Genomic DNA, 72,089 nt, shown 5'->3' on the forward strand with positions numbered 1-72,089 from the left:
AGTGTGGGAGGGTATGCTCAGACGTGAGTCCCTTGCTCATTGCACCATCAGGATTCAGGCAAGCCGGGCCGACGAAGGCTGTGATGCCAGAAACCGGTCCCCGGAAGCTTGTTTCCTTCCCAGTATAAGAATTGGCTTGGTAGTTTGGTTTGCCCTGTTCCCATCATGCACTGGGACAGGTACAGACTAATTTGCATGTAGCCTGGTTCTGAGCTGGGATGGTGCAGTGAGCTAAAAAACGGTGATGGATTAAAACCATGATCTCTTGACGCGGTAAGAGTATTCTGCATCATTCAGAAACTCTGTCCATCACCACCCCCTTTTTCCCAAATCGATTTTATCCACACTCAGTGTGGGAGGGTATGCTCAGACGTGAGTCCCTTGCTCATTGCACCATCAGGATTCAGGCAAGCCGGGCCGACGAAGGCTGTGATGCCAGAAACCGGTCCCCGGAAGCTTGTTTCCTTCCCAGTATAAGAATTGGCTTGGTAGTTTGGTTTGCCCTGTTCCCATCATGCACTGGGACAGGTACAGACTAATTTGCATGTAGCCTGGTTCTGAGCTGGGATGGTGCAGTGAGCTAAAAAACGGTGATGGATTAAAACCATGATCTCTTGACTTGGTAAGAGTATTCTGCATCATTCAGAATCTCTGTCCATCACCACCCCCTTTTTCCCAAATCGATTTTATCCACACTCAGTGTGGGAGGGTATGCTCAGACGTGAGTCCCTTGCTCATTGCACCATCAGGATTCAGGCAAGCCGGGCCGACGAAGGCTGTGATGCCAGAAACCAGTCCCCGGAAGCTTGTTTCCTTCCCAGTATAAGAATTGGCTTGGTAGTTTGGTTTGCCCTGTTCCCATCATGCACTGGGACAGGTACAGACTAATTTGCATGTAGTCTGGTTCTGAGCTGGGATGGTGCAGTGAGCTAAAAAACGGTGATGGATTAAAACCATGATCTCTTGACTTGGTAAGAGTATTCTGCATCATTCAGAAACTCTGTCCATCACCACCCCCTTTTTCCCAAATCACTAATACAATTGTTGGCCAGTTTCAAATTGAGAATGGGTCTGAACTCGTTTCTGGGAACTTTCTTTTTCATCTGAAAATAGTTGGAATCAATCCCTGTTCCCCGTTGTTTTGGAGGAACCGTCTCCACCACGTGCTTCTGCAGAAGGATGTTTACTTCCAAGTGCAGTATCTGTAGATGGTGATTGGATGCTTTTGGTGGAATATTGGGCAGAGGATTGGTGAACCTGAAATAATACCCATTCTGAATAATATTTATTAGCCAGGCGTCTTTGTGATGGATTGCCATTCTGTCAGAAATTGAGAAATACTTCCCCTACCAGAGTGGGTAATGGAAGAGGGGTAAGTAGAGATGCATGGCTTTCCCCACTGAGCAGGCTGTTGATTGGCTGGAGTGATGGATTGAACACATACTTCTGTATGGTTGGAATCTGTATCTTGAGCTTTATAGAGATCTGCAGAACATTGTGGCCAAGTCGGCAATTGTATGCAGAACTCTTCCTCCCTAGATACTTTACTACCACCCTGAGAAAAAACTTGCCAAAATTTCCTGTTATCTTCCGTTTTAAGAATGACAGACAATTCTCACCATTTGCCCTCCTCTCAATTTCTTCTACTGATGTTTTATGCATGATTGTACTCCTTCCTACATTGTGACCAAGTCAGCAATTGTATGTAGAACTCTTCCTCCCTAGATACTTTACTACCACCCTGAGAAAAAACTTGCCAAAATATCCTGTTATCTTCCGTTTTAAGAGTGAAAGACAAGTCTCACCATTTGCCCACCTCCCAATTTCTTCTACTGATGTTTTATGGATGATTGCACTCCTTCCTACAGGCCACTATCGCTTTCCTATTGCCATTTTTCACTGTGGCAAACAATTTAGCCTTGGCTTGCCTGCAGATAGTTGTATACCAAAGAGTTTTTGGGGGTTTGTAGGGCAACATTGATACTTTCCCATATAATTGTTCCCTGTGTAGAAGAACCATGGTGCAATGTAAGGCTGTCATCGAGATCTAATTCTCCTTCGCCATGATGATCTAAACTAATAGCCTGCCAGTGGTTACTTCGATGTTGTGGAGGTGGTGGAGTTGGGAAAAACCTTCTAGGTGTATTCCAACTTTGTTTTTCATTGATTTATCAACCCTATAAACCAATCATTGCCAACCTGAGCCAAGTATATATTTCTCTCTAATGCAACTTTATTACCAGCAGCTGTCTCTTTTTGCCTTCCACCCGCAGTGGTTCTGTGATACAATGTTCCTTACTTACAGTTTTGGTCCCCATCCATTTTAGTTTATCTACTTTGTTGGGTAATTCTAGGATGACGTCTCTTAGTTGGCTAATTTTGCTACTACGTGTATTTAAAATATTTCAGTTGTTGGTTACTGAAGTTAGCCCCTTTTCACGGGTGGGAACATCCTTAGCTGTATGTAATCTAATTGTCCTTCTTCACCAAGTGATGTAACACTTGGTGTCTCAATTATCCTAAGCGGCTCAAACATATTGTGACAACTTATGTTAAGGACACTTTTTACTTTCAGGCATTGGTGGCAACCTTCAAAAGGAACCAGAAATCGTATCTTGTAGGGGATGCTCAAGATGGTCGTTCCCTCTCCTATTGGACTTTGATGATGATGAACTGTTGCCATGCTGGGATTCAACAGGTATAATCTGCTTACTATTACCCCTGTGGGCCTCGGGTTTTAACTTGGTGTCAGTTTCCTTTGCCTTGGTGAAAATGTTAGCAACCAAGGGACCCGTTTTGAGACTTTTTACCAACTTTCCAGAATTTAAAATTGATTCGACACATTCTATTAGGTTGTCTAATACTTCTATCGTACAGCTGCTGATTGCATGTCTCACTGTGTGTTTTTATGGTTTTGGTAACTCCATGAGGACTATTAACCTATTTTCCTTTGCTCATTGTTTTGAGTTGAAGTGCAAGTTCCCAATGTAATATTACATCTTGATCGAGCTCCTTCGCTTCCCCTGAACATGCCTTTGGGGTATTCAAAGTACAATCAACAACCTCTTTCATAATAGCAGAACAAGTAGAGTTAACTCAGTTCCGTTCATAAACTTTATTCGGATAAGCATTGTCTCCATAAAAGTACAAAACAGTAAAAACAGTATGAATGACGGGAGAAGAGTAACAATACAAATCAATAAACATTCAATTGCAAAACATAATATTACAAACTCGAGGTTGTAAGTAAATGACAATTTTTAGACTTAACCATTCATGTATTAAAAACTCAGGGATTAAGCATTGTCTTACGAGCCCTGGTAGCAATTCTCAAGAATGAACTTAAACGGAAGACCAGCTCTTCATCAGTCAGGACAAGCATGCTTGAGTAGGCAGAATCCAAACTAATAGGCCTGCTCCTGCTAAAAAAGGGGTAAAAAAGCCCCTTACTGTATTTAATGTAATATTTACAAAAAAGCAGGAAATGAAGAGTAGATTGGCCACTCACCCCGTCACATGGACAGGGTACTAGATCAAGTTTCAGATGGAAGCCAAGCGGAAAACACAGAGCGAATTTGACTGTCCCTGCCCTCAAACGGAATAAAAGACTCCTTTCTCACTGACTCATAGGTAGAACAAGATAATTTGGTAGAGGATGGCAGGGCCGCTCCAGTGACATAGAACTGGAAACTAGAGATTTCTTCGATTCCAGTGCAGTTCTTTCAGTGCTATACAACAAGTAAAAAGCACCTCTGAGGTCTTTTTTGTGCAGAGTTTCAGCTTTACCAGGATTTAAAAAGAGGCAGCCTTTACTAAAGCTGCATAAACTCTGATATACCCCAGATAGCCAGGGGATATCCATCCCCTTATCACACTTCAAACAATCAGTAATAATGTCTCTGGTAAGAGTAGCTGCCTCATACTTCCAAATCGATAGCCAGAAAAGGGCTGGTCGGGCACGTATAAAATCAGTTATATAATTTAAATTTAGTTCTTTGTGGCAAACATATTGTGGGCTAGAGATTGGGAAGCCCAACAGCTTTCTACAAAATCTGTTTTCTTCCTGCTGAATGCAGGTACTGTTTGCAATGCCCCATAGGTGGCCACAGGAACACATTGTAATTTAAAAACATTTAAGATTGCTAAAATGGCGCCTGTGGTCTTTGGACGGGGGAAACTTAAAATTGAATTAATGGTCTTTGAGAACTTGCTCCTGGAGTGAGTAAGATGCTCAGTCCAGGAGCCGTTCGCAGCAAAGACCACACCAAGATATGGAAATTTACAGGTGCTTATCAATTTCTGACTGCCAACAACAATGGAACTGAGCTGGCGTCTATGAGGACCACAACACATTAAAAATGATTTACTAAAATTAACTCTTAGGTCCAGGCTAACCATATATTTAACAAAACTGAAACGTTGGAGATGCCCCTCTGTTGCAAGTGAGTATCGACCTGCTCTACAGGCTGCAGCGCAACAATAATAAAACATCATTTCTTCAAAGGGCACTAGTTTTAATAAACTGATCTAATCGAATAATACAAGCATCAACATAGACCCATTTAAATAGTTCCAAAGTGCTGACTGTCAATACTATTTAGCTTTATCATGGGGTTTGATAAAACTTTAAGACATTGTTGATCTGCACATATCCAACTTCCCAGTGGTGTAACACTGTTCGTCCAATCGCCAAGTCGCAGCCCTGCCCCTTCCTGCCTCTGACGGGTGCAGGTAGGCCCGCACTTCGTCCGGGTTTTGCTCAGGTGAGGCCCCATCACGTCCTCTGCAGCGCAGGTGTTGTGCCATTTTATAGACTTGCAGGCAATTCGCAACTTATCTCCTCAGCAACAGCAAGTAATCTTGGGACGAGCAGTAGCTGTGCTGCTCCCACATCGACCAAATAATCCCGAGCAGTGGGGGATTTGTGGAGCTTTAGAGCACTTGTGGGCAATTGGTGAGTCACTTTTTCAGCAACAGCAAGGAAGCTTGGGACTAGTAGTCTCTGTGCAGCTCTCACATCAACAAAGTGTGCTGACAAGTGGTAAGAAAAATATGCCAATTAGGGGTATGCCAATTTTATAATGTTAAAAGGAGGACCATAGGTACAGTGGACAGAGTTCAACCTCTATCAAAAACTGTTAAGACAAAAATCTGTGGGTTGGGTACACCACACAAAAGATGTTCATTTCTTACAGCAACTTAAGCTGCTCAATCATACCCTAAAACCCTAGGTAATTGCACTGCACAACTCACAGAAAGTAATGACCAGTTGCTTGCAGGACAGAAGGCTGATCCATCAGTACCCACACGAATAGTGTTGGATTCATCCTTCTGCGTAAAAACAATACAAAGTTGACTTAGTACACTGGCAATCAAACAGATTCAGATATTCAACAGTGAAATCAATAAAATATTTCTGTGGAAAGGTGGCTGTCTTACATTGTAAGGGTTGGTGGTTCATTTTAAAGACTGAACAGAATTGTGGAACTGATATAGACACAAAGGCAGCAGTTCGTAGTTTCAAAGTATCTGTGGTAACCAAATCTCAAACCAAGATCAACACAGACATTCAAGAAACAGCTAAAGGTGGAAAGCCCGCCGACAGATTCCCCAATAAATACTCCTACACCCTCACTCAATATAATACTCTGTTGGTGTCTTAACCCAGAATGGGAGATAGATATATTTATAATGAGCAGGTTAGATTAGACCTAATTTAAGCAGCTCATGAAGGGTTGGAGTCTGCCCACACTGCCATGAGTTCCACAGTAGCCATGTTACAACAAAGATGCTTGTGGCTATATCTACCAAAACAAACTAAAAATTGTCTACAGCAATGTAACGCCAACAAATAGAACATTGTACTGTTTCAAGACCACCATAGACTCGCCTTACAATCTCCAACTTGCTGTTAGGGGTAATTTTCCTTGATCATATTGGGCCAATCATATCAGTTAACCAATATGAATGTTTATATTAGTTGCAGTTGATTCATGCTCTAGATGCCTGTGGGTTTGGCCACAAAGAAATGTTTATGCTCGAGCGGTCATAAAAGATTTGCAGAGCTTAGAAGAAATGGGTGCAGTTCACACCTTTCAATCAGGCAATGACCATACGTTCATCGCAAGGTGTTTAGGTATGCTATATCTGCTAAGGGAGTATGACTGCAATATCACACCTGTTCTATCCTGAATCAAACAGGTCGCTAGAGCATGCCAATGGTATGCATAAACAAGCCTTCACCACTATGGTATTAAGTACAGGACAGAGTTGGCTACATAATCTGTATGGCGTTTATGGAGCATTAAATAATTGATCTAGAGGAGTATTAGGTGTTTGCACTCCATATGAGATACTCTTTGGAGTATCTAAGTATGTACCTGATCTAGATATACCTGGAAAGAAGGCGGAAAATTAGACATGAAACCTGGATATTTGTTTAAATGTCTTACACAGTGTCCAGAGGTCAGAGACAAACTATCTAATCTAAATCATTCAGATAACATCACAGGTGAAGATAAGGTTTCTAAAGCTGCTGACGGGTGGCTCTCTAATGTGGGAGAGCTAGTTTAAGGAAAGATTCCAGATAAACAAGTGCTTAGGCCAGTCTTACAGACACCCATTACAGTTCTTGTTACAGACAGCACACAGATGGTAATCCTGCCTCCATTGCCAGGTCAAAAAAAGAACGCAAAAGTTGTCCATCAATCATGTTAAAAAGCATCATGTAGCTAATTCTATTCAGCAGACATCACTTGACACCAACGTGCCTTTGGAGTACAACCTCACAGCCATTCCTTACTCTGAAGATCTTAAAACTCCTAGAAGAGAACAGTCATTTCTGAAATTCTGGGTCCCAATCCAGGGAATGTAGAGCCTGCAGTATTTCCAACTTTACATCATGTGCCATATTCCATGACGTAACATGATGCTGTAATTTCAGCAATTCCAACAGTCTCCACAACTACTGTAGTGTATTATGAGCCACCCCCAGAGCTAATATAAATTTAAATGAAGCCATTTCAAGAAATTACATTTTATTCTAATGAATCTGACTTTGAGTTAGATGACATACCGACTCAATCCACAGTTGCTCAACATTACCTCTGACTTGCTGTTAGTCACAGGTTTCATAACAAGTATCTTAGACAACAGAGCTCCTACTTTTGGATTGCTACTAGTGTTTTTCCTGTGAATGTGGATAATCATACTAATTACAATGTTGCTGTTTATAAACCTACATTACATTCCCGATAAAAAACTGCCATTCCCTGTGGTACAAAATGTGCAACTGCATATTTCCTCTTACAAAGCACGTCTGATTCAGCCTGCTGTGAACATTACCACATATCCTGTGCTGGCCAGTGAGGTTTGGGAAAAGGTTCTGTATCAGATTATTGGACCTACTAAGCTGTTGCATCTCCCTTATGTTTTAACAATTCTGCTAGATGACATAATAATACCAGGTTTATTTTCAGATCAATGGTACATTAAAACTGTTAAAGAATGTTAAAAGACTCAAAAGCATATTCCACATTAGAAAATAGAGACCCTTATTTAAATGCTGGCAATTATAAAAGAAATATATTGATTTCACCACTTTGGTCATTTCTACATAAACAGAACCAGTCCTCTATGAGATATATATAATTACACATAGTATGAGCACTGCAGGATTCAGTATGCAACTAGCCATCCAAATGTTAAAAAGAACTTCCCTAATTTCAACTGTGCTGACAGGTCAGACCTACGACCATTCAATTACATACAAAAAGCGGAAAGACCTCAAAAGAACCAGATAACTAATCACAAACTTATATATTACCATAGATTTGTTGAAAATCTTGCTATGCAAAGCAATGAGTATTTGAAAGAAAATATTGATGAGAAAATTATTTAGGGAACAAAATGTTGCCAAATTCAAGGTAAAGACATGGCTCTGGGGGTGGCCCCAGAGAACATATCAGCAAGACCTTCGGCTATACAGGTAGAGGATGAGTGGAAGGACTCGTGAAGCCAGGCACCCTTGCTTATGGATAAAGGTCATCCACAGTGGAGGTTTGGCACACAACATGGCCTGTGGCCATGCCCGTGCCTTACCCCCTAACATCAGTTAACCCCTGCTGCACATGGACTTCAGCCATGTGCTCTGCTTTTTGAGTGCAAAGCCTTGCCAACGGCCAGGCCCTATGCTCTCATACCGCCTGTAGCCTGCCTCACAGTTCGTAAGTGCTTGCCTTTACCTTTGTTTTTTTTTATCAACATAAAACTCTCAATTCAGAAGTGATTCGAGAGTCATCAAACGGTCGAGTCAAAATTGATTGAAGAGTCATGAAACTTTTGAGTCAGAAGCGACTGGAAAATCCACACATAGCAGTAGATTATGGCACTTAAAATGGCCGCTCATGTAACTCTGGACTCTAGTGAATCGGGATTCATGTGCCGATACGAGGTGTTGAGTTTTCCATGCCTCTGGGTAATCCTTAGTTCTCCTCTATGGTCAAGCATCACTGAGGGTGGTCCCCATGGCTGTGCAAATGTATTTCCGCAGCACGAAACTACTGAGTCATTGCCAAGTCAAGAGTTTCATGCTGGTTGAAAAAAGAATGGTGGCTTGTGAGTCAGAAGTTATTAAGGCAGAAGTATATAAAGGTGTTAACCCATACAATTTTTTAAGATCTAATATCTAAAACAAATGACTGTACTGATTGATATAACCAACAATAACACGGTTTCAGAGTAAAGTTATATTTTTATGCCATGTTTGGTGTAAATCCATTCAGAGATTCGGGCTGTAGGCGTGAGCAAAATTTCCTCTGGGGGCCAAAATGGAAAATCTTTTCTTTTTTAAACGCCCTTGACTTAATTCAACATTATCAGGTACAGCGGTGTCGGCCCCGTAACGGGATATTAGACTCTCTCCAGGGTTAACAGATTTAGTAATGCGTAGTATGAGCATCACAGAACAATCTGTTTGAGATGATAAGGGTTCCGGGAGTGGGGACGGGGTGCCGGCCTTCCTCCTCTTTACTACTTTTAGTTATCTATTAGTTTTGGTGTGAAGGGCGACAGGCGCTCTGCCAGTTTGGGATGAGCGAAAGCCAAGAGCAGGGGTGCAGGGAGGGGGGAAGTTGGGAGGGTACGTTTGTATTGTTTATAGTTTATATTGTTTCGACACCATCAATGGGAAAAGCAGTGTCAGAGCGACTTTCGCAGAGGCGGAATGATGAGCGGTAGACAGAGATTGGGGATCAGCATCCTCAGTTGGAATGTGAATGGGCTGGGGGACAAAATAAAGCGGGGAATGGTCAACCAATTTATCAGAAGAAACACCCCAGATGTTATCCTTTTACAGGAAACGCACCTAATAGGTGACAAGTGCATGGCCTTACATAGGGGAGGATATAAACTGGTGGCACACGCGGGATACACCTCATGGTCGCGAGGGGTGGGCATACTAATCAAGAACTCGTTCCCCTTCACGATACAGCCCACATGGTCAGATAAGCGGGGTAGATATATAGGGGTATCGGGCCAATGGTGAGGAAAGACAGTTACATTTGTTTCAATATATGTCCCGCCTGGCCTGCAGGCAGAAACTTTCAAAGACCTGAGATTGATTTTCTTGACATTCCCGCTGGGACTCCTGACGCTGGGTGGTGACTTTAATGCTGTGATGGCCGGGGACCTAGACCGACATCCACCTCGCAAAATTAGACCAGCTCAGAGGTGGTTACCTAACTTTTTAGACACACTGGGATTGGTGGACAGCTGGCGATCGCACAACCCAGGCAGAACACAGTACACACACATATCTAGTGCACACCACAGTCTGTCACGCATAGACTATATCCTTGTTCCGGCAGCACAGGCTCATACTCTCCGGGAAGTACGCCATCTGGGTCGGGGCATTTCGGATTAATCCCCAGTGTGGCTGAGGATAGAATTGGACCACGTTAATGTTGGTAGAGTAAGATCCAAATATTCGGAAAAACGTCGCAAAACCTACTGATAGATACTAGACCCTATGGGAGGCGTATAAAACTGTTATCCAGGGAGAGAAGCTCTCCCTGATAGCAGGGAAGAAGAGGGAAAGACAAGCTGAACTTGAAAGAGCAGAGGAGGACGTGCTAAAGTCTGAAGAGGAAATGGCCCGAGGGATGACCCCTGAGGGACTTCATCTCCTGAGATTGTAGCAAGTTCTACAGCATCGCACATGAAGGTTTTAAGTACCTAGGTATCTACATAACACTAGACTCGAAACTCCGATTTGCTCGTAACCTGGACCCACCTATGCAGAAGCTTAAAAACGACGTTACCCATCAGAGATCCCTTCCTCTTTCCATGCTGGGTAGAGCGATCCTTTTTAAAATGATGGCTTTGCCACAGTTTCTGTATGCACTTCAAAATACAAGGGATCCGGTCCCGGCGTCCTACTTCAGAGAGATTGAGAGTCTCCAGAGACAGCTTCTCTGGGTCGGCAGAGCCCGTATAGCGTTCTCAAAGTTGACTCTCAACTGGTACGACGGGGGAAATAGCCTGCCCGACCTAAAGAAATATTACTGGGCATCCCAGCTTGCGGCTATCAATCACGGGATCTATGGCCACCCAAATGACCCCGGATATGCTATGGATAGGTGGCTTCTCCCAGGGGGAGAGTATACTAGAGCATTATATGCTACGCCCAGAAGTTTCCAGCTGACTGGCCTAACGGCTCATGCCGTCCGGATATGGCATGCAGCAAATAGGCACCTGAAATGGGACGATAAACTCACATTAGCCACCCCACTGTGGAACTCACAGAAACTAGGGAACCTCTGGAAATCCAAAGGTTTCGATAAGTGGGAACTCATAGGGATCTCGCGAATCAAAGATGTCTGGGGGGAGGGAACAGTCCACACATTCGAGTGGCTCAAAATGCAATACAGCTTGTCGGACACGGAGTACTTCCGATACCTACAGGTTCGGCACGCGTTACTTACCCAGATCCCTGGGGACACGACACTCCCGGAATCCTCCCCCTTAGAAGATAGGGTACTGGACGGACATCTCCCAGAGAAGACCATTTCCCTCATATATAGGAAGCTGATCAACAACATGGAAGACCCCTTACAAACCCTTAAAGGAAAATGGAATGAAGATGGCCTAAAGCTTGATGACGAGGACTGGCAGGAGGCGGTCTCCTCCCCACGGGTGGTGGCGATCCGGGCCAGACTGCGGTTAGTGCAGCTTAAAATATTGCACAGGACTTATGTAACGGGACCCTGCCTGGTTCGAATGGGTCGGACAGAGAGCGGAGAGTGTAGAAGGGGGTGCGGGGAAATAGGAACATTCATTCACATACTGTGGCACTGTCAACATATCCAGCCATATTGGAGGAAGGTTCACCATACATTGCGGGCAGTCTTGGGGATTGACATGCAACCGGAGGCTCGGAGGTGCATACTAAATGTCTGGGAACCCACGGACCTTAACACATACACCATGCAAGGGGCAACATTAGCATATATGGTAGCAAAGCGAAATATCACTCAGCAGAGGGGCGCGAGTCAACCGCCACAAGTGGGGAGGTGGAAAGAGGACCTAGACTGGTGTATGTTCAGGGAGAAGGCCGTCTACGTAGCTAGGGGATGCCCGGGGAAATGGAGCAAAGTGTGGGAAGCATGGAACATACAGAGGTGATGTTTGTCCCCCGCCCGCTAGCCAGATTGATACTGGGGAGCTTGAAACCCCTTGATTTAAATTGTGTAATAACCGTACAGTATTTTGTAAAGTATATGATGTCACTGGGTAATGCTGAAGGCACCTGCTTGTAATCAATTGATGTGCAATTGTCGAACTGTTTAAATAAAAATAATTTTAAAAAATTTTTAAAAACGCCCTTGACTTTATCCTCCCTTCATGTATCAGCACGTAAGCTGGCATCCCTGACTTTAGCTAACTCAGCTAGAGATCTCCAAAATGTTGTGCAAATCTGTTGAAGAAGTGAAAAATTATATGCAAATCCAAAAATCCATTTTTAATGGAAAGTATGGCTGAAGAATGAATACAATGTGCCAAAAGCCACTGTGTAATAGATAGATAGATCGCTAGATCGCTAGATCGATAGATAGATAAATAGATAGATAGATAGATAGATAGATAGATAGATAGATAGATAGATAGATAGATAGATAGATAGATAGATAGATAGATAGATAGATAGATAGATAGATAGATAGACACTGTGTTTCCAATCATATGCAGCTGATACCCACATTATTTTAGAAGTGGAAGAGTGCCCATTGTACACTGCCTACATTCTTTGAACAGAGAACCCCTCTTTTGCTCCTCCTCTTGAATGATCGTTAGTTGACGAGCTTAGTAGAGGTTTGTGTCTAGTTTAATGCCGATTTCCCCAGGTGTTCTGGAACCGGCATACTTTATGGACAGTGCAGAGAAGCTTAAATCTGATCCTGGTGTCTAACTGGGAGCTGGCAAAGATCCTTCACATCAGGGTTGATGTGGTTGAACTCGTAGATATTAAGACACGTTGACTCTGGCTCGGTGCCCTTTGTAGCCAGGCAATGAATCGCTTGGGAGGGGGTGTGCATTGTATTATAGCAGTGCAGGCATGCTATGACCATACCTCTTGTTAGCTCTACTCAATGATCATTTTGGAGAAGTGATAATTTTTTTCAAAGTAAATATAGCTGGAGATTGATACCCTTAACTAGTGTGTAGGCTTGAGGATAAATTGAAAATTCAGTGAGGAAAAAGTATCTCCACAGTCCTTGTTTTCAGATAGTTGGGGAGCTGGTATCAATACATGGAGCCAGTTGATGGTTGCCTGCTCAAAAAATGTTAATCTTAGATTTTGTTAAATTAATCATCCCTCCGTCAACAAGAGGGCCGCCTGGGTTAAGAATTGTGTGATATTGGTTAAATTGTCAAGCTTGTGCTCTAGCTGTAAGCGTATTTGCATGTCAGCTTCATACAGCTGGAAGATGACACTGCGCAGTTACCATGTGGTGCCGCCATTGTCTTGAGATCTGTGGCCAAGTCTCTGCAGAGCCCTGCTGCAGCCCAGCTAATGGTGGCTCGGGGCTTCTCCTGCTTGGCAGAAGCTCTGGCCTCCTAAGCCTCAATTCTGCCTTCGCTGGAACACAGTGACCATGCGTCACTTTCCTGTAACTCTGGCCACGCCCTGCTCTCAGGAGCCATTATGACAACGTGATAACACACATTGCCCCTGAAGCTATGAATGGCAACTTGGAGAAGGATGCTTTTCAGATACAATCCCACCTGCTATCACATTTGGAAATTACCTACTCCAACTCTACGGACACTGTCTCTAGTCCAGAACTTTTCACCTACCACTGTTTGATTCTGAGTGTGTCAGTCTAATTAGCTCAAAGGAAGCAAAACTAGACTACAGCATGGGAAATTGCATCATGCTTTGATATCCGCAATGACCTAAAGGAATGTTTTCACCCTAGTGTCAAAGCGCCTCTAGCATGTGCTACACTCAAGGCCACCGAAATCATGCGATTGTGGGGCTGCAGCGATTTTTGCATAATTATAGAATGGACGTTTTTTGTTGCAAAATGTGCACATTTTAGCAAAAGAAAATGTTTCTTGATGAAACGGTTTAAAAGTTACGAACAATACAACGACGTGTATTGCTGCACAGTGGTAAGCCCTTTGCAAAGCTGGACTGGTCACCTTTCTGTTGCTTCTTTCTATATTTGGGTGTTATATTACTCCCATCATAATGCAATGCGCCCAGAGTGTTACAAAGGTTAGTAATGATGAAATAAGGAAGTAATAATATTACAAAATACGCTGCATTATACTACATAATCTGCCTTTTCTTGCCGCATAAATTACTCAACCCTGCTGCATAATTTGGACCTCTCCTGTGACATAATACCAGTGGCCCTGGCTACACTCCAAGAAAGTAGCATTTGTGTGCAAACTCAGCACAGCAGTTTCTACCTCTGACCGAGTATGGAAGATAATATGAGTCACCTTTCTTCTATATTTGCTGTATTCTGCCATTTTGGGATTGAAACTTGGAGGATCCTATTCTGTTTTTTCGACTCCTAATTTTCAACCCGATTTTTCCTGGGGATCGTACTTACCTCTGGTTCTTCCTATTTTAGGTATTCTACTTCCATTTTTCCTTCCAGGTTTCAGATTGTGCAAAAGAAAAAATCTGTCTGTTTATTGTGTCACACATGCACTTCATTGTTTTCACCCGTCTCTCACTCAGGATGCCAAATGTGAAGGTGCCCTCTTTACCTAGAGCTGCATCGAGTAAAGTTGGTTCTCCATTTTGTCTGGAAGACAAAACATCTGCCTGAGCAGTGATACTCAATGTGCGGCCCACGGGCCACTTGCGGACCTCCTGACCTTCACATGCAGCTCCCTGGTGATGCTCTAGGCTGCTGTTTCCTTAAGAGAGCACTAACTTTCAGAAAGATGTTAAATAAACTGACAAGTTAACTGAAGTAAAAGAAAAGACTCAAATAAGGTATCCTGCGCAACTTAACATTCGGAACACATTCATTTTTTTAAGACATCTTGCAAAAAATGTGTATAAAAATGATAAAGTCTCTTCAACATTAAAAATATTTATTCATTAACATGGAGAAGCGTTTTACCTTAGTATGTATCATTCTATGGCTGTATTGAGGAGTATTTTTGAAAAGTTATACTTTTTAAAAACATTTATGCTTCCCCCCACCCTGACAACAATGTAAGTAGTGAACTAAGAGGCAAGCCAGTTGTCCGGCCGAACCCTCTGGGTGGCCCGGGTTCTTATTATACATGGACATCATTTAAATATATAAAATCAAACACAATAGAAGGTTTTGTACAATGAATATCCTGAGCATGTATATATCTCAAGGTGCTCTTACATGTGAACTGAAGAATGGGAGGCAAAAGGAAATAAAACAATTGCCTAGGAAAACACAATTTGGTCAAGTGTGGAAACCAGTACTGATCGTAGTTTTTTTAAATTTTACATTGTGTTATTCTTATTTCATTACAATTCAATTATGGGGTTACATCTGTTTTTAACACTTGACTCTCCGGTGATAGTGATAGCAAGTACAGAAGGCTGGTAGAGAGATAGAGATTCAGATCAATCAATCATAGCATTTGTAAAGCGCACTACATACCCGTGAGGGTCTCAAGGCACTGGGGGGGGGGGGGGGGGAGGAGAGGGGGGGGGGGATGCTGCCACTGTTCAAAGAGCCAGGTCTTGAGGAGTCTCCTGAAGGATAGAAGGTCTTCGGTCTGCCGTAGGTGGATGGGGAGGGTGTTCCATGTCTTGGCGGCGAGGTGGGAGAATGATCTGCTGCCGGTGATCACTCTTCGGATGCGGGGGATGGTGCCGAGGGCATGGTCTGCGCAGCTGAGCTGGCGGGGGTGTAGAGGCTGAGTCGTCTGTTGAGGTATGCTGGTCCAGTGTCGTGGAGTGCTTTGTTTGCGTGGGTGAGGAGCTTGAAGGTTATCCTCTTGTTGATGGGGAGCCAGTACAGATCTTTCAGGTGGGGTGTGATGTGGCTGCGGCGGGGGATGTCCAGGATCGGGCGAGCGGAGGCGTTCTGGATGCGTTAGAGTCGTTTCAGGAGTTTGTCCGGGGCTCCTGCGTAGAGTGAGTTGCCATAGTCCAGTCTGCTGCTGACGAGGGCCTGGGTGACCGTCCTAGTTTCGGTGGGGATCCACTTGAAGATCCTGCAAAGCATGCGGAGGGTGCCTAAAACAGTACTGTCAAATCTATGACATTTCTAGATATTATGGGAATAATGTAGAGGGCCATTTGGAATGTCCACACCATGTATATGCTTTGCTTCCCCAACACCCACATTACCCAACACTCCATCACGCAAAGCCCCACTCCATTCCCGCTGGCATCCGTACAGCCCGCAGGCACGCCACAGACCATATTTTGTGGCCCCAGGGAAAATGTCTGTGAGTACCCATGGCCTAGAAACTTTTTTTTTTACCTTCGGGTTTTTCCCCTGGAAGGGTAGAATATTGTGTCTTATCTCGTTCAGACGCTTATGTACGATTCTGGGACTTTCGGGTACCAGAAAAAATGGCTGACCCTATGCATGTCACTGAAGAAAATCCCTAGTTCAAACTTCTAAATTCAGAAAATGTTCACCTTGTCTCTCGACTTTGGAATTCGTTGATGAACTCAATATTAGTAGGAGAGGAACACTCACTGTTTGGATCGGCACTTAAGGCCTATTTGTTTTTTAGATGTTTCTTCAAGATTAGGTACAGACAATGCTCATTCAAGTGCAATACAAATGTAATCAATCGGTCATGTGTTCATCCATCCATTTCCTTACTCACAAATCAATTCTTTATTAAATGTATACCTTTCTTCATATATGCCTTTGATCATTCATTCTCCCAATTCAGTCATTAATGTATTCATCCATTCATGCTTTTATGTATCCATTCATCTCTGCCCAGCAATGTATCTATCCATGCAAGAATCAATTCAATCATCCATCATCCTGCATCCATGTAATCAATTGGGTCGTCATCCTTCAGGTGGAAAGACACGGCGGCATGTTTTTTACACATATATTGAAATAACTTATCATAACCCTTTCATCACCACCATCTCTCCATTGTATTCCGCCCACCCCACCCCCGCCCCCTCGCCGGGCGCACAGAGAAGTGATATTTCAGTGGTCGAGGCGCTCGCTGGAAAAACATAATCGCAATGACAACTGATAACAAGTCAAGAGCCCAAGCGCGCCCCACTCCACCCCAAATAAATCTTTGGCACGTGTGATTTTTACTATTTAGATTGGAAAGCGGTGAGATGAGACGCTTCCGAGTTGGCATCAACTAAATTAAAAAGTGGGCGCTCATATATATCTGTGGGTTTATTTTCAAGGAGAGAGTTGCAGGGTGGCGCGAGCGCAGAGGACTCCCTCTGCCGCGCGATCTCGCAGCCCCCAAGCCAGCTCCTTCGCATATCAAGCAGACCCCCGGCAGGGGGTCGCACCGTCTCCAGAAAGAGAAAAAAAAACGCCAGATCCTCTTTGAAATAATTCAATCTATTTTAATGACTGGTTGCGCCATTCTGACTTCAAAGGGAGCCCCGGTCCTCACTCCTGATTGGCTGAGACGGGACCCCCCTTTAAATTGTGCAAATAAGGGAGAAAAAAAGGGGAAAAGTTCTTGGGCAGGGAGTGCATTTGATCAGTGTTGGCTGGAGGTAGAGAGGAGAGGCGCTGCCCCGCAGGTGCCGGCTGCTGACACGCTGCTGGGACTCATCGCAGCGAGAGAGTTTCAGCAGAGGAGTCTGTGCAAATGAAGCCTTAATTGTTGTGTGGACACTCATGGCGGCCATAGCCCAGCAGAGAGCGGATCACGTTCTGCAGAGCTTTTTACAGGTCAGTGTGCACACAAAAGTATTTAAACGCCAAGGGCGATCGGGAAGTGATCCACAACATGCAGTCCCGGAAATACTTTTCTTCTATAGAATGTCATTGCATTGTCCACCTGACTGGTGTGTAATTGTATAGCGTCGGCTTGACCAAGTAGGTTTTTCCTTATTAATACATTTTAGTTTTATATTTACATGTTCACGAGCAGCGAGATGCAGCGCAATCAGTTTACCCATATTTAGTGCGTGCCTGAACCAATCGTACATATTCACTGTCAGCAGCTTGAAGACACACTAAAATACACAAACGGGGACGCGCAGTTTCTTGACTAAGGTCGTTGGGTGGTGGCCATATTCAGCAAAGCGGGGACTTTTCTTAATTGGCTGCGCGGTGCGCTTCCTATGCACTTGGCTCTGTGTCCATCCGAGCTCTGCTGCGTTCCTGGGAAGGGTACAGTGGCTGTTGGTGTGCTTGGAAGCCTTGTGTAGCTGAATCCTCGCGCATTTTGCTACAATTGTTGGGGGGGGGGGGGGGTTGTGCGTCCACTTCTGTAACGATACTGTTCCTCTAAAGTAGGTAGTAACATTTACAATTGACGGATTCCCTATTCCCCCCTCATTTTCTCGCCCTCTTACAGTTTATTCTACATCAAGCCCACAAAAAAACATACATAAAAGGTGTCAACGTTTTTGTAATTTAAGAAGTGTACCTTTTCAGGGCCGTGTATTTTGTTGTGTGTTTCAGATTTTGTTGTTTGATTTGCTCTTGTGCTGTGTGAAAGCACTCTCTCGTGCAACGGGGATACATGACGAGCGCACGGAACTGGGTGCCCGGCCATGGTTATGTGACCGTAACGAGCCAGGCCGCAGTCATTCATTTTCTGGGCGCATCTTTATTCATTTCCCTCTCAACACGAATCACCTGCCTGTATTCTGTGGAATTGAAGTCTGCATGTGATCTTATATCGAATGTTAAGTATCCCACGTTTTGGGTTTCTGATGTTTCAATGTGACCCTTGCTACGTGCCTCTCTAGCATTGTAACCCTTAGCGCTTAGAGGCGCAGAAGCAGCTGCCTAAACGGGATGCAGCCTTTCCAGCGCCAGGGTGCCGTTGAGTTGTTGGGCAGCGCCAGGGTGCCGTGAAGTTGTTGAGCAGCGCCAGGTTGCCGTGGAGTTGTTGGGCAGCGCCAGGGTGCCGTGGAGTAGTTGGGCAGCGCCAGGGTGCTGCGGAGTAGTTGGGCAGCGCCAGGGTGCTGCGGAGTAGTTGGGCAGCGCCAGGATGCCGCGGAGTTGTTGTGCAGCGCCAGGGTGCCGTTGAGTTGTTGGGCAGCGCCAGGGTGCCATGGAGTTGTGTGGAGGTTTGGCAGCGCAAGGGTGCCGTGGAGTTGTTGGGCAGCGCCAGGTTGCCGTGGAGTTGTTGGGCAGTGCCAGGGTGCCGTGGAGTAGTTGGGCAGCGCCAGGGTGCCGTGGAGGTTTGGCAGCGCCAGGGTGCTGCGGAGTAGTTGGGTAGCGCCAGGATGCTGCGGAGTAGTTGGGCAGCGCCAGGGTGCCGCGGAGTTGTTGGGCAGCGCCAGGGTGCTGTGGAGTAGTTGGGCAGCGCCAGGGTGCCGTGGAGGTTTGGCAGCGCAAGGGTTGCCGTGGAGTTGTTGGGCTGGGCCAGGGCGCTGTGGAGTTATTGGGCCGAAGGGTTTCTCAGGCTGCTGCACTTCGGATAGGTAGTACGGCACTTCGGTAGCTGCGCATCCTGGTGGCGCTGCGCAGAGCAGAACACCTTTTTTTTTTATGTTTGAGGTGTCTGAAGTTCAAACATATAACTCGGAATTTATGCTAGTTAATGCACGGATGTGATACAAAAGGCGGAAACAGAGAGGGAATCTCTGCTCACTGCTTCCGGCTTGTTCTGTCTTATGTCCGTGCCTTACCCGGAAGAAACCCAGAGAGGTATGTTCGATCTTTAGACACCTCAAGCGCATAGAAGCAGGCGCCGGCTCCTGGTTTATGGCAGGGCAGAAGCACCTCTTGGCCGGCAGCTACATTCCTGATGGTCCAGTACCATCACCTCTCTGCAGCGCTCGTCAGCATGGCTCTGTGCCTTCCTGGAGAGCACAGCATGTACCAGCAGGGCTGCTCTAAATGAAATAGGCCAGAGAAAGAAGACTTTTTCTTGGCTGGTGTACTTTTCATTGACGCTACATGCCAGCCCTTCTGAAGCAGTCTGGGACACTTACATTAGACAGAAGCAGCAATTTTCTGCTGTGCTGGTTGTCTTTATCATTTGTTCGTGCCGACATTTCTCATAAATGGTGCTACGCGTGCAAAGGGGGCAGCAGGAGTATTCCTGAGCAGGGCTAATATATGTTTATTGGGTTGGTAGTATACTGTTCTGCAGAACTGTCATTCTCTCAATTACAAATGACTCCGCGTTTCAACATTTCAGTGCAGTATGTCTCAATGATGGCTTTACCAGTCACTACTACTTGAGCACAAGGGCGACGTGAGAAGTGTGGACGGTGCAGCACTCAAGGTGCAACAGCCGTGGTGATGAACACATTGTGTACATTTACAGCGGCGACGCACCGTTGGTGTGCTCTGTAAAGGCACAGGAGCCACGCAGTAGCCCGGTGCGTTCAGTCGGGCTGCCCCTCCCCTGTCAGGAGGACGGCTTCACCGCGAAAGGACCGCACCGGCAGCGCCTCCCACCGCCTGGTGGGAAAGCAACAAAACCCCGGGTTACAGAAACCCACACTTCATATGTGAAAGGCAATGCATAGTTTGGCCCTACTCCGGATTCCAGTTGTATGCATGTGTTAGCCTAAATATATGTCCTGTGCTACATCTCTGCTCCTATTCGCAATCATGGCAGATAGTTTGGGCACCTTCATTCAAGCTGTACTCGCTCATTTGGAAACAATGCCTCGCCGGCTCCCGGTGCACTTGTTTGCATGTTTCAATGACCGGGTTACTGACGTCAGAGGTTCTTCAAATGTGTTCTTTACAAAGTCTTCCAAGTGTTACTCTTCCAATGCAACACAGTCCGCTCCTGGCCAATGAGAGAACGCCGTAAGATCTGATTATGTGGTCTAAGTTAATGACAAATGTGTGGTAATCCAGTTATCAATAGTTTTCGTTTTTCCTTATCTTTTGCACGGTCTCCATGGAGATTGGTGGGTATTGTATGTATTGCGCTGTAATTGGTGGCGCATTGTATGCATTTCATTCTCGGTTGGGGTGCATTGTATTTGCTGACGCAGACTGGGACACGTTGTAAATGTATTGATATAGGCAACAGGTTCCAGTCAGAATAGGGCCAACCGAAGACGGAGGCAGAGGGACTCGGCGCACTTGCCACCCTCCGGACAGTGGCTCGTCAGACGGATGCAACTTGTTTTCTCTCTTTCCTTCCGTCACTGGAGCTGGGTCACACTGTTTCAGTTTCACTCCGTTTACTGGTATGTTGGGAACATTTCAGAGAAATATGGGTCAATTGTGTTCCTTTCACTTGGAATGTGGTTCATTGCATATTCACTTAGACTCGGGCTAGTTTACGTATTTCATTTTACTTGGTGCTTTTAGGCATTACTTGTTCCTCAGTGCTTTGGTGGTGGGCTGTATTTATTCAGTGGGACTGCTACTTCATTGCAGTTATTGGACTAAGGGCGTGCGTCGTCTACTTCCTTGTCTGCTCCTATGCCACAGTTACAGGATGCCTTGAGCCTCCAGCGGTTGACTTTGCTCAAGAATGTTACTGCATTACATGCGTATATGACTGCATATGAGTCTTCCCACATTATTATCTATTGCCGCCTCGCACGCTCACCCTCCAGCCTTGCCTGTCTCCCACACTCTGTGATGATTGCCCTGCCTCAGGCCTCATGGACTCTGCCACTGGTCCAGCTCGAATGGAGGTCCCTGCATTCACCGCCCTGTCCCTGAAACCTTCCCAGTGGTGTTAGCGCTGCACTCTGAACAGCGACGCGGCGCGCCACTCTGAGGATACAAGAGGGTTCCGTGGAAAATGTTTCCCAGGCGATTCTCTTCAGCCTCATCAAAATATCACTTCTTTCAAGAGTTAATTTCTTTACTCCCTTTTTAGCTAGCTGGTAGTGTAATTAAGTGGAATTTATATTTAGCTTTCCAAAAGTATTTTCTTTAGTTTAGCTTATTAATGATTACAAACGCAATTGATCGATTGGGGTGGCGCTCAAATTGTGGCCTCTCAAAGAGGGAAACAATACGTGTATTGACGCCTTTTTAAAAGCTAGGTCATGTCCAGAATAAAAGGTGTGCACTTTTACTCACACCCAAAAGGATGAACCTTGACATTGTGTTTAAGAAGCTTTCACTGAGCCCTCACGCACCAGCAGAATAGAATGTGCGGCCACTCGATCCAGTACTGTTTTTGCAGACAGTTCTGCTTAGTTTCTTTCAGCAAACAGCAGCCCACACGCGGGAACATAGAGGCCCCCATTTCGGAGAAACGAGCATACAAGTCCCAGAATCCAGAGCGCTATCGACTGGAAAAAAACTAGGACGGACCCGAGGCCTTTTGGGAATCATGTCAAGTTTTAAGAAGAATGAGGCCGAGGAGTGCCGCAGGTGCGGATTTCACACCCGGAAGTCATGCCTGTTAGGCGCACACCTGTTTACATGATCAAATCTTGGCCACACAAAGATGCTCCTTGGCGCGGTCTTGAAAATTAGGGACCTGCAATGTAAAACGAGTTCCCACCTGGATCAACGTGAGCTTAGATGCCAAAAGACCCCGCCTCAAGTGTGATGTCGTAAAGCAGTCTTGGGTTTGTCGCTCGGCATGTTGAATGTTGGTACTTGAAGTTTTGCGTTTAACGTCGTACCGTGTGGACTCACGGTCGCTGTACATTTTCTTCTTACCTTTTCCTCCATCCTACAAACTAGCGTTCAGCACGAACCCTGTTCTCCGAACTGTTGCTGCTCTGTGTCCACCCCAAATCCACCCAGGAAGCCCAGGCCACCCCGCGCGCTCCAGGTCAGGTTTACTCTAGTTCTGGGCTGCCCGCCACTCATCGGCTCCTCTCGGTGCTAGATGTTGAGCACACACGCCTCCCCTTTCAAGCAGCCGGAGCGCATCTCTTTTACAAATAAAAGTGCCAGTGTCTCATCAAACAGTTTCTAGGCACAACAGGCATCTGGGGAGGGGCGTTACTTTCGTTTCACAGTTTGCTGTCACCTGACATCCTCGGAGGTCGGGAGGGGACACACATGGAGCGCGGAATTTGTTTGGTGTGAAAATATTCATTGGTTCCCCCCCTCCTTGCCTTCAATCAGTGGTTAATCCCTCGGCTTCCTGCCAGACCAGCCCCCTCCTCCCTGGAACAAGGAGCAGGTGAGGAGCTCTGGTCCCAGCCAGGACGGCTCGCACAGTAGGGACTGCAGCGTGGGTGACCCCTATTTTCTTTCCTTTTTGGGGAAAGGGGGAACACGGGGAAATGTGGGGTCCGTGATTGGCCCAATCCCAGACTCCGGGATATGGCGGATTGTGTTTATCGGCAGCACACCTGGACACGCGTTCACCAAGGCAACCTTTGGCGGCACACCTTTATTCGAGATCCTAAGAACTACGTATAACGGGTTGAATTGAAAGTGTCTTATGTCAATTCTGGACATGACTGGGAACACGGGAGTACGTTTCCAGGAGATGCAGGGTTTGTGGTCCGGGTTACACTGTGATATGGTGAGTGCATCTGCTCCTCTTTGTAAAGTTTAATAAATTAGTGTATTCTATGGACCTTTCATTGTGTGCGGGTGGGGTGGTGGTGGGTGGGTGTGTGTGTGTGTGTGTGAGAGGGGGTTAATGTCGGAGGTCCATGAATATTTCGCAAAGACATGTGGAAATTTCGTGTACCTAAGTCTAGTTAAGTCCAGAGATGGCTGGACGAACATTTACTAAATTCTGGGGCCCACTGTACCTCCTCGGAGAAAGCTAAGGCAAAGATTACCACAACATTCAATGAGAGATGCAATTTTTAGCAGCCAGTTGCATTCTGGACGCCGCAGTCCCTGAAGACAGACATTAGTAAAGCCATACATTAGTTGTGTCGTTAACAGCCTGCAATTTTTTTAAAAAAAACTTTTGGGGGCAAACATGCAATAGACATAATAACAAGTGGAAGTAATATAAAGTAAAGATTACACAGTATAAACACGGCGAGTTTGCAAAAAACGCACAAAACTTTGTCCATTAGGACCGAATAATTAACTACTTTGGAAATGCAGGGACATTTTAAAGTTGCAGATTTTTAAAATCTGTTATTTCTCTTTCCAACTGGAGAGTTGCTGAAAAATCCACACGGAATATTATTGGCTTTATTATTGGCTGAGAATAAAAGACACACCGGCTCAACTTTAACAAAATGGATAAAGGGGGTTTTAAGTACTATTTCTCGAATGCACTAGTTTATTTTCAAAGTTGTTAACGCTTTTGAGAAAAAGTCAGGGTTATGTAATTGTAAGGTTAGTAAACGCTTATTGGAAGCTGAGAAGGAGGGACTCGTTATTTATACCTTAAAAAAGTTACCTGACACTCCTGTCCTTCCTGTCTGAAATGACATGGACGTAAATATTTGGAGGATTGGTGAATTTATTTTATGGGGATATAGTGAAAGTCTGACATGGACCTGGTTTGGATAGGCTGGATTCCTATCCAATTTTCAGGATAACTCACAGACCTTCTAACAGATTTCCTTCTAGATTTCTTTTACGTAAATGTGCCTTGTACCATCTGGAATACATGGATCGAGTCCATCCGATCTGACTGGTCAATGTCATTTCTTGTTACTTATGAATAGGTTTGCTATCTGCATGTTTAAATAATACACCTAATTTTAGAACAACTGTTTCCGTAATGGATGCAGCGAGCTCCAGACCCTTCAGGACTTTATTCTGCTCCTCAAAACTTTTGGATTTAATGAAGGATCGGGGAGTATTTAAACTGCGGTCCTCAATGCTGTGACCAAGCAAGGCTCAGGGTATCAACTATGTAATTACTTCCTGTTATATTTCTTTAGACATAATCACAAGGTGCTAAGGGGAAAGGTAGGGCTACTCATGGAGGTAGGGTTACTCCTACAACCATATTCCCAACTTTCTTGGAAGACCTATAACCGTTGCAGGTATTCAGGAGTCATCCAATGTGGAGGCATTTATCCAAACGGAAAGAGGAAGCCAACACTAGTACAGTTATAAATGTAACATATTTGCAATGGTTAATAGTTTTTTCTTCCTCCAAGGGGAAAATAATTTCCTCGCTGGGAATCCCTTGGCTGGCACCAAAACCAAATTTGGATGTCTGGGTCCCTATAATTTAAGGTGATATACTCTCGGAGTTGTCAGAGATGAATCCGATTGTTTTCAGGGCGGCACTCCACTTGCAAATGGGCTGGGTGTTCACCACTTTTTGAAGGTATCCATACACTGATTTACTCACCCTTGAAATTACTCCATACTAGTAGTATTTTACAAGTGGGTAAATCCATTCACAAAAGCAAAACTCGGCATTCTGATTTTGTGAATCAGAAATGTGTTTATGTATGTGTTTGTATTTCTAGGGTGCAAACCTAGCCAAAAGGCGGAGTAACATTGGACCGGGTCAAAGATGAGCATAAAGTCAACAAGTAATAGGAGATGATGGTGGGTTGTGGTTGGTTAATGCATTATGGTGTAGTGTTCTTCAAAAAGGCAGGTCTACAACTCTTTCCTAAACAGGAGCATCGATGGGTGGTCCTGATGGATACAGGGATGCTGTTTCAGATCCTGGCTGCATAGGTGGAAAAGGCCTGCTGTTGTGTATCTTTCTTTCTTACCCTGCTTAGTCTTCTGACTGCTGGTGTCCTGGCTGTAGGTGTGCAGAGAACCACCATAGATGGTGATCTTGTCTGCAAGATAAACAGTGGTGCTGGTCGAGATGGCTTTGTAAATGATGCAGCTGCCTTTAAAGATGGTGCGGCCGGCAAGGGGAGCAATTGGAGTTGCATCAAGATAGTGATTATCTTGCTAATGGAAATACTGTTCTTTGCATAGGGTGGGTGTACATGGGCAAATAGCTTTGTAAATTAAGCCCTCAGTTTGAGAAACAACCCACTTGCATGTAACAGTAGTTTTGAAGTCTAGGACAACTAGAAGCTTTCTAAATACAGTCACTAGGTAGCAGCATAATATACAACATGTAGCACCAGTACAGCTTTATGGAAGCAAATGTGTTTGAACCTCCATGACTGGAGTCTGGCTCCCTTAAAGCTCCAAGAGGTGTGGCGAGGTAATACAGAGATACAGTAACGTCTTGTGGTGCCTAGGGAGAACAGGATAGCTCCTGGGTTTCCAATTCTCTGAAAGTAACCAGTCTACTTTTTCCTCTGGATTCTGGTACAAATAACCCTCAATTAAAAGTCAGATGAACAGGACTACAAATAAAAAACCACAGAGAAGAACACCTGGACTGGGTGAACTATTCTGGCATAGAACCGAGCTTTGGGGGTGTAACCACCACACACATTGTTGTTGAAAAACCACTATATAAACCACTAGTTTGAGTAACGTGCCCAACTGTGGAAGCCTCACCTTGAGAAAAATATTAAGTTGTGGAGGTTAAGTCAGAAGTATTGTTTCTAGTTATCAGCTGTTTAAGAGTTCTGGGCAATTGAAGCTGTCTAGGTTTTAGGTTTACGTTTTTAGGTTTTAGTAAGTGGCCAAAAAACCAAAGGTTTCCTGGCACTTATACTGATATTGAATAAATCTGAGCCTGAATGGTTCAAGTAAAAACATTTTGAGAGCTTTTCTAGAAGGCATCTGGCGGCTTTCTGCTCTGAGTGAGATGGGCTGAGCATTCCTTGCTTTTGGTGTCACCACTGTGAGCGCTGTACCTCCTATCCTGGCTTTTCTGAGTTTAGGCACTTTAACTAGCAAAGCAGAGGTGAAGCGTAGTGCTCTGATTGGGGTTCATCTTTGAAAGAGAGCCGAGTTGTAAAGCTCAGCATGCTTCTCCATGTGCACAGCTTTGTGGCAGTAGGAAAGAGACTTGAAAATGCATCTTTTCTCAATTGAGAGCCAATGAAGTGATCTCAGATGCTGAGATATGTGCTCTCTCTTTGGGATTTTGAGGATCAGCCTAGCTGTTGCATTCTGACTACCAATCACTTCTTAAGCCAAAATTATAAAGACAGTAGAACATGCAAAATTACTTGAACTCACGTTTTTTTTCTGTTTCTTTGCACCAGGACAGAACCCCTAACTGCTCTCCGGAAGGTGTGCTTCAACCCTCTATTGCGTTCCTAGCTGCGACCTGCGGACAAGTTCGACCTGCTGCCCCCTCCATGGCTGAGTACGCGTCCATCACCTATGAGAACACTGGGACCACAGCTGGGATGTTCCAGTTCTGGAGCAATGAGGGCCAGGGAAGCATGAGTGCCCATGCTGTAGCATTTGGGGCGCCAAAGGCCCAGTACTCTGGTGGGTACATTCAGCAGGTGGGCCCTCATGACCTACCATTGACACCGCCAGCTGATCCTGCAGCCTACTCCTTTGAACTATCTCCAGTGAAAGTTCTGGCCTCCCAAGTCCAAGCTGGGGCCTCTTACCATCTCCAGGAGGCCCCTGGTACGCTACAAGACTACTCCACCTTCATGCAGAGTTCAGCAGGCCTTACACAGCGGCACTTCACTGCTGGGCACATGGAGGACTCCCACTGGTGGAACCTGCAGCAGACCAATTCTAACAATCTCCACTCTTTCCACTTGGGAAGACCCTTGGTCCTGGGACCACAACCCCAAATCACAGCCCTGCTGCAGAACTCCTCTAAGAACCTATTAAGTGCAGCCCGGCGATGTCGGAGGTGCAAGTGCCCCAATTGCCAGACTTCAACTGGCATTGAAGAGCCTGGCAAGAAGAAGCTCCATGTTTGCCACATGCCAGGCTGCAGCAAGGTCTACGGCAAGACATCGCACCTGAAGGCCCACCTGCGGTGGCACGTTGGCGAGCGTCCCTTCGTCTGCAACTGGATCTTCTGCGGCAAGACCTTCACCCGCTCAGACGAGCTCCAGCGTCATTTGCGGACTCACACAGGTGAGAAGCGTTTTGGGTGCCAGGAGTGTGGCAAGCGGTTCATGCGCAGCGACCACTTGTCCAAGCACATAAAAACCCACCAGACCAAGAAGCCCAAGGGTTTGTTTGGCATCAGCCCAGAGAACATTAAGAAGGAATGACTTGGGGTGGGAGGTGGCCTTCTGGTGGCTCAAAAGAAGTCATGACAGTTTTGGTGAGCATTCTGGAGAGGACCAATCGAAGGTGCACTGGAAGCCATAAAATGATGGAGGGACATGCCTCATGTGCCAACGTGATGGAGGGACATACCTCTGGCAGCCATTGTGGCTTGGACTATTCACAAGTGATGAACATAGATATCTATTTATAAAAATCATGGAAGACTCCTACGTTAACACACTTGACTTTCGTTTCCTCGTCCACAGCCAATTTTATGTTCTGTTTATTATTTATGTTGCAGCAGTAGCTAGGCTTCCCAGACGTCTGACAACTTACTACTAGGAAATGTTAGTTTATGGTAAAAATGTTCACTGCTGCTAAAGAGTTTCCCCCCCCCCCCCCCCCACCGATCTGCACCTGGGGTCAATTCAAATTTGGGATTTCATTGGCTGCAAATACTGGCCGAATAGGTGGTCCAGTTGCAGCCCCTTATTAAAATGACATTTGAGGTTAGGCTGTAAGGTGAACGATCTTTTCCAGTATATATTTTTACGGTAACTGTTTTGGTTATATTTTATGTTTCTTTATAAAAGGATGGTTTGAGACAGACTTAACAACTCCCTGACCTCAAATTACCTTTCCAATTTGTTCTGGTATTGCTCCCTGGGAGCTTGCTGTAGGCCTGCCTGCCCCACAGTACACTGGGCAGAGGCGGAAACTCGGGTAGACACATACTCTGATTCCAGGCCCTAGTCACTGGGTGCTTAGAGTAGCACTGCAAAGCATGATGGGTCCAGGCATTGAGTTCCAAAGGCGAGGGAGTGGAATCTGCTCGTGCAGAGCACCTACCCCTGAGCCTAACCAACATCTCATTATCTGGTGAAAGTGTTGGTGAATCAGTGGGATACAGAACACCAACCCTCCGTGGAGGTGAACCAGTGTTTTGATTTAAATAATGGGCACAAGGAGAAAAATAAGTGAACTTGCACATGCTGAGCGTTGTGTAAAAGTTCCTGCTTCCATCATAGTTCTCGAGAATCTGCTTTTAGAAATTCGGAGGGGTGCCCATTTGCGTGATTGCCATTGATTGCTCCAGGTGATCAAATGCTAATCCACTCGACATGGGTATCCCAAACGGCAGATGTAGAAGTGACAGTGCACCTTACGTGGCATTCTGATAACATACTAAATGTTAGATTCTATATAAGTCTCCTGACAACACAAATGCAGTGATTTTTACAGGGGTAGACAAATTAAATATGGTCAGCCTTTAACACAACTGTACCAGAATAAAGGAAGGGCGCCGCCACTGTTAAAATAACAGTGCCTCTCTTCTTCCAGCTTGTTTAGCATTGAGGAAGAATATTTGCATTGCCTTTTTTTAAGAAACGGTTATAAGACCAGGCTCTTGGTTCATTATAGAAGCACTGGAGCAGGCTTTTATGGATTGAGACCTATCAATGTTTTCTGAGAATTCAAGCTGATTTGAAGGGGCAAGACTAGGTACACATGTATGTATATTGATTTTGAGAAGCTTTTTTATGTGAGATAACCAAACAGGCAAGTTAATCTTTGTTTAGGGGCAAAGTACGAGCTCGAAAGTTTCTCTTGGGAGAACTGGAGGAGAGTTTGGTGAAGATCTGGGAGAAAAATCGTCCCCTTCTTTATAGATCCCTCAGATGGCGAAAATGTTCACACAATGCCAAAAAATGATAAAAAGTGGGAAACATCTGTACAAAAGTACATGGAGATTAAAGTGTGAGTTTTGTACCCTTTGCTTAAAAGACCAATTGCTAAAAAACAAACCTGCATCCGATTGTAAAGTACCCTCTTAGCAGTTACATTTACCCCACATTATGGAATAGAAGTAATCCATCCTTCTCCTAAAACTCCATAACCTAGATATAGTCCTACTCCAATAGCCCAGATTTACCTTAAATTTGCCAAGTCACTTGCACAACCTCTTTAGCTTTCCTAAAATGGTTGGAATTTCCCATACCAACATGTCCATTAAATCTGCGCAAGCGTGACAAAATCCTACCCCTCAATACTTTCAAGTCGCTGTGTACTGGGTGAAGAAACCGAGCCCGTTCTTCATATTTACATGACACATGAAATCGCCCAGAAGCAGCACAAATCTTCTACAATGGATCATCAGACTGCTTTTTTAAGAAATCCATTGTGGTGAAATCGCTCCCCTTGCGCACCAATCTCTTGAAATGCATCATGCCTCATTATTAAGTCTCCTTCAATCAGAGAGAGGCACTCATCACATCCCCTGTTATGAATACCATCCCTAACCTCACCCTTATGTTTTGTTATAATCAATAAAATAAGACGCCTACAACTCAAATCTTAAAATGAATGAATTGTCCCCAATATGCTCAAATCTCAGGCACTTCTCACGCTCGGGTTAATTCACAATGGATAAAATCACACCTCACCCTCCACTCTTCTTAAAACTAAGTAATGACTCACCCTCACCTTACATCACTTGCAGAATCACACATTTCACCCTTACACCTCCTTAGAAGGGATGCAAATGCCTAGCTCGCCCTCACAGCAGTCCCCTCAGACTCCAAGGTCATGAAATGACTCACCTAACTCTGCCATCCTATAAAGCTGATGCACTGGACGAAGACATACAGCCCATGACCACATCTGTTTGGAATGGATGGAAGCACCCATCTGAACTTCCTAAAGCAAAGCAAATCACTAGCCTCATTCTACACCAAAAATAAATTAACCAAAGCAGTTATCCATCCCTCTCCTCAGCACCACACCCCCTCGAGATGGGTAAACAGAGTGGCTCCTCCACAAGTCTAACTAAAACGAATATACTCGCCCCATCCTCTAAAACCCACTTAACCATGTACCTTCACAGATGATCCTCACGCAAGTTTAGCAAAGAAAGGGGGTGCTTTGAGTCAATTGCATTGCTTTTGTTGGAAATTGAGTAATGTGAATCGGTGACTGCTTAGCATTTAAATGCACATATAATGGCTACGTTTGAAGATCTTGGCTCAACAGTACAAGGTTGATTAGCCCACTTGAGCTGCGAGGCTCGCACCTTTCTCATTCTATGTGCTTCTCGTACCCTTGAGAAAATTTTAGGTCATTGGTTTGAAACCCCTCCGCTTTAGGTATATTTTCACTCATTGGGAGACATCCTCACACCTTGCAACACATTATCGTAACTTGTTCTCGCTCACTCTGCATCAGTTTCACAACTTGAGGCAGAAACTCGCTGACCCGGGCACTAGCGTCACACATGAGAGCATTGTCTCACTCATTCCCTAGCGAACTCGTGCTTCCCAGACCAGTCTCATTCACTGGCTGTAGATCTCTCTCCAAGGGTGCAAGCCTCATGCCTTGGAGCAGAGTCCCACTTATCTGGTGTGAATTTCACACCATGGTGCACGTTCTCTCTCACTGGGAGGGCGTCACATCTCGGAATCCCAGCTCCCTGATTTCGCACGCGCCTCATTCTTGGTCAATCCAGTGACCACAATTCACTTTAATTGATCACTGTTTTGGGTGGCCATCTTTCCCTATTTAAACACTCCACCGCTTTCAGATTGAACTGCATCTTTCCTGTTTTTATGTGATGAAACCATGTCACGTATTTAAATTTGATTTAATGGTTGTTGTTTTTTTATAAAAAAAACAATTGTTGAAGAATTTGATTTGTTTTTTTCTTGACTCTGACTTTGCACAGTGTTTAATGCACCTGCTTTTGTTCTGTAATATTTAAAGTGAAAATCGAGTTTTCGGCGGGGGGAAATCCAACCGTGCTTGACCATAAACAATAAAAAAAAAATCTCATAAATCTATGAGTTGAAATCGATCTATATAATGAAGTGGGACTATTATTGTGACTGGAATGTAATCGGAGAAATATGACTGCCGTTTTCCTTTAACAAATGTACCTGAAGACTACACCATGTGAGAATGTACTGGAATTTAGAGGCTTGAAACAGAAAACATTTGGTTTCTGGGGAACAAGTCCTGCTATATGGGTCAATGTTCCAAGAAAATAACTGGGGCTGTGCCAACTGTATCATCCAGCCATATTTCTCCTTTGTATATCATGAGTGACGGCCAAAATAAAAGTTCCTTGTTCAGCATCATGGCTGATATATATATATATATATATATATATATATATATATATATATATATATAAGGAGGCTAAGACTGCAGGAAAAAGGGCTGCTTGGGATCTTGTCTTTTTTGTATAGCTTCAAAACTGATTATTTCAAACTTTACAGCAAACATAACTTTATTTTTAAAGAAGAGGTATTTATTGCAATTCGGGGGTAGGAGTTCCACACCGATAACCTTTCCCTATCCTCTTGCAGCACCTTTGGCACTGCTTAGGTCTCCAGCTCTTGCCTTGTGTAACGCGATAGTGCAGGAAAGTCCATGGTATAAATGGCGCTAAACACATTGGCCGACTCGAAGTCGGTAATACCAGGATGACGCACTGAAATGTCAATACTTTATTGGGAGAGATGGGGTCTATTGGAACATTTTCTGGAACCAGTCATCTGGAGTTCTAATTTCAGCTTTAAGTTGCGCAACTCTAAAGAGATCTCTGTATTAACTTGGATCGCAATTCCCTTTTTTGACCACAATTAAAAAGAAGCTAGAAAGCAGTGACGTGGTTATTTACTACAGCTGCGCATCTATAAAGTTCGTTTAACTTTTTTCATATACAAATGTACCTAAAATTTTCCTGTGCAATTTTACACAGGTCATGATTCTGTATTTTACAGCGTCACAGAATTCCAACACGTTGTTTTTAAGTAATCAATAGTAACGTTTTTCTCTTTAATTGATTTTTGTTGCATAATATCCCACAAGTAAAAAGATTTTTATTTTTCAGGAAAAGGGTCAATTTAAAATTACTTGAACACATGCTTAACTTTAGTAATGATATTCAACAAATAGTGCTGCTAATACTAGTGATGTAAAAGTGAACACCCCCATCCAAGAGTGTCAGCAGTGATCACATCAGTGCATTAGGCAGGGTTTCCAGCAGTAATGTAAACAAGGCTTTGACAATTTGAACTGAAATATTACATAGGTAGTACATACAAACCATAGCTGCAATCCCCCTGGCACCAAGGTATAAAATGGAGTAATAAATCTCTCCAACTCAAATGATAGCTTTAAGCACAATTTTAAAATTCAACTGAGTTGTTAAAATACACACATTTTTATCTTGAGTACATGCTTTTTAAGTTTGGAATACATATAATAACTCAATCAAGCAAAAGCTTTTGATAGTCATAGGCTGAGCTACACACAGGAGAGCCACTCACAGGTAGCTCATAAGCTACTTGTTGGAGACACCTGGAATAGGGTGACCGGGTTTTATAAACTGAACTGAGAAATGACACATTCTCGAAAGTAGAACTACAATGTTACAGTGACTGCAAGATATATTATGTCTTCAATGACAATGCTTACCAATTTTATCAAGCATTGGCAAAGCCAATAGGTCTTCCTTGGCATGCATAGAATTTTGATTTATTTGCAAATTATAGCAAAACTACGAGATATAAAGACGTGGTCTGGAACTGAAGTACATCTTTTTTCAGGTTGCTGCGCACATGATCAAAAAAGATGCCTATGGACTGCCCTGATGCTCCAGGCAATATGATGTTACAGGTGGAAGAAAATCACGAAAGACACATAGTCCAATGGATGAAGAGGGTTGATGAAAGGCCCTCCATATATGTTTATATGTATGCCGTTTTATTATAATACACAGGATTCTATAATCCCTGTATTAATGACAGCCTCTAATTGCTTTATAAATCAATAAACTTGTAACACACCCAGTCTCAGATTATGAAGAAAAAACATCATAACTTGACTATTATAAGTTATTAAAGTAGAGTTCTGACTTCACAATGCCTGCTGCCAGAGCAAGCAGCCAAGGTGAAAGGCAGGTCAGGTCACAGAGTATGATTGCAGCAGCTGTTTAAAGCAACAAAGGGAACATTGCGTTTCTTTATTCTGCTCTATTTTTATAGTTTACAATGACAGGCAGAGGGCACTCCTTATATAGAGAAAAGCTAGAATCGTTCTACATGTTTCTGCTTATTCCTTACTAAAACTGACTTGTATTCAACGGTTTCTAATATCTGAATGCAACAAATATCTAACAGATTTTTTATGTGTTTAATTTTGCACTAGAGGTTTTATTTTTATTCATGTTTACTAACATGCTCTTTCATATGAAAGCGCTATGCACAATCTTTCTTTTAAGTGGTTTGGGAGAAAGGGGATAGTGTGAACATGCATTATATGGGATAAAGTACCCCCATATATATATGATAAGGATACTGCAAGTCACCTCGGAGTTCCATAACCATATAAAGGAACTGTGCCTTCTGCATCATTCCTCTATATGGTTATAGAACTCCGGTGACTTGCAATATCCTTACAATGTATGGCAGGGGGTACTTTATCCCATATATTTTTTGGGGGGGAAATAGGAGGCTGATGAACAGCTAAAGCTGTCTCTGGAGGTAAAAAGGGATAACAGTGAGGCACTAAGACTACAAGTTCAATATTTTAGTGGTAGTAACACACCCAGTATGGGCCAGATTATGAGAGAGGCTACTTTAGATTCTGGTAATCCATGGGATCAGGAATGTTTCTGGACAGTATTACCGCATCTAAATCTGGAGTGGGGAATAACCAAGCGTTTCAAGATTTCCTGGGTCAGACTCTCTACGGACTTCACAATTCTGTGGGGATTTGTGAGAGAATCTTGGGTAGTAAATGCGAGTGGGGATCCTGTGCAGAGTTGGATGGGCATTAGATGGAAAAAGAGCTTCTGGGCTGACAAGAGTAAGCGTACCGTACTACCCCCGGCCCAAGGAGGGGTTCCGTTGGGTTGCAGTTTTAAGCTGGAGTCTAATGTCATTTCACTGACTAGATTTTTCAGCCTAAAGTTATGCCCGGTGTTTCCTCATCCAGGAAAATAAAATCATTCACTGGAACACTAAGCCAGTTAGAATCAAGCAGAGTGGCAACCTATTTACTCATAATAATATTAGAGCCCACAGCACAGAAAGCTCTTAAGACTAAATCTCGCTGAAAACAAAAGTCAGTAGTATTTATTCCAAATACTGTCCATGATTCAATCCGGATTCTACACGTAAATTGAACGTAATCTCTGTTACATCAAAGGCAGACAACATGTGTATTGGTACAACAGTGACTTTTTCAAGGCATAAAATGTATTTGCGACAATTGTAGGAATAACCAAATAAACCATCTGGAACATCAGTTTCCGTTGAGGTAAACAAAAATTAGGCGTCGTATCAAAGTATAATGAAAAGTGGACGTACAGGTGATAATTGGCAAGAGGAAATATCCAAGTAAATGTGCCTGGTTAGACTGGATGTAGGAATGGGCACACAGAATTTGGGAGCTTATCATGGCCCTTATTCTTAGAGTCTAACAATTGAACACTTTTTCATCATTACGTGCACATTCAGTTGGATATTCATTCTTGCTACTAATCACCAGGACATCCACTTTTCATTACTTTCATTGATACAACGCCTGATTGTTGTGTACGTCAACGTGAATTGATATCCTGGGCGGGTTTTTGTTATTCCCATAATTGTCACTAATAGATTTTATGCCTTGAAAAAGTCGCTGTCATGACGAAACACATGTTGGCTGCCTTTCATGTAACAAAGATTGCGTGTGGAATCTGGATTGAATCATGAACCATGTTTTGGATAAATACTACTGACTTTGTTATCCACAAGATTTAGTCTTTTGGACTTTCTTTGTTTTGGACACTAATGCGAGAGCTTTGATAAGAAAACAAGTTACTTACCTGTAACTACAGTTATCCAGTATTGGTATCTTTCATAGATTCACATGCCTGAATCATTCCCCGTCGCCGAGGCGGGAGTCCCCGGTAAATAAAAAAGTAGTGCCAAAATGTTAGTAGTAGTAGTAGGCCCAAAGAAAAGGCCAAAAGCCTATATCTTAGCAGCCTATCTACCTCCTTATGCAAAAGGAACCAAGAATTTGGTAACAACCAATCAGACACCAGCACCCTTCTAGAACCCTCTCAGCAGAGCCAGTTCTCCTCAGATTTTCATAGCACAAGTGGGAAGTGAACGTCCCAAATTATATAGAACTGACTCTACGGGGAGGAGGGTGGGTGCATGTGAATCTATGAAAGATACCAATACTGGATAACTGTAGTTACAGGTAAGTAACTTGTTTTCTTATCCAGTATTGGGGTATCTTTCATAGATTCACATGCCTGAATCAGAATAGCGAGCAGTATACCAAGTATACAGTCGTTTGCGGATGGTGGGAGACTATTGCTGATACTCCCAAGTTGCATCCACAGCTTATTAATAAGAGGTATAAGAAAGAATCTTCAAATTCGAAACATGCAAGCCATAAAGAGGAAACAGCATGTAATGCAATAACATTGAAAATGAAAGCAAATCATTATTGTAACACATTGCATTGTTATACCAAAGATATCCACATCTTGCATATTAAAATATGAAAAGGGTACCTGAAGATATCTCAAAGAAACAGATGTCGTAGTACAGCTTGCGCAACTGCTGCATCATCACAATGCGTAGATTGGAGGCAGTAATGTCTTGTAAAAGTGTGGACATTTTTCCATGTCGCAGCACGGCAGATATTTTCTAGAGTCACACCAGCAAACAATGCTGTAGATGCTGCTACTGTTCTCGTGGAATGGGCCTTGGGTTTCCTCAACAAAGGCCTGCGAGCCTTGTCATGGCAGAAAAGTATTGTAGATGCTATCCATCTGGCAATGGTGGACTTTGTAACCTCCTTTCCCAGGGTAGTCTGGCCATAAGCCACGAACAATTGATCGGACTTTCTAAGGTTCTTTGTTTTTAGAAGATAGAATTTAAGACATCTCTTGATATCGAGAGAATGTAAGGCTCGTTCCACTGGAGTAGATGGATTAGGAAAGAAAGTTTTTAACGTCACTGGTTCATTAAGATGAAACTGTGAAGGCACCTTAGGGATAAATGTTGGATTAGTTCGGAGGTGCACGTAGTCTTGAGTGAAGTGTAGAAAAGGTTCCTTTACAGTAAACGCCTGAATTTCACTCACTCGTCGAGCTGATGTTAAAGCCAGAAGTAAAGCAACCTTCCAGGTAAGGAATTTGAGGTCGGCCTTGTGAATGGGTTCGAATGGATGCTTCATTAATTGCATTAAGACTGTGTTGAGTTCCCATTACGGTGGCGGAAGTCTGACCGGAGGAAACTCTCGGAATAGTCCTTTCATAAACTGCTTAATTAAAGAGGATGAACAAAGAGAAGGGCCATGAGCACCCCTTCTGAATCTGGAAAGTGCAGCTAAGTGGACTTTGACTGAAGGGAAAGAAAGTCCAGATCTTGCCAGGTGTAACAAATAAGGAAGGATCTGTTCAGCAGGAGCATCCACCGGGTGCACCTGGTTTGCTTCACACCAGCAGCAAAACCGTTTCCATTTTAGACGGTAAGTTTTTATCGTGCTGTGGGCTCATGATTTCGTTAATATATCCCTACAGTCTTGAGGGATATCCAAGTCCTTAAACTCTAAGAAGTCAGGAGCCATGCGTGTAAATGTAGGGACTGAGGGTCCGGGTGGAGAACCTGACCTCTGTTCCTTGACAGCATTGTGGGCGTCGGGAGAAGACGGATCGGCTGGTCCTGTGATAGCAATAGGAGCTCCTGAAACCAGTATTGGCGTGGCCATCTGGGTGCAATCGGGATGAGACGACAGCCCTCCAACTTCATCTTGCGTATGACCTTCGGTACTAGGGGTATCGGGGGGGGAAAAGCGTAAGCACAAATCCCTGACCATCGCATGGACAGGGCATTCCCCCTTGAGCCCTGTTGAGGGTATCTGCTGGCATAGAAGCAGCATTTCTTGTTCTCCTTTGTGGCGAACAAATCCAGCGGTGGTGTTCCCCTAGCTCTGAATACTCTGAGCACTTGAGCCTGCTCTAGCTCCCATTCGTGGCAATCTGATTGGGATCTGCTGAGCGTGTCCGCTAATGTATTGCAGAGACCTCTGAGATGTTCTGCTCTGAGGGTTATGTTGTGGAGTGTGACCCATTCCCACAACTCCTGAGCTTCCGTGGACAGAGTTGCTGATCTTGTTCCTCCTTGTTTGTTCACGTAGAACATGCTGGTGGTATTGTCGGTTCGAATCAGAACCGAAGAACCTGCAATCCTTGGAAGGAAAGCTTGCAGAGACAGGAAAATTGCTCGCAATTCCAGACTGTTGATGTGTTTGTCTTTGTACTCTGGAGACCACTTCCCCTGTATCTGTAACTCTTGGAGATGACCTCCCCATCCTTCCATAGAAGCATCGGTAGTGAGGACAAAGTCTTGAATCTTCTTAATGAAAGTGAGCCCTTCTGATAGGTTGGGAATGTGGGACCACCAACTTAGAGCGCTCTTCATGCCCGAACTGACTCTGAAGATGTCGTCGAAAGAGCCCATCGCCTGCTGCCACTGAAGGTGTAACTCCTCCTGCAAGGGTCGCATCCGGAGCCGCGCCAGAGGGACGAGGTGTATTGCAGAGGAGCACATTCCTAGGAGCGACGCGAACATCCGGACAGAAACTGACTTTCTTTTGGAAATCCGGATTGCTAAGTTTTGCAGACGAACCTGCCGTTCGTGAGATAAGAATGCCTTGCAGCGGACGGTATCTAACAGAGCTCCCAGAAAAGGAAGGATCTGCCTTGGGTGTAATTGAGATTTGCTCCTGTTGATCGTAAGCCCCAGAGAGTGGAACAGACGAAGAGATGTTGTCACGGCATTCTTGACTGATCTTTCCGAAGGACCCTTTATTAACCAGTCGTCTAAATACGGGAAGACTTGGATTCCTTGGGATCGCAACACTGCTGCCACTGGAGCTAGGCACTTCGTAAAGATCCTTGGGGCAGATTTTAACCCAAACGGGAGCACTTTGAACTGGTAATGGGCGCCAGCCACTGTGAAGCGAAGATACTTGCGATACTTCGGATGTATTGGGATGTGAAAGTAAGCGTCTTCCATATTTAAAGAAGCTAGAAAATCTCCCTCGTTGAGGCAACCTAGAATTTCTGCCAGAGTAACCATGCGAAACCCCTGCTTCTTGAGGAATCTGTTCAGATTGCGAAGGTCTAAGATTGGGCGCCACTCCCCTGATTTCTTCTTGATGAGAAAGAAGCGGGAATAGAAACCCGTCCCCTTTTGAAGTGCAGGAACCTTCTCGATTGCGTTCTTGAGGAGCATCATTAAAGCTTCTTTGAATAGTAAGTGAAGATGAGGGGGTCCCTTGGGTGGTGTGCTGGGTGGCTTGGTGACAAACTCTAAGGTATGACCGTTGTGAACCAGGTCCAAAACCCACTGGTCCGACGTAATTTCTTGCCACTTGCTCACAAAAGTTGAAATTTTCGCACCCACAGGGAGGGGAATAGGAGTGGAAGGCGCCCTGCAGAAATCATTGCTTCCGTGAGGTGTCTCTTCCCTGATTCTGCGATCTTTTTCGTCCACCTTGACGAGAGAAACCAGACGTGTTGGTCTGTCTGTAGGAAGACTGATAAGATTGTCGATACTGAGGCTGGTACCTATTCTGTTGGGTATGATAATTCCCTCTGGATGAAAATCCACGGCCTCTTGCTCCTCTGAAGGTACCGCTTTTGTATTGCAAGGAGCCCAATGATCTTGCAGTATCAGTATCGGTTTTAATTGCTTGAAGTGCGTCATCTATATGTTTTCCAAACAATGATTCGCCATCATAGGCCATATCCAATATTTTTGTCTGGACTTCTGGCCTGAACGTGGTAGCCTTAAGCCAACCCTGGCGCCTGAGAACCGCAGCCCCAGCCAACTGGCGAAAGTTAGTATTCACAATATCCAGAGCGCAGTCGATAGTCTCTGAGGCTGCACGCTCACCCTCCAACAAAATCTTTCGAGCATCTTGTCTGTTGTCCTCTGGGATGAGGTCGATAAAGCTTGCCATTTCTGACCACATTTGGCGGTCATAACGCCCTATTATCGCTAGGAGTTGGCTGCCCTGATGGAAGCAGCTGCCATAGTTGAAATTTTTTTCCCAATTAGATCCAGTCGGCGTCCTTCCCTATCCGGTGGTGTAGTGACCGGTGCTGCCGGATTCTTAGACTTTTGTTGGGCTGCCTGAGATATAACCTAGTCTGGACGCGGTTGGCCAATGAGACAGGAGGGACTGTTGGCTGGAGCACGGTATTTTTTGTCAATCCGTGGAAGCACCGCTGGCACTGATGCTGGGTTTTTCATGATTTTAACTCCTTCCTTCCAAATATAATCAATGATAGGGATAGCTCTCGTAACCTTTCTTGACTCTTCTTTAAAGTCATGCAGAAAACAGTCAGACTGCTCAATGGTTACCGGCAAGTGGAACCTGGTCGCAGCGCGCTGCATAAGGTTATGGAACCCCCCTATATCTTCCGGGGGCGAATCAGATGGTAGAGGGGTAGGTGGCGAAGGCATAGGGATTATATAAGAATCCCAAGGGTCTGCTGGGTCTGGCAGCTCGCCCTCTTCGAATTCCTCCTCCGAGGTTGAATCTTGACTTTGACGCGGGTCCTGTGGAGGATCAGGCAGTTGAGGCATTGGGGCTGGATCCTCAGGCAAAGGCAATGGGTCCGGCTGTGGCGCAGTCTGCGGAACCTGTGGAACGATTGGCTGCGGTGGAAAACGCTGCTTATAATCTGCAAGCATGGCTTGCAGGTCTTGAATTAACGTAGGAGGCAGATGTGACATCTCGCTCCGACGAGGTTGTTTGTAGCAAGGTCTATGATGCGGAACGACTATGTCTTCCTGATAGTAATGCCCTTGATAATTATCTTCTTCCTCATCATCATCGTCCTCCTGACATTTGATGTGCAGTTCCGAAGGATGGCGAGCAATCCCAAAGGGCCCTTCGTCCTCGTCATCCTCATAATCTTGATCCTCACACTGCACATATGTTTCCAGGAGATGCGAGGGAGTAAGCGGTGATATGTCACTACATTCCTGCCTCTGAAAAGACTTTAGTTGAAAAGTCCTGGTGGAAATTGGAGTGGAATGAGCGGGCGCCATTTCCTTTGATGTGATTAGGCTTGTAGAGTCCATCGTCGACGAGGTCGTCGTCGACTGGGCTGTGGTAGACGTGATCGTCGACGTGATCGTCGACGGTATCGTCGACGGGGTCTTCGTCGTCGACGAAGATCCCGTCGACGATGTCTTCATCGTCGACGGAGCCGTCGTCGACGGGGTCTTCGTCGACGGGCTCGACGTCGACGGGGTCTTCGACGATGGAATCTTCGTCGACCAGCTCTTCGTCGACGGGCTCGACGTCGACGGGATCTTTGATGATGGAATCTTCGTCGTCGAGCTCTTCGTCGACGAGCTCGACGTCGACAGGCTTTTAAGTGGCGGAATCGTCGTCGACGGTACAACTGCCTTCGTCGACGAGGACTTCGTCGACGACACCTCGACGACGGGCTTTTTTGTGAGGATAGTAATCCTCGTAGACCGAATAGGAGAGGTAATTGCCGTCGTCGTGATGGTGTCCGTCATTGAAGAAGCAGACGAGGTGACAGAAACCGAAGATTGAGAGAAAGCCAGAGATTTCGAAAGGCTTTTACTCAGTTTGTGTCGTAGCCTTGACTGCAGAATTCTGAGGAGAGTGCGCTTCAGAAGTAGAATGATGAGATTTCGGACGCTTCTTCCCCTCACTGGAAGAGCTGTCCTGCGATCTAGCTCTCTTGCTAGAAGTAGAGGCTCTGTCATCCTCCTCAGCCGAAGAGGATTTAAGCCACAAAAGCACTCTCGCCTCCCTATCCCTAAGAGTTTTTGTAGGGAAGGTGCGGCAAATCTTGCAATCTCTTGCCTCATGTTTAGGGTAGAGGCAGTAGATGCAGTCCACATGTTGATCATCAACATGGACTCTCTTCTTGGCGCAGGTCTTGCAGGACTTAAACAAAGCCTTCTTGTCTGACATGCTGAAGCAAGTTGAAACAAAACTGAGTGGCACTCAGGGAGACTCCCTTCCACACGACGTGCGGTGAAAATCTGAGGAGAACTGGCTCTGCTGAGAGGGTTCTAGAAGGGTGCTGGTGTCTGATTGGTTGTTACCAAATTCTTGGTTCCTTTTGCATAAGGAGGTAGATAGGCTGCTAAGGTATAGGCGTTTGGCCTTTTCTTTGGGCCTACTACTACTACTAACATTTTGGCACTACTTTTTTATTTACCGGGGACTCCCGCCTCGGCGACGGGGAATGATTCAGGCATGTGAATCTATGAAAGATACCCCAATACTGGATAATGAGAACAACCTTCGAAAGAGCAGCTGCCATCCAGCGTTAAGAACACCTTCACGATACAATATACCAAATTAGGACCTACACCATAGGCAGAATAGATACAATATGCTACAGGTAGTGGAGGCACCGCTTACTGTGATCCGTGCCTCCAGGTGCTCCTTGATACATCACATGTGTTTGACACCAACATCCATTACCAGAGGCCTTTCTCACGTGTGGGCATCACTTCTGTGAGAAGTTGGCCTGATGTATGATGTCACTAGTTATAGTGTACACCTTATATCAGTCCAAATACCCTTATGGTGATTGGTTGTAAAGTCAACCTTATAGACCAGCTATCCTAGTGGTAGCATGGACAAGAGCAGTCTTAGGCTAAACTCTGAATGGCATGTGAAGCCAGCTGTGATACCATATATAATCCCTTGAATACCAAATGAAAGGACACCACAACAGATATATATATAAAATAAAGTGTATTTATTCTAAGCAAACCCTCAGCACTCTTTATGAGATTAGAGGTAAGTACAACACAGTCTTATTCAAGCATACATTAAGTCACACAGGTAAGTAATACAGTTAGGCCCTAGGGGCCACGCAAACCATATACTAAGTAAGTGGTATAAGAACCACTGTCACGGAAATAGAATAGGCCTAGGCCTAGGGAATCGCTGGGGCTACACTACACTAGCGTTGGTTAGGAAGTGGGAGGCCCACGGGATTCGTGTGCAGAGTGGAAACACTCACGCGTAATGCGTAAAAGTCAATAGCAATAGTACAGTTTAGGAAACGGTAGATTTAGGACACTTCCGGAGTAGCTAGGAAGTTGAGACTTGAAAACTAGACACTAGGATAGTCACTATCCTGATGAGCACCGGAGTACCCAAGTTACCTAGCCCACAGGCTGCGGGTGCATAGGGGTGAAGATGCGTCGTTTTCGTCGTCGACTCCTATGGATGCCTGAAGAAAGATGCTGACAGGCAGTCAGTGAAGAGTGTCCGGTGGATCCCAAGGCTGGGATCAAGAAGAGAAGAAACCTGCAAGCAGAAGGGACAGAGTCAAGGTCACTAGCCAGTGACCACGTGGAACCAGGAAGGAACCAGGCGATGTCGTGAAGACTTGCAGGTGAAGGTGAAGCTTGTCGCTGCAGCCAGGAGGACCAGGAAGCGTCGAGGACGACCAGGACCAGGAGGCGAGCTGTCCCACGAAGGCTCTTGCTGTCGGCGGCGTCGAAGTTGGACTAGGACTCACCAAGCCTTGGCAAGCGGAACCCACGAAGAACGAAGGACTTGCTTCTGGTGCAGACCAGGAAGGTCTGGGGTGCTTCTTCTTTGCAGAGAAGCGGGAGCCAGTCTGGAGGAGCCAAACCAGCGCAGAAGATTTCGGGGTGCGTCGTCACAGAGGCCACTAGCCAGCGGGCAAGCAACCGGACAGACGCGGCAAGCAGGAAAATGCTGAAGGGCCCCACGCAGGACTCGTGGAGTGTGGGGGGCTGATCTTCGGTGCAGATGGTGCTTCGGGTTGGGGCTTCTCAATCCCCGGTGCACAACTTCGAGGGTACCTCAGAAGCTGCGCTGTAAGTTACTAGCCACTTTTTCCAGGTAGCCGGTCCCACGTCGCTCGTCGCCTCCACGGATCTCAGCTCTGCTGCAGATGTGGATGAGGGTGGGAGAAGTCTGGAAGTCAAGGCTCTGGTCGGGCTCTGCAGTCGGTTCCTCGTAGAACGGTCGCAAAGCAAAGGGGTAGTCTCTTGATGGTGCCTGTTTGCACAGGGTAGCCACTCCTTGGCTACAAGGGAGATTCTTCAGTCTTCTTCTTTCGTCGAATGCCGAAGGTCCAGAGTTTCTGTTCAGTTTTGCAGGTTCAGGATAATCTAAAGTCTTGAGGCCCAACTCCCACTCTTATACTAATCTGGGGGGCTGGGATACCTGCTAGGTCACGCCTTATGGGTGGGACCTGGGAGGGGGTGGTTACACCCACTTCCCTTTGTCCAGTTTCGCGCCAGAGCTGGGGCTGGAGTGCCCCAGCGCCGGTTTGAACTGGACTATGCAAGGAACACCTTGTGTGCCCCAGGCATGTCTCATTCCTTTCAGCCCACCCTGCCCCAATACACTAAAGGCTGTCTGGGGAGGTGCTAGCACCTCCCCAAGCAGGAAACCTATTGTCCAGGCCTCCCTGGCTGGGATCACTCCCAGCTGCAGGAGGTCAGACTTGTGTCGTGGCAGCAGCATCCATTTTGTGATGCTGAGGCTTTGGTCAGAGGCTAACATTTGAAGTATGATTTTAACATGTCTTTCCCTCTAGAAGGGGGGAATAATATTCTCATGTCCAGAAATGGCATGGGGGTATTATTCCACAGTGTTAGACACCTTACACGACATGTTTTGATAAAGCCAAACCATAGTTACCATAACGTCTAAGATTATAAGGCACTTTAAGAGTATATGGTAGGCTATATCATAGAACAGCTATAAGGACAAGGTTCCGAAAGCTGCAGACAGGCTCAGCTCATGCTAGAGCACCATCTCACATGTTACCAAGCACTCTGCCTCCAGGACTGTCAAGGCCTGCCATAGGAGTGACTGATAGGTACACATGTGTCTATATGTAAGTTAGGTATAGGAATACTACACCTAAGCAAGGGGTGATTACACGACCTTGCCCCAGCTGAGTGATCAGCCAGTTGTGTCAAAATGGAAGGCCAGGCCAGGGGTGGCATAATACATGCTGCAGCCCCTGGTAGGCCTAGGGTACACCTATGCCCTGGGTACCTAGGGTACACTGTACAGGGGCCAATAAGGTGATCCTATCCAAATGGGTTATGCACCTAAAGTACATAGTATTAATTTAGAGAGAGAACAGCAGGGCTGTGGGTCTGATTAGCAGGCCCACAGCCACATCTAAGTCGAAAACCAGTAAAGCAAAAGCAAAAAGTGGGGGTGAACATAGAAAGCAGACCCTACTCTCCTACACAACCCCCCCCAAACTTAGGGACATTAAACTAACCTTGACCAGTTGAGTCTTCATGTTCTAAGTGGAAATATCTGGAGAGTCCATCTGCATTGGCATGGTCAGTCCCAGGTCTATGTTCCACTGTGAAGTCCATCCCCTGTAGGGAAATGGACCACCTAAGAAGTTTGGGATTTTCACCCTTCATCTGATTTAGCCACAAGAGGGGCTTATGGTCTGTCTGAATCTTGAAGTGAGTGCCAAACAAGTATGGCCTCAGCTTCTTCAGGGCCCAAACCACAGCAAAGGCCTCCCCCTCAATACCTGACCAACGTTTCTCTCTAGGGGTCAGCCTTCTACTTATAAAAGCAATGGGCTGGTCTTGACCATCTACATTCAGTTGTGAAAGAACAGCTCCCACACCTAACTCAGAAGCATCTGTCTGGACAATGAACTCTTTGGAGTAGTCTGGACTTTTCAGAATAGGTGCACTGCACATGGCCTGCTTCAGGTCATCAAATGCTTTTTGACAGCTTACTGTCCACTGAACTTTCTTTGGCATCTTCTTGGAGGTCAAGTCATTAAGTGGTGTCACTATGGACCCATAGTTCTTAACAAACTTTCTGTAGTATCCAGTCAGGCCCAAGAAAGCTCTGACCTGAGTCTGGGTAGTTGGAGGAGCCCAGTCCTTTATGGTCTGGATCTTGCTCTCCAGTGGTTGAACCTGACCCCCACCAACTAGGTGGCCCAGGTATACAACCTTGCTCTGCCCTATCTGGCACTTAGTGGCCTTGATAGTGAGGCCTGCCTTTTGCAGGGCCTCTAAAACATTCCTCAGGTGGACCAGGTGATCCTCCCAGGTGGAGCTAAAGACAGCAATATCATCAAGATAAGCTGCACAATAATCATCCAACCCAGTAAGGACTTGATTCACCAGCCTTTGGAAAGTGGCAGGTGCATTCTTCAAACCAAAGGGCATTACCACAAATTGATAATGTCCTCCTGGGGTCGAGAAAGCAGTTTTGGCCTTTGCACTCTCAGCTAGTCTGATTTGCCAGTAGCCTGCTGTTAGGTCAAATGTGCTCAAAAACTTAGCAGCTGCCAGTCTGTCAATGAGCTCATCTGCCCTAGGTATTGGGTGGGCATCTGTCCTAGTGACAGCATTGAGACCTCTGTAATCCACGCAAAACCTCATCTCTCTCTTACCATCTTGGGTGTGAGGTTTTGGCACAAGGACTACAGGACTAGCCCAAGGGCTCTCTGAAGGTTCAATGACTCCCAGCTCCAACATCTTTTGTACCTCAACTTTTATGCAGTCCCTGACATGGTCAGGTTGCCTGTAGATTTTACTCTTCACAGGCAGACTGTCACCAGTGTCCACCTCATGGGTGCACCAGTTTGTCTGACTTGGGGTCAGAGAGAACATATGTCTGTAGGATTGCAGAACTTGTCTGCAGTCCTGTTGCTGATGGACAGTGAGGCTGTCAGAAAAGACCACACCATCAACTGAGCCATCATCAGGGTTCTGAGTCAACAGGTCTGGGAGAGGGTCACTCTCTTCCTCCTGCCCCTCATCTGTAGCCATGAGTAGCCCCATGTCTGCCCTGTCAACATATGCCTTCAATCTGTTGACATGAAGCACCCTGTGGGGGCTTCTGGGAGTCCCAAGGTCCACCAAGTAGGTGACTTCTCCCTTTTTCTCAACAATAGTGTGGGGTCCAGACCATTTGTCTTGGAGTGCTGCTGGGGCCACTGGCTCCAACACCCACACTTTCTGTCCTGGCTGGTAAACAGTCAGTACAGCCTTTTGGTCATGCCAAGCTTTTTGGAGTTCTTGGCTTGCCTCAAGGTTTTTAGAAGCCTTCTTCATATACTCTGCCATCCTGGAGCGGAGACCAAGTACATAATCCACTATGTCTAGTTTGGGTTGTCTGAGAGGTCTCTCCCATCCTTCCTTCACCAAACACAGGGGTCCTCTTACAGGATGCCCAAACAAAAGCTCAAAAGGGCTGTAGCCAACCCCCTTTTGTGGGACCTCTCTGTAAGCAAACAGAAGGCAGGGTAAAAGGATGTCCCATCTTCGCCTAAGCTTGTCTGGTAATCCTTTTATCATTCCCTTTAGGGTCTTGTTGAATCTCTCAACAAGCCCATTGCACTGTGGGTGATAGGGTGTGGTGAACTTATAGTTAACACCACACTCCTTCCACATTGCAGTCAAGTATCCTGACATAAAGTTGGTACCTCTGTCAGAAATGACCTCCTTTGGAAAGCCCACTCTGGAGAATACTCCAAGCAGGGCCCTTGCCACAACAGGAGCTGTTGTGGTCCTCAGGGGAATTGCTTCTGGGTACCTGGTGGCATGGTCCACTATCACCAGTATGAATCTGTGCCCAGATGCTGTTTGTGGGTCCATTGGTCCTACAATATCTATGCCCACTCTTTCAAAGGGGACCCCCACCACAGGTAGTGGTATGAGGGGGGCCTTTGTGGTGCCACCTGATTTGCCACTGGCTTGGCAGGTGACACAGGAGCGACAAAACTCCTTAGTATCTTCTGACATATGGGGCCAGTGAAAGTGAGGGACAAGCCTGTCCCAAGTCTTGTTCTGGCCTAAATGTCCTGCAAGGGGAATATCATGGGCCAAGGTTAGAAGGAAGCCTCTGAACTTCAGTGGTATGACCAACCTCCTGGATGCACCAGGCTTGGGGTCTCTAGCCTCTGAATACAGTAGCCCTTCATCCCAATACACTCTATGGGTACCTTGAGCATTCCCTGCAGCCTCAGCAGCAGCCAGCTGTCTGAGGGGTTCAAGAGAGGGGCAGTCTAATTGAGCCTGCCTCAGATCTGCCCTTGAAGGTCCCCCTGTCCCAAGAAACTCAACCTGATCAGGTTCAAGTTCTTCTAGGACAGTTCCTTCAGGGCTCTCAGAATCATCCTCCTGGGAGGGCTGATCCACCACCTGAGGCAGGGGGGAAGGCACAGCCTTAACCCTACTGCTCTTTCTCTTGGGTTGTGATTGGTCCATAGTTTCAGGATCCAGCACTTGTTCAGTGTTGCACTTTTTGGCCTGTGACCTGGTCACAGCAAGGACATGTGCATCTATCCCCAGCATTTCTGCATGGGTCCTATACTCCACTTCAGACCAAACTGAAGTTTCAAGATCATTGCCCAGTAAACACTCTACAGGAAGGTCTGAACTAACAACAACTTTCTTGAGGCCAGTTACCCCTCCCCAGGAGAAGTTAACAATAGCCACACTATGGGAGGTAGTGGCATTGCTAGCGTTGGTCACTAGGTAATTCTCACCTAGTATGATCTGTCCAGGGTCCACAAAAGCAGGTGTCACCATTGTGACACTAGCTCCAGTGTCCCTGTAGGCCTGAGACATTCTTTGGTTGATAAAAGGTGTCTGTCTGTACTTGCCCAGGTTACTGGGGCCTACAGTAGAGGACAAAGCTAAGTCCCCATCACAGATCAGAACAGCCTGAGTAGGTACTCTGACTAGGCCAGAATCCTCCTCAGTTCCCAGGGTTAACCCTACTACACCCTTTTGCTGGGAACCACCACTTACAGCTGAACTAGGGGGTACAGTTGCCTTAGGGGCAATGGTGGCTGGGGGCTTATCCTTTTTGGTGCACTCACTAAACCAATGTGAGTTGGACTTACAATAGTTGCACCATGGTTTCTTTTGGCCATCTTTCTTCTTATCCTTTTTGGAACCACCCTCCCCCTGAGCCTTTTGGGGGCCTGGTGAAGACTTCTGGTCTTTTTGTTTCTGCTCATTACCCTTCTGGTCTGCCTTTTTCTGATCACCGCCCTGGTTCTGGTTTTTCTGCTTAACTCTAGTCCTGACCCATCTATCTGCCTTCTTTCCCAATTCTTGGGGAGAAGTCAGATCAGAATCAATCAGGTGTTGATGCAATAGCTGGTTTTGACAGTTGTTAAGTATTTGCTCTCTCATGATCAAATTATACAATCCTGTATAGTCCTTAACCTTACTTCCCATTAGCCAGCCTTCCAGAGCCTTAGTGGCACAATCTACAAAGTCAGTCCAGTCCTGAGTCTGTGTCTTCTGGGTATCCCTGAACAACAACCTGTATTGTTCAGTGGTTAGGCCAAACCCATCAATCAGAGCACTCTTCAGGACAGTGTAATTATCTGCATCCTCATCACTAACTGTGAGGAGCTTGTCTCTTCCTTTCTCAGAGAAGGAGAGCCACAAGATAGCTGCCCACTGACTTTGGGGTACCTGCTGTACTTTGCAAGCTCTCTCCAAAGCAGTTATCCATTTGTGGATGTCATCCCCACACTTGTAGGGAGGGACAATCTTGCTCAGGTTTCTATTGTCATAGTGCCTGTCTCTATCTCTAGGAATGTTGCTGCCACCAGTGGGTTCTAACCCACTTAACTTTTGTTCTCTAGCCAGAGCAAGCTTCTCTTTGGCAAGGGCAAGTTCTTCCCTCTGAATCCTCAGATTAGCCTCCCTCATTCTGGCTGCATGCTCCTTTCTCTCAGGTGAAGTCATTCCCCTGTGAGAGGAAGCATTAGAGATGCTAGAGACATGGGAGTGGATGGATTCCCTTGAAGGGGATCTGTCCCTCCTGCTTCTCTGTGTAAGCCTACTTGTGGGTCTGTATGGGGGGACCCCATGCAAACTCCCATGTAAACTTAGGTTAGCCTGGCTAAGTCTTCCTACTTGGCCCTGGATGTCTACCTCTCCATCTGAAGCCCCATCTGACTCCTCTGTGGTGGGTAGACCCTCCTCTGTGCCTAGGGCACCTGCCTGAGATGCCCTAAGAGCATCATACTCCTCTAGGAGTTGTCTTAACTGAAGGAGGGTAGGGTTTGCACCCTGTTTTATTCCTCTGGAGGTACACAAGTGTCTCATCTCCTGGAATGTTAAGGTATCATATCTAGAGGGGATCTTTTGCAGACCTGATCCTCCTGAGAGAGCATCTACTTGATCTCCTCTCAGAGACATGATCTAGTGAGGGTGTGGTGTGTGCACCTACCTACACTAGTTGTATCTACTAAACCTCTCTAGTAGTTGTAGTCAGGGTGTGTTACTCCCTTCAACCTACAACTACAAAGTCCAGTAGGACTTAAGTATAATAATCTATGTTATATGTACCTAGACAATATCTGTGTGATCTTTCAATTCAGTATCTCAAGATTACAATGGTATTACAACAGCAAGCTCAGATCCCAACCGCTGCTCACCAATGTGAGAAGTTGGCCTGATGTATGATGTCACTAGTTATAGTGTACACCTTATATCACCAAATACCCTTATGGTGATTGGTTGTAAAGTCAACCTTATAGACCAGCTATCCTAGTGGTAGCATGGACAAGAGCAGTCTTAGGCTAAACTCTGAATGGCATGTGAAGCCAGCTGTGATACCATATATAATCCCTTGAATACCAAATGAAAGGACACCACAACAGATATATATATAAAATAAAGTGTATTTATTCTAAGCAAACCCTCAGCACTCTTTATGAGATTAGAGGTAAGTACAACACAGTCTTATTTAAGCATACATTAAGTCACACAGGTAAGTAATACAGTTAGGCCCTAGGGGCCACGCAAACCATATACTAAGTAAGTGGTATAAGAACCACTGTCACGGAAATAGAATAGGCCTAGGCCTAGGGAATCGCTGGGGCTACACTACACTAGCGTTGGTTAGGGAGTGGGAGGCCCACGGGATTCGTGTGCAGAGTGGAAACACTCACGCGTAATGCGTAAAAGTCAATAGCAATAGTACAGTTTAGGAAACGGTAGATTTAGGACACTTCCGGAGTAGCTAGGAAGTTGAGACTTGAAAACTAGACACTAGGATAGTCACTATCCTGATGAGCACCGGAGTACCCAAGTTACCTAGCCCACAGGCTGCGGGTGCATAGGGGTGAAGATGCGTCGTTTTCGTCGTCGACTCCTATGGATGCCTGAAGAAAGATGCTGACAGGCAGTCAGTGAAGAGTGTCCGGTGGATCCCAAGGCTGGGATCAAGAAGAGAAGAAACCTGCAAGCAGAAGGGACAGAGTCAAGGTCACTAGCCAGTGACCACGTGGAACCAGGAAGGAACCAGGCGATGTCGTGAAGACTTGCAGGTGAAGGTGAAGCTTGTCGCTGCAGCCAGGAGGACCAGGAAGCGTCGAGGACGACCAGGACCAGGAGGCGAGCTGTCCCACGAAGGCTCTTGCTGTCGGCGGCGTCGAAGTTGGACTAGGACTCACCAAGTCTTGGCAAGCGGAACCCACGAAGAACGAAGGACTTGCTTCTGGTGCAGACCAGGAAGGTCTGGGGTGCTTCTTCTTTGCAGAGAAGCGGGAGCCAGTCTGGAGGAGCCAAACCAGCGCAGAAGATTTCGGGGTGCGTCGTCACAGAGGCCACTAGCCAGCGGGCAAGCAACCGGACAGACGCGGCAAGCAGGAAAATGCTGAAGGGCCCCACGCAGGACTCGTGGAGTGTGGGGGGCTGATCTTCGGTGCAGATGGTGCTTGGGGTTGGGGCTTCTCAATCCCCGGTGCACAACTTCGAGGGTACCTCAGAAGCTGCGCTGTAAGTTACTAGCCACTTTTTCCAGGTAGCCGGTCCCACGTCGCTCGTCGCCTCCACGGATCTCAGCTCTGCTGCAGATGTGGATGAGGGTCGGAGAAGTCTGGAAGTCAAGGCTCTGGTCGGGCTCTGCAGTCGGTTCCTCGTAGAACGGTCACAAAGCAAAGGGGTAGTCTCTTGATGGTGCCTGTTTGCACAGGGTAGCCACTCCTTGGCTACAAGGGAGATTCTTCAGTCTTCTTCTTTCGTCGAATGTCGAAGGTCCAGAGTTTCTGTTCAGTTTTGCAGGTTCAGGATAATCTAAAGTCTTGAGGCCCAACTCCCACTCTTATACTAATCTGGGGGGCTGGGATACCTGCTAGGTCACGCCTTATGGGTGGGACCTGGGAGGGGGTGGTTACACCCACTTCCCTTTGTCCAGTTTCGCGCCAGAGCTGGGGCTGGAGTGCCCCAGCGCCGGTTTGAACTGGACTATGCAAGGAACACCTTGTGTGCCCCAGGCATGTCTCATTCCTTTCAGCCCACCCTGCCCCAATACACTAAAGGCTGTCTGGGGAGGTGCTAGCACCTCCCCAAGCAGGAAACCTATTGTCCAGGCCTCCCTGGCTGGGATCACTCCCAGCTGCAGGAGGTCAGACTTGTGTCGTGGCAGCAGCATCCATTTTGTGATGCTGAGGCTTTGGTCAGAGGCTAACAGTTGAAGTATGATTTTAACATGTCTTTCCCTCTAGAAGGGGGGAATAATATTCTCATGTCCAGAAATGGCATGGGGGTATTATTCCACAGTGTTAGACACCTTACACGACATGTTTTGATAAAGCCAAACCATAGTTACCATAACCGTCTAAGATTATAAGGCACTTTAAGAGTATATGGTAGGCTATATCATAGAACAGCTATAAGGACAAGGTTCCGAAAGCTGCAGACAGGCTCAGCTCATGCTAGAGCACCATCTCACATGTTACCAAGCACTCTGCCTCCAGGATTGTCAAGGCCTGCCATAGGAGTGACTGATAGGTACACATGTGTCTATATGTAAGTTAGGTATAGGAATACTACACCTAAGCAAGGGGTGATTACACGACCTTGCCCCAGCTGAGGGATCAGCCAGTTGTGTCAAAATGGAAGGCCAGGCCAGGGGTGGCATAATACATGCTGCAGCCCCTGGTAGGCCTAGGGTACACCTATGCCCTGGGTACCTAGGGTACACTGTACAGGGGCCAATAAGGTGATCCTATCCAAATGGGTTATGCACCTAAAGTACATAGTATTAATTTAGAGAGAGAACAGCAGGGCTGTGGGTCTGATTAGCAGGCCCACAGCCACATCTAAGTCGAAAACCAGTAAAGCAAAAGCAAAAAGTGGGGGTGAACATAGAAAGCAGACCCTACTCTCCTACAACTTCTTTCCACATCCTCATTGGTGCTGGTCACATTTAGCATTGAACAGGGCTCGGTACCAGCCCCATGGTATTCTTTCGGCCTGGGATAATCTTTTGCCTTGTACAAAATGTCTTACATTTGTTCATGTTTTCAGATTATGTGTGGGCCAGCAGCTGATAGATGAAGAAATTATAAGAATTTTAAATTTATTTTAACATTGCAGTACAGCCTGTTTTTGGTTTGCTTCAATGATCACATAAACTTTGATCTCTTTATCAAGAAACTACGCTGCAAGACTGGAATTAACATTACCTGCACCTGTGACATGCCTCTTCCATACAGAGCTTCGCTTATGGTCTGGACGGAATCTCCTCAAACTTCTTTCCCCCATCTGCGATGTATCTGGTTGTTCTACATGTACAGGTCTGCACTTTCTCTCTGATCTGCACTACTGATGCTGGTCAGACCAACCTTGCTGTGCACAGTGCTTTGCTCGCCCTCAGGCCAGGTTTTTGCTCTATAAATAAAAATACAAATTAACTTTTTTCAATAGAGTTCTTTTTTAAGCAAATACGGGCATTTGCTGAAAATAGGTCCTTGTACTGAAGCTACCTTGAAATAAGCTAAAGTAATGGTGCATACTCTTAGGATTACTGCATGTGCATCGTTTAACTATACAAAAATCTACAGATAAAGAATTAACAATTACCCTGGTGTGAGTTTCTATTTCACCGGTTACCAATGGTTCCTTCTGATCTAGCTGTGAATATGGGTCTCTGGACATCATTGACCTTGATGGAGAAAAACAATGACACTTCTAAATTCCAACTAAGACCAAGGGACACCATCAAACAGCAATAGCAAGCTTCAAAACGTAACTGGAATTTTTACCACCTATAAGTTTATTAGAATTCCCAAACCATCACTCCAGGGGATTGGATCAAGGTAAAACCATTTCTAACTTGACAACTGGTATTTCCACCAGAGGCGTCAACAGCTAGTAGTGAATGCCTGGAACCTTAGTTATTGAGGGGTGCTAAAATCATTCAGTTGAAGTGCAAACACCCAACCAGCCGTAAAAGTTATTTCGCAATTTGAAACATTTAATGCAATTATAAACTGAAGTTCTAAGAGTTTCTTTATGAATTTCAAAAATTAAATGATTTTTTTTCAAGGCATACAAATAATACAAGTGTGAAAATAATTCTGCTGTAGAGTAAATCTTCAGTAAAAATAAAATTTTGCACAGCAACAGTAGGGTAACAGGAGACAGATACACATGGGACTGCGAGGGCACCTTGGAGGAAAAAGTTGCCACAAGGGGAATACTAGAGGAGGGCGATGACATTAGTACAAGACATCAAGGTAGGCATACATATTTTATTTTATTTTTGGAGTTTTATATAGCGCAAACATGACTCTTTCGGGTGACAATATACATACATGGTATAGATCATGAAGAACAATATTTATATGTGCAAATGGTAAGAAGAGAGATAAGAATAAAAAGTCCAGGTCTCAGCATAGACCAATAGGTAACTATATGGAAGAGAGACGCAAGAAAGAGAACAGCGGAGAGATGGGAGAACAAGAATTCAGTAATGTCAAGTCTGACCAAACGACTGCAGAAGGTTTGCTAATAGTAAACAGTAATGAAGTGACCTGGGAATAACACAAAATAGAGAAGCTGGTAGAGTCAAAGTAAGACGAACTCAATAGGAAGTGAATTGACAACATAATATAGCGAAAAAGAACTATGAGTGTGCACAGGCTGGGTGTGAACTACATGAGTGCAGAAATTCCATGCAACCCGCAATGTTGACAGGCAAACAGTCAATCATGAGACCAGCTCGCTCTTGTATTGACTCTGTTTGCTTTTATCCTGAAGGACAGTCTTTTTCTTTTTGGTGCAGTTTTTATATAGAGCAAACTCGATCCGAAGGTATTGGAGCACTTGACATGAGCACCAGTTACATTGCAGAAGGACACATTCATTTGTGGTAGGCACAGGGAGTTCAGTGATTTGCCCAGAATCACAGGATGGTGAGCTAATGCCGAGCCTCAAACCTGGATCCACAGCTCCAAATTCAGTAACTTTGGCCGTTACACTACATCCTCTCCCTATTACAGTAAGTCTCTGTAGTATCACCACCTTGGGTGAAGATTTGGTAAATCTGGTCTAAGAATGAATATGCCTGGGACTGCTGTATATCCTCCATCGTAGAATACGTCACTGCCACCAATCCTCTCCAGTTATTTTCTATTGAGGCGCAAGTTGTGCAGAAGCATTCATAGTCATGATGTTTTGCTGTAAGGAGCTTAACACACTGTTCTGCTCGATTTTCCCGGCCTTCTTGTGTTGAAAAGTGATTGAATGTGACTTCAGTCTCTTACCATTCAAGTCTAAGGGTTAGAGTAGTGAATGGAGCCTATTTACTAGGCACTTCGACATGATCCTGTGCTCTTCCCCATAGATCAGGGCTTGCACACATAGCCTAGGGGATAGATTCGTTAGTATTAGGGATAACCTGTCCTGTAGTGAGGGTATTTCATGGAGCCGTGCTGAATTCAGGCCTGGTAGGCCTCAAACGGGAGAGACTCCATCTTTCTTTCTGCTCCGGCAGCTTGGGATGCTTCTAGGTCAAATGTAATGTTTTAGTTATGAGGTGTTATTCGCTTGGAGAGAACCGGTTCAGGCCGGCCCTTATCGAAGGATTGTATTTTTCTTCATGCCGAAGACACTACATCAGGCCGGCCGGCTGGGAAAGTGTCCTTGGTACGGGGAGGTACAAGAATTTGGTGGGCGGCAGGTTACGGGCCGGAATTTTCCATGAGGAAACGCACCTCTATATTAGTGAAAGTCTGAGGCAGTTACATGTTCAGTCCGTAGGCGGCATCTAGCCGTTAGCAGTAAAGCTATTACTTATTCCAGGGAAGACAGACGCCATCTTGAAGGCGGAGAAGAACCGAGAGACAGATACTCTCCTAGCAGAATAGCCAGAGAGGAGAGAGTAGCCGATAAGGAAGAGGTCCCAGTGACTCGGAGAAGGGTGAAGAGAACAGCGCATAGTGGTGCAGACATGTATCCGTGACTGCGGAGGTGTGACTTCCAGGCGAGCCGAGGCACAGACGAGAAGGGAACCTAGATGACCACTGAGTGCAGGCTACACACTACTAAGGTGATGTCGACCCTTTCTTATTAGAGTGTACAACTTAATCTTTCACTTTTCTTTGCAGGTTATGTGTTATATTGTAATGTTATGTGATTGCGTATGTAATGAGTAATAAAGTACCCAGTTTGTAGTGAACCAACATGTGCTGCGTGTTCTTGTATGAGAGGGTAGCCTATTCTTCTAGTCAGCTGCGGCTACATGAACAGATGTTAACCCTGATCAGGTAAGTGGTAACTGAATAAGGGAAAGAGGAGCCCCTCGAACCAGAGAACAGGCTATGCTCGAACTGGCAGTCCTTGTGTGATCGGATGAATAGTGAGACTGATTCCCTTTTTGTATGTTATGGTGATCATAGGATGAACTGTTGTATGAGACTGCCGTCTGGGTAGAGAGGTCTGGATTCGTATGGGATCGCGAGGCCGCCACTTGTGATACTGTCGTATGGGCAGAGAGGTCTGGATTCGTATGGGATCGCGAGGCCGCCGATTGTGCTGAGACTGCCGTCTGGGTAGAGAGGTCTGGATTCGTATGGGATCGCGAGGCCGCCACTTGTGATACTGTCGTATGGGCAGAGAGGTCTGGATTCGTATGGGATCGCGAGGCCGCCGATTGTGCTGAGACTGCCGTCTGGGTAGAGAGGTCTGGATTCGTATGGGATCGCGAGGCCGCCACTTGTGATACTGTCGTATGGGCAGAGAGGTCTGGATTCGTATGGGATCGCGAGGCCGCCGATTGTGCTGAGACTGCCGTCTGGGTAGAGAGGTCTGGATTCGTATGGGATCGCGAGGCCGCCACTTGTGATACTGTCGTATGGGCAGAGAGGTCTGGATTCGTATGGGATCGCGAGGCCGCCGATTGTGCTGAGACTGCCGTCTGGGTAGAGAGGTCTGGATTCGTATGGGATCGCGAGGCCGCCACTTGTGATACTGTCGTATGGGCAGAGAGGTCTGGATTCGTATGGGATCGCGAGGCCGCCGATTGTGCTGAGACTGCCGTCTGGGTAGAGAGGTCTGGATCCGTATGGGATCGCGAGGCCGCCGATTATAAGAGGTCGTGGTATGTATAGTAGGAATTCCCTGTCCTTAGGTGATAGATATATGTGGTTGCACTATTGTAAATAGGTTCTAGGGAGGGGGTAACGTTCTGGCTGGGTTAGTGAGGCTCTGATGAGCGGGTTCTATCTGATCCGAAAACCCAAGCAGAACATTTGGCGTCACGAACCGTTTACGAAACCTGTGTGCGTTGTGGTTGTATCGTGTTTGCTTTCGGTGCGTGCGTGGTTTCGTTTGTATATTATTTGTATATAATTGTGTGTAGTTTTCTTTTCTCTTTCTTCTTTTTCTTTTTCTCTTTTTCTTTCTTTTCCGAGATGTTTTCTAGAAAGTCGAAATCTACTTTTAAGTTGCCCGTTGATATTCCCGGCTGGGATTCAACGCCTTATGAAGCATTAGCCCGTGAGTGGGCTGATTCTACTGGTTTGAGTGAGAATTGGAATTCTTTTTTGGAGCTGGCGGAGCCGGCTAATGTGATTACTTGTTTACAGAAGGCGCCGGTATCTAAGGGTGATGAGCTTCCCGTTTTGGGGCGCAGAGGTTGGATTGTTCTGTCTGCGTACAGGATTCTGCATGAGAGGTTGTTGAAGTTACAGAACTTGCATAAGGATTTGGAAGCGAACTTTGTTGAGATTCAGAATGCTCATACTTTGTTGCGGTGTCAAAATAAGTTGCTTGCTGATAAACTTGAGACGTACCAAACTATTGCCGAGAGGGCGGCTGTGCGAATTGCTCGTTATAAATACAAGAATCGGCGTGGTCGGGTTTCAACGCGAAAGGTGCGTCTGGTCGTGGCGAAAGCCGGACTGGATTGGAATCCTGATGAATGGGATGGTAATATCTGGAACTCGAGTGATTCTCCTTCCTCGGGTGAGGAGTCTGCCAAGCGCGAGTCCTCTCGCTCCGGCCGTGATTGTAAGTCTGCTTCTTGCGCCTCTGATGGTGCACCCCGTGATTGCGCTCGTCCTTCGAGCGGGGTCGATGCTTCTTACACTGATTGTTCCTCTACGTGTACTGGTCGAGCTCCTTGTGATGCTCGTCCCGCGGTCTCGGTGCATCCAGTTTTTCGGCGGAAGTTGCAGCAGGCTCCCGGTGCTCCGAATGGTATTGCTTTAGACTCTTTGGAGGATTTTACTCAACAAGAAATTAGTGATATTTTGCAGCGATTTCGGCAGCGAGCTGGTGAGACCTTACTCACATGGATGGTGCGCCTTTATGAACTGGGCGCTGCTGGCATTATGTTGGATGCTGGCGATTGTTTGAAGTTTTGTTCCTTGAGTTCGGATTCTACTGTACAGGATCATTTTCGTAACTTTAATGTTGGTGGTCAAATTTCTTTGCTTCAATTGGCGACTGAGGGTTGTAATCAAAAATATCCTACTGAGTCTGACTGGCCTGTGAATGACAAACCGTGGTATACTTTGCGCGATGCTGCGCAACGTCTCAAAGAGGAGGTGATGAAAACGGCAATTTTTCTAAATACTGCTGACAGGTTGCTTGATGGTTTCTTGACATCTTCTGTGCGGAATCGTATTATTCGTTCTTCCCCTGTTGCTTATAAGCAGGTCATGATGACTTTATTGATTAATCAGACTGGTAACATGTTATCTGTGGTGCTGGAATCGGTACGCCAACTCGGTGAGTTGGGTGAGTGGTTTAAACCTGAACGGCAGTCCCGGCCTGACACTCGTACTCCTGGTGACAATAAACTTACTAGACGTGATATGTTTTTTGGTCTTATGGCCGATGGTGTGCGGAAGGAGGACATTGATGGTGAGACTACTTCTCGTTTGTGGGAAATGTTTCGCAAACGTGGCTTGGATCGAAAGGAGGGTGCCCGGCGTGTTCGGACAACTGAGTGTGATCGTGGTTTTTCTGACGGTAGCGGTGATGACGACCGCCATGGGCGCTCTGATCGTCGTGATGATCGACGTTATGTACGTGATTTGTCCCCCCGTCGTGAGAGAGACAGGGAGAGAGAGGGGGAAAGAGAGAGGGGGAGAGATGATTATGTTAACAGCAGACGTAGAGATGATAGGGATCAATCCCCTGAGTTGAGAAGGAGAGAGGATCGACACATATTGGCCGATCGAAACCCGCAGTACAATGCAGAGAACAGGAATCCATTTCGTAATGGAGATGGATATGAACAGGAGGTATCGATACCTGGGAAACGTGAGAGTCTTTATCCTGATTTATCCTGGTACACAGAACGCAGTAAAAATGACTAGGAAATAGGTCAAGCTCCAGTACACAGATGGGCTCACAGAGATAATAGACCCTATGTAGATATTGATATTTATTGGAGACATCGTAATGTCCAAAGGGCCCGAGCATTGGTAGATACAGGAGCGGAGGCCACTCTTATTCATGGAAAATCAAAGAAGTTTAAAGGTCAGCCTTTTACAATTACCGGATTAGGTGGAAAGGAAACTCCCGCAGTCCAAACTTTACTTGAAATGAGAATAGGTAGAATTCCTAGAAAAAAATACTCTGTATTAGTGGTACCACTCTTAGAATTCATAATTGGAATTGATATTTTGAAAGGAATGACTTTGCACTTAGATGATGGATGTTACCAATTTGGAACTAAACATTATATATCGTCCAGGCCTGTACGGGTTGGTCGTTTAAGAATGCCCCCCATAAAAGTTCCCCAGGCGACAAAAGTGGTTCGTCAGAAGCAGTATCGTATTCCAGGTGGTCATGAAGAGATTAGTACCACTATTCAGGAGTTGGTGGATGCAGGAGTTATAACCCCAGTTACTTCTGCTTGGAATAATCCTGTTTGGCCTGTACGTAAGAGTGATAATTCTTGGCGCATGACTGTTGATTATCGAGAATTGAATAGACACACACCCTCTTTGACTGTTGCAGTACCGGATGTTATTACCCTAATTGAAAGAATCCAAAAACATCCAGGTACATGGTATGCGTCCATTGATATTGCTAATGCTTTCTTTTCGATTCCGATTGCCCCTGAGTGTCAGGAACAATTCAGTTTTACGTGGAACGGGCGTCAGATGACGTTTAGAAGTCTTCCCCAGGGCTATGTGCATAGTCCTACGATATGTCACCGGCTGGTGGCAGAGCATTTGGCTGAGGTACCGGTTCATCCGCAAATTCAGATATGTCACTATATTGATGATATTTTGATCCAAGGCGAAACACAAGAGGAAGTTCAGACCCAATTGGACAGAGTCATTGAGTGCCTGCGTGAGAAAGGTTGGGAAATCAACCCGGATAAATTACAAGGTCCGTCCCAGGCTGTGAAATTTTTGGGTATTAATTGGCATGAGGGGCACCGAGAAGTGATCCCTCAGGTTAAACAGAAAATTCTTGATTTTGCAGTTCCGAGGAATAGGAAAGAAGCCCAAAGCTTCATTGGTTTGTTTGGTTTTTGGCGCCAGCATATTCCTCATTTGAGTCAAATATTGGCCCCTTTGTACCAGGTCACTCGTAAAAAGAATGCATTTGAATGGGATAAACCACAGCAAGATGCGTTCAGTCTGGCAAAAGAAGCAATTCAGCATGCTCTGGATTTATGGCCTGTATGTGATGGTGATGTGGATTTGAATGTGTCTGTACAAGGCCTTTATGCGAATTGGAGTTTGTGGCAGAAACAAGGCAAGAGTAGAGTACCGTTAGGTTTCTGGACTAAAAAGTTACCTGATGGTGGTGAGCGTTATACACCTTTTGAGAAACAGTTACTTGCATGTTATTGGGCTCTGGTGGATACCGAGCAATTGACTTTGGGACATGATATAGTTTTGCGACCTGAAATTCCTATCATGCAGTGGGTTATGAGTTCGCCGAAAACTCACCGAATTGGACACGCTCAAGAGGCGAGTGTGATTAAATGGAAATGGTATATACAAGACAGGGCACGTGTGGGACAAAAAGGAGTTGCATCTTTGCATGAGCAGGTGGCGCGGGCGCCATCGACTGAGACTGAGAGTGAATGTTCCGTACCTTTAGTACAGGAATCTCCTGTTAAGTGGGGTAGACCTTTTGATGATTTGTCGGCGGAGGACAGAAACCATGTCTGGTTTACGGATGGTTCAGCAAGGTTCATAGGGACGAAACGGCATTGGAAGGCGGTGTCCTATAATCCGATCACACAAAAATTGCTGAGCACAACTGGTGAGGGTAAGAGCAGTCAATTTGCTGAACTCTATGCTGTTTATCAAGTTCTGAAACAAGAGTTACCTGGCACATGTCATATTTTCACCGATTCTTGGTCTACTGCCAATGGACTGGCAGTTTGGTTACCGACTTGGCATTCCCATAGTTGGAAAATCCATTCAAAAGAACTGTGGGGAAAAGAATTATGGCAGGAGATTTGGGAAATGCTCCCACAGAGTACTGTTACAATCTTCCATGTGGATGCTCATACCCCGATAGACTCTCTTGACAAATTCTTTCATAATATTGCAGATGAGAAATCTAAAATTGCTGAGGCAGTGGTGGACAGGCAAGATTCTGATATTGCGGGATTGGCGAAATGGGCCCACCAGAAAGCAGGACACTTTGGAGAGAAAGCCACTAGCAGGTGGGCTGCTGATCGAGGAATTTATATTCCCCTAGATTTAATCAAAAATGTTATTTTACATTGTCCCATTTGTCAGCATATCAGGCAGCGCAAAGTGCCCCAAACTGTTAAAGGTCATTTACATCGCGGGAAATTGCCCGCTCAAATTTGGCAGATTGATTACATTGGTCCACTTCCTATGAGTAGGAATTGTCAATATGTTTGCACTATTGTTGATACATACAGTGGCCTGTTGGTGGCCCTTCCCTGTAAGCAAGCTACCCAATTGAATACTATTAAAACATTGGAATTGATTATGATGTATTATGGTGTGCCATTCCAAATTCAATCTGATATTGCATCCCATTTTCGTGGAAGATTGGTACAGGAATTCTGTGTGGAAAACAATATTGAATGGGTGTTTCATATACCATATTATCCACAGGCCTCGGGTCTTGTGGAGAGGTTGAATGGACTGCTGAAAGATCAGTTACGTAAATTAACAGATGACAAGTATAAGAATTGGCGAGACTTTTTGCCTCAAGCGCTATTGATTTTGAATAACCGTCCTTTTCTAAATGCTGAATCCCCACTTATGCGTTTGTTTCCTCCGAATGTTGATGCTAAGCCCAATGAAATCAGAGAGACTGTGATGTACTGGGAGATTACTCCCGGAGCTTTGGCTCCATGTAGAGCGACCCCAGGGTCGGCAGGTTTAGACTTGCATGCCATGGATAACACCGTTATAAAAAGTAAGGATCGAGTCATCATTGAAACTGGTGTTGGTGTTCATATACCAACTGGGAATTTTGGATTAATAGCCCCTAGATCGGGGCTGGCTGTAAAAGGCATTCAGGTGCTTGGAGAAATCATTGATAGTGATTATCAGGGAGAGATTAAGGTGCTCCTGCTGAATAGCAGTGAGGTTGACTTACTGATACATCAGACTGACCGAGTGGCTCAATTGCTAATTATGCCTGTTTTCAGTGGTGAGATCACTAAAGGCACTGCCCCAACGTTGCTAACTGTACGAGGCCAGAAAGGTTTTGGCTCCACAGATAATCCTGGGGCCAGAGTTTGGGTGCAGTCGCCTACGAATCCCCCTGAACAAGCAGAAGTCATTGCAACCGGTCAAGACAACACCATTTTAGTTATGAGACCAGGGAAAGATAGCTGGGAAGCAGTCCCGGCTGACAAATGTTACTTACGAGAATGAATAATGCCTGTATTTGATTTTCTTTCAGATCATTCTTTGGACTGTTGCTGCAGGATGTGTCGGCGTTGGACTCCTTTTGGGCTGGTACGACGAGAGAGGAGGGATCCCATCAACCCGGGCTGAGTTGAGAACCCGAGTGTCGCGTTCCTTCGCTGCGTGGGATTCGTCGTCGAACTTTTGGACTACGTTAGCCAAACGAGTAACTAAAGCCCCTCATTTCTGCTTGACACCGATGAGATCGGTGACTAACATTCTAGCGACTTGTTTAGTTGCTGTCCCTGCTTCATTGGAGACTTTGACTCATATTTTTAATATATCGAATGCTCGCCCCAATGTTCTTCTGGGCGACTTCACTACCCATGAGTATTGCCCCTTGTGTACTGTACTGTCAGACCCGATACCCCCCATCCAGTCCCAAATAGTTACCTATAATATCACACAGGGTGATTTGTGTTTTTTCCTTACTTGTGATCCTAGTGCGATTTCTGAATGTATGCGTTTAAGATTGAAAGGTGCCACTTCATTCACCGCTCATGAACGAACTTTGTGCCTTCAAAGGACACCGAAAACATGTACTTCTGTTCAGAATGACATGACTTGCAAGAGTATGGTAGTTACCCCCAGTCATTATCGCACGATGTTACTACCTGCCGGATGGCTTTTCTCATGTGGTAATACTTCCTGGCCATATATCCCCGCAAATATTTCTGGAGGCCCTTGTGCCATTACTAGACTGAGCTTGTTAATGTTTTCATCACATCCGAATGCCAACTCTCGTGTGATTCGAGATACAGTGAGGTTACAGGAGGATTGTGACTCATCTTTGCATTTGTATTCCAAGTCTGAATACCTTAGCCTGGCTGTTTCAATTGTTGGTGTTCCTGCCTTGGCAGTTTATAATGCCAAATCTATTGGGAAAATGGCCTGCTGGATGGTAAAATCCATTAATCATACTTCTACAGTCCTGTCTGACATGCTATTAGACGCCCAGGGTGAACGTAGAGCTATCTTGCAAAATCGAGCGGCCATTGATTATCTTTTGCTTAAACATGGACACGATTGTTCTGATTTTGAGGGTCTTTGTTGTTTTAACTTGTCGGATCATACAAAATCCATTCAAGCTCACATTGATAAACTACATGACTTGACAGAAGAAGTTAGAAAACACATTGACCAGGGCTGGTTTGACTGGCTCTTTAATTGGTTACCTGATTTGCATATGTTACGTCAGATATTAGGAGGTATTCTGATTACTATCGGCATTTTGATTTCTATCTGTTGCTTTATTCAGTGTATTCCTTCACTATTTCAATTCTGCACACCTGGTACTAGACATAGATCCGTTAGTCTTGTTTCATATTATTCTTCCACAGATATTAGTTCTGTTTAGTGAATGTATAATAGACTGAAGTCAAGGGTGAAATGTTCTGCTCGATTTTCCCGGCCTTCTTGTGTTGAAAAGTGATTGAATGTGACTTCAGTCTCTTACCATTCAAGTCTAAGGGTTAGAGTAGTGAATGGAGCCTATTTACTAGGCACTTCGACATGATCCTGTGCTCTTCCCCATAGATCAGGGCTTGCACACATAGCCTAGGGGATAGATTCGTTAGTATTAGGGATAACCTGTCCTGTAGTGAGGGTATTTCATGGAGCCGTGCTGAATTCAGGCCTGGTAGGCCTCAAACGGGAGAGACTCCATCTTTCTTTCTGCTCCGGCAGCTTGGGATGCTTCTAGGTCAAATGTAATGTTTTAGTTATGAGGTGTTATTCGCTTGGAGAGAACCGGTTCAGGCCGGCCCTTATCGAAGGATTGTATTTTTCTTCATGCCGAAGACACTACATCAGGCCGGCCGGCTGGGAAAGTGTCCTTGGTACGGGGAGGTACAAGAATTTGGTGGGCGGCAGGTTACGGGCCGGAATTTTCCATGAGGAAACGCACCTCTATATTAGTGAAAGTCTGAGGCAGTTACATGTTCAGTCCGTAGGCGGCATCTAGCCGTTAGCAGTAAAGCTATTACTTATTCCAGGGAAGACAGACGCCATCTTGAAGGCGGAGAAGAACCGAGAGACAGATACTCTCCTAGCAGAATAGCCAGAGAGGAGAGAGTAGCCGATAAGGAAGAGGTCCCAGTGACTCGGAGAAGGGTGAAGAGAACAGCGCATAGTGGTGCAGACATGTATCCGTGACTGCGGAGGTGTGACTTCCAGGCGAGCCGAGGCACAGACGAGAAGGGAACCTAGATGACCACTGAGTGCAGGCTACACACTACTAAGGTGATGTCGACCCTTTCTTATTAGAGTGTACAACTTAATCTTTCACTTTTCTTTGCAGGTTATGTGTTATATTGTAATGTTATGTGATTGCGTATGTAATGAGTAATAAAGTACCCAGTTTGTAGTGAACCAACATGTGCTGCGTGTTCTTGTATGAGAGGGTAGCCTATTCTTCTAGTCAGCTGCGGCTACATGAACAGATGTTAACCCTGATCAGGTAAGTGGTAACTGAATAAGGGAAAGAGGAGCCCCTCGAACCAGAGAACAGGCTATGCTCGAACTGGCAGTCCTTGTGTGATCGGATGAATAGTGAGACTGATTCCCTTTTTGTATGTTATGGTGATCATAGGATGAACTGTTGTATGAGACTGCCGTCTGGGTAGAGAGGTCTGGATTCGTATGGGATCGCGAGGCCGCCACTTGTGATACTGTCGTATGGGCAGAGAGGTCTGGATTCGTATGGGATCGCGAGGCCGCCGATTGTGCTGAGACTGCCGTCTGGGTAGAGAGGTCTGGATTCGTATGGGATCGCGAGGCCGCCACTTGTGATACTGTCGTATGGGCAGAGAGGTCTGGATTCGTATGGGATCGCGAGGCCGCTGATTGTGCTGAGACTGCCGTCTGGGTAGAGAGGTCTGGATTCGTATGGGATCGCGAGGCCGCCACTTGTGATACTGTCGTATGGGCAGAGAGGTCTGGATTCGTATGGGATCGCGAGGCCGCCGATTGTGCTGAGACTGCCGTCTGGGTAGAGAGGTCTGGATTCGTATGGGATCGCGAGGCCGCCACTTGTGATACTGTCGTATGGGCAGAGAGGTCTGGATTCGTATGGGATCGCGAGGTCGCCGATTGTGCTGAGACTGCCGTCTGGGTAGAGAGGTCTGGATTCGTATGGGATCGCGAGGCCGCCACTTGTGATACTGTCGTATGGGCAGAGAGGTCTGGATTCGTATGGGATCGCGAGGCCGCCGATTGTGCTGAGACTGCCGTCTGGGTAGAGAGGTCTGGATTCGTATGGGATCGCGAGGCCGCCACTTGTGATACTGTCGTATGGGCAGAGAGGTCTGGATTCGTATGGGATCGCGAGGCCGCCGATTGTGCTGAGACTGCCGTCTGGGTAGAGAGGTCTGGATCCGTATGGGATCGCGAGGCCGCCGATTATAAGAGGTCGTGGTATGTATAGTAGGAATTCCCTGTCCTTAGGTGATAGATATATGTGGTTGCACTATTGTAAATAGGTTCTAGGGAGGGGGTAACGTTCTGGCTGGGTTAGTGAGGCTCTGATGAGCGGGTTCTATCTGATCCGAAAACCCAAGCAGAACACACACATACTAGACCTTGGATTTCCAAACAGGTCTAGACTATGTAACCAATTTGCGCCACTGTTAAGAGCTTAAAAAAGTACAGGACTAGTCCTGATCTCTACAAAAGGCTTGACAATACGAAATAAGCAGGACTAGGCTTATCTCTAGGAATGATCTCAGATCCAGAACCAAGTAGAGCTATGCCACATACTTATGAGAGCCATGCAACTTGTAACAGGGTTAGGTCTCTTGTCTAAAATAGGTGTTACAGCTAGAAACAAGTGGAGGTAAGTCCCCCATTTAGAGTTTAGCACACAGGGTTTTGCAGTGTGAATCTTTTCTGGATTCACATGCTGTGCATTATTTTGTCACCTAGTGGGTGGGTCTGGCATTGTATCTCTTTTACTCCTTTTTTCATTTTTGAGCACCGTCGACCATTTGGTACCATGTCCACCTGCATTTGATGTCAGATGTATGCCCCAGAACCTGTGAGGTCACAATCTTCAAATTCTTTTTTTCTGCTGCTGTGTCAGGATGCAAGTTTTGAAATCATTGCTGTAGAGCTAATAGGATTCATCTATTCTAGAGTCCTTTAAGGAAATAAATGAAAATCCAGGGAGAACCAAATTACCAACAATTGAAACTGAAACAACAACAACACAGTAAAAGACTGATTCTGGGACTCATCACATTGTAACTTCAACAGTGTGGGATGGACAATGCACAACCAGGCAGTTGGAGACACTGAGATGAAGCATAAACCTTTTAGGTTTTGCCCAAAGTGCAACCACAAGTTTGTGCAAAAGGAGAGCCACTGGGGTTGCAATTGTGTTTGTCGCAGAACCACAGCTCCAAGGGGTGTGAGGCGTGGGTGAACTTCCTGCCAAAAGAATGAAAGTCAGAAAAAAAGCGAAGGGGGTGTAAAACGCACTATGATACAGTCCCAACCAAAGCAACACTCCAGCAAGAATCTGGAGCACTTGAGTGATGAAGAAAACTCCAAAGAAACAAAGGTGGCATGTGGGTTAGAATCCGATGCCAAGACAACAGTCATGGATCCTGAAAAGCAGAATTAGTGGAAAATACACTATGAGAAGGCATACACAAGAAGTACCATGTAACACCAGAAAGCCGTAGGGGGACAGAGACAAAAATCTTCGGACTCGAAATTCTCCAAGACAGGTTGCGGTCGGGAAGACATACAAGCAACCTGTGAGAAAGCTGCCGCCAGACAGTGGCATATAGACAATTCAAATGCTAAACAGTCATGGCCATCAGCAATGGGAGAGATGATACAGCACTACCCAGACCACTGTAAGAAGAGAGCGACGGTAGTAATACAGGAGGGAAAGACCATATCTAACATCTGCATGAAGTCAGCACTGGGTCCAGAGGACACAGCTCGTAGACAGATGTGCTCGGGCAACTTCCTAAAGAGACATGCTTAACTGCGAGTGTCCGGGTTCAGACAAATGTTACACAGGTCAATCATCAACATGCCTTTTACGGGAAAAGCTTTTTTGGAATGGCAATGGACGACTCACTCCCTTGATATATGAATGTATTTATGGTTTTATGTTCTTTTATGATTGTATTCACAATCGAATAAAGATTTTCACGATGATGACTCACTCCAGCAGATGAAAAAGGATAATGAAACTACCAAGGTGATGAGGACCTTCCAGTTTATTGGATCATTTAGAGGAGCAGAAACCCTGTAAGAGGAGGGCCTCGGACTAGTTCTCCTCATTTAACTTTTACTCTGCAGACAGTGCACCGAGTGCCACACAACAATGGCAGCACCTCAGGTCTGCGACTGCCCCCTCGAGTCAGGGCAACAGGAAGAGGCCAGACCATGCTGGTTGAGCCTGCAGCCAAGAAACTTCCCTAAAGAGCTCACTTTACACATGACAATAGTAATGTGCAGGACATGAGGGTTCTTCCAGGATTGGAGCGCAATCCCCTCCAACAAATGGATGCTCAAAGTTATACACTATAGCTACTGCATAAAAGTTTCACAGAGACCACCAAGTGCAAAACCAAAAGTGAGAGCCTGCTATCGGGAAGAAACAAATCACCTAAGACAAGAAATGTAAGGCCTTTTAAGAAAGCAGGCAAAAGTAGCAGTACCAAGGCAAGAAATCAGCCAAAGAGTCGCTTTCATTTTTTTCTGGTTCCAAAACGAAACCAGGCACTGAGGCCTATTCTGGAGCTCCACATTTTAAACAAATGCAGCAAGATACAGAAGTTCAAAATGCAGACGCTACAAAAAAATCATCCCACTTCTAAGAAAAGGGGACTACATTGCAACCATAAACCTTACAGGCACTTACCTGCATGTGCTGATGAAGAGCTGGCGCAAGAAACTCTTCAGCTTCACAGTGGGCTAGGTAGATTACCAGTTCAAGGTACCTTCTTTTGGGATAAAATTGGCACCAAGGGTTTTTACAAAATCTCTTGCAATGATGGCAGTAGGCTAGAAAAGACAGGAGGATTCAAGTGTACTTCTATCTGGTTGATTGGCTAGTATAATCGGATGCGGTGAAACAATACTAGGGAAGCATACAGATGGTCATGCAAACACTTCAAAAACTGGATTTCTCTTCAAACCTAAATCATTCTTAGGAGTAAGACTGAATTTCTGAGAGGCCAGGGCATTCCTGACACAAAAAAGGATTCTGGAATTGACAAAGCATAGTCACCTACACTAGAGGGGACAAGCTCTAACACAGAGCACTGTTCTGGAACAAATGGGCATGATGACATTGTGCATATCTCTAATACCCCATCCCACGGTTCACATGAGACGAATCTAGTAGTCGCACGTTTAAATTTGAATGCAGATAAGCAAGTTGGACAATCCTAATGGAGTTGTATAGACTAAACTATCACGCAAGCATTTATACATACTATTTACACATTAAGTATTTATTAGTTTGGTTGCAAGTTTCCGCGAGTTATGCCACAGGTATTATTGTTGAAAAAATGTGTATTGACAAAATGATTGGCTAGCTAATAGGTTGCTTCTTTCTTTTTAAACTTATTTTATAATGTATCAAAGGAAAGAGTTGTATATATTCTCATTTGTGTGAGAAATAGGAGCTACATTTTTAGTGTATGAACTAGTATGATCTTAAATGAACTGCACAGTTTTCTAAAAGATTATTAATTGTACCGTAGTATTTGATGTGATGAATTGCTGAATGAATTGCTGAAGATAAATTGAGTTGTATATTGAATTTTAACTTGTTATGGATTGTTTGGCTGAAACAATAAACGTGCTTTAAATCTATGAGTAGAGAGAAGATGGAACATGGAGGACATTGCAAGAGGCAGAGCCTCAAACAGCCAACTCTGTTTGTTTCTATCACTCCAGATGCATCCCACACAGGATGGGGAGCACACATGGGAATACTGAGCATTAGAGGGGGTATTGAACCCAGAAGAATTAAAGACGTAAATGTGCTGGAATTATAGCCAGTCTTCTTGGCTCTGAAGGTCTCCCAGGTGCCGGTCATGGAAAAACAGTATAAATCTGGATGAACAATACATCATTTTACCTCAATAAACAGGACATATCATCTGCACTGCCCAAACCAGCCCAGGACATATGGAAATGATATAAACAGAGAAATACAAGTCTAGTAGCCATAAACCTAAAGGACATTACAGAAGCAGGAAGGTGAAACAGGCAAGCAAGTGCCTTGCACTGGTGAAAGCTAAAACAAATAGTGAGGAACGTTTTCCAAGCATGGAGCACACCAGATATGGACCTGTGTGTATCATGTGAAAATGCAAAATACCAAGACTTGTCATCCAGAAATCTTCATCACCTATCCCTACACAGGGAATATCCTATTGATAGGTTGGTCAGGGATATTTGCATATGCCTTTCCTTCGATTCCAGCGATACTTTCAGTGCTCAGCTGGAGAGAGGCAACTATGTCTTTAATATTGATAGATTCACATTGGGATAGGCAAACGTGTTTTTTGTGCTAGTGGAGATGTGACGTGGCCAGGTAATAAAGCTACCACCCTCTCAGGACAGGCTAAAGGGGCAGGTTTGACATCTGGAGCCAGACAGTCACAGCTTAGCAGAACTGATCCCGAAGACCTAGAATGCAGGCACTTAGGGCTCCCCAAAGATGGACCGAAGTCTTTGAGAACCTAGAAAACCAACAACATGAAAGTGTTTTACCACCTATTTGAACAGGTTTGCCGACTCGTGAATCAGACAAGGTCTGGTAGGCAGTAGGACAAAAGGCACTACTGTTGAAAAGTACCTAACATACCTTTTAGATGGGAACCTTTCCTGCACATCAATAAAAGTACACCTGTCTGCCACAGTAGCATACAGGATTCATTAAACACAAGTCATCAAAAGATTCATAGAGGGAGCAAAAAGAATGGTGCTGCCAAGATCGGCAACCACACCAATGAGGAACTTAGCTCAGATTATTGGGCCACTTTTTGAAACCATGCATAAAACAGGATCCAAAACAACCTTCCTCATTGCCACTACCTCATTACATAGGGTTAGTGTGAGTTGCAGCCACTCACAATACAAGAGCCTTACCTACAGATAAATACAGATAAAGTTGCCATGAGAAACTCGGTTTCTCCCAAAAGTCTTCGCACACTTCCATGTCAATCAGGCTGTCCAATCACCAGCCGTCTTCCAACAGACAAAGATGCAAGCAGAAAGGGCCCTGCATGCATTGGATGTCAGGAGAGCAGTCTTATTACTAACAAATACAAGTCAAACCAGGAAGGGAAATCAATTTTTTGTTCCCTTTGCAAGAGCAACCAAAGGCTCACCGGTCACTAAGGGGGCAATTGCACGATAGATAATGCAGACAATTTAAAGTGTTGCAAAATAAATGGACAGCATGTGCATTTAGAGAAGATTCACATTGCAAAACGAAAGAACCTGAAGGACTTGTTTTGCAGCTTAAATAGTTTTCTGGATACACAGGTGGCCCAGCCATTTCTTCAGAAGGAAATAAGCTATGGAGGAGATATATATAAGAACAACCAAAGCCCAAATAAGAGTTACCAAGGAGAAAAAAAAAAGCCTAAAGATGATGACCACACAGAGGAGCTATCTGGACGTATGTCTGACAGCAAATGGTTGGCAATACCCAAAAAGAACAAAACAGTACGACTCAAAAGGAGACAATTCCAGACCCAACCACTACATGATGAAATAATGCAGAGCATGTGAATCGAGAAAATGAGTCCTGTTTCAGTCTCTGGTGCAAATGCTGGCTCCGCTGGTGAAACCATACACTGACTACAGGTGGATTTATGGCCATCAATGTATATATATATCTCGGTCTGATAGCCCTCTATAGGGAGGACCTTCTGGGGTCTTTCTTCTGCTTGGTACCACTAGGATCCCTGGCAGTCCTGAACAGAATAATAAAAAAATGACCCACACGCTATCTGAAAAAATCTTGTCATGAGTATCATTTTTTGTTTCACAAGTACAAACTCAAAACTCCTTTTTTGGGAGTTTGTTCTTGTACAACAAAATTGTTTGCTGTGTGACTGCATGAAACATGGAGCCGCTTAGCAAATCTTCAGTGCCTTCAGAGAAGCTGCTATTGCGGTACCTGTTCTTAAGGCATAGTGCTCTCCACTAGGTGGTGATCTGTA

The 72,089-nt window shown here is 45.4% G+C and overlaps 1 protein-coding gene across 6 annotated transcripts; it reads left to right on the top strand.

The window, feature by feature from the left end:
• The first annotated feature begins 17,228 nt into the window (after positions 1–17,228).
• Positions 17,229–31,482, top strand: LOC146856435 (transcription factor Sp5-like). 6 transcript variants are annotated; one of them, XM_085654584.1, is made up of 2 exons: positions 17,229–17,411; positions 26,654–31,482. In XM_085654584.1, the coding sequence occupies exons 1-2, from the start codon at positions 17,358–17,360 to the stop codon at positions 27,635–27,637; spliced, it is 1,038 nt and encodes a 345-aa protein (XP_085510710.1). In that variant the 5' UTR covers positions 17,229–17,357; the 3' UTR covers positions 27,638–31,482. The 6 variants fall into 6 exon arrangements, with proteins under 6 accessions (XP_085510710.1, XP_085510714.1, XP_085510712.1 ...); XM_085654588.1 differs by having other exon boundaries at positions 17,273–17,411; positions 26,659–31,482; XM_085654586.1 differs by lacking the exon at positions 17,229–17,411 and adding an exon at positions 20,703–20,854.
• Positions 31,483–72,089: the final 40,607 nt, after the last annotated feature.

This window comes from Triturus cristatus, chromosome 4_1, assembly GCF_964204655.1.
Source record: "Triturus cristatus chromosome 4_1, aTriCri1.1, whole genome shotgun sequence".
Lineage (NCBI taxonomy): Eukaryota > Metazoa > Chordata > Amphibia > Caudata > Salamandridae > Triturus > Triturus cristatus.

Coding starts and splice junctions, on each gene's coding strand:
- LOC146856435 (XM_085654583.1), top strand. CDS start 23,032: ATGTCAATTCTGGACATGACTGGGAACACGGGAGTACGTTTCCAGGAG. Junction 23,116..26,653: donor CCGGGTTACACTGTGATATG/GTGAGTGCATCT, acceptor TCTTTGCACCAG/GACAGAACCCCTAACTGCTC.